The sequence below is a fragment of the Mytilus californianus genome, unplaced genomic scaffold, assembly GCF_021869535.1.
Source record: "Mytilus californianus isolate M0D057914Y unplaced genomic scaffold, xbMytCali1.0.p SCAF_1, whole genome shotgun sequence".
Lineage (NCBI taxonomy): Eukaryota > Metazoa > Mollusca > Bivalvia > Mytilida > Mytilidae > Mytilus > Mytilus californianus.
In genome coordinates, this window is record NW_026262581.1 from 135,447,365 (window position 1) to 135,519,453 (window position 72,089).

The 72,089-nt window shown below is 34.2% G+C and overlaps 1 protein-coding gene and 3 long non-coding RNA genes across 12 annotated transcripts; 1 reads left to right on the forward strand and 3 right to left on the reverse strand.

Moving 5' to 3' along the window:
• Positions 1-659: 659 nt before the first annotated feature.
• On the reverse strand, positions 660-16,669 carry LOC127735661 (protein draper-like). Its single transcript, XM_052245907.1, has 7 exons — positions 16,539-16,669; positions 16,095-16,156; positions 15,612-15,720; positions 8,888-8,946; positions 4,685-4,720; positions 4,290-4,343; positions 660-3,331 (listed from the first exon to the last, which is right to left on the reverse strand). The coding sequence occupies exons 1-7, from the start codon at positions 16,631-16,633 to the stop codon at positions 2,805-2,807; spliced, it is 942 nt and encodes a 313-aa protein (XP_052101867.1). The 5' UTR covers positions 16,634-16,669; the 3' UTR covers positions 660-2,804.
• A 7,671-nt stretch (positions 16,670-24,340) lies between these two features.
• LOC127735671 (uncharacterized) lies at positions 24,341-52,859 on the reverse strand. 8 transcript variants are annotated; one of them, XR_007998555.1, is made up of 5 exons: positions 49,699-50,024; positions 45,319-47,676; positions 32,796-35,368; positions 30,553-30,822; positions 28,369-28,448 (listed from the first exon to the last, which is right to left on the reverse strand). It is a non-coding gene; the product is annotated as an uncharacterized LOC127735671 (long non-coding RNA). The 8 variants fall into 8 exon arrangements; XR_007998556.1 differs by lacking the exons at positions 28,369-28,448; positions 30,553-30,822 and adding an exon at positions 24,341-24,486; XR_007998552.1 differs by lacking the exons at positions 28,369-28,448; positions 30,553-30,822 and adding an exon at positions 25,321-27,030 and having other exon boundaries at positions 33,101-35,368.
• On the forward strand, positions 24,481-51,405 carry LOC127735688 (uncharacterized). Of its 2 annotated transcripts, none has more exons than XR_007998560.1 (3): positions 24,481-25,198; positions 37,759-38,486; positions 50,553-51,405. It is a non-coding gene; the product is annotated as an uncharacterized LOC127735688 (long non-coding RNA). The 2 variants fall into 2 exon arrangements; XR_007998561.1 differs by lacking the exon at positions 50,553-51,405 and adding an exon at positions 48,531-48,915.
• On the reverse strand, positions 37,175-41,585 carry LOC127735697 (uncharacterized). Its single transcript, XR_007998567.1, has 2 exons — positions 41,332-41,585; positions 37,175-37,351 (listed from the first exon to the last, which is right to left on the reverse strand). It is a non-coding gene; the product is annotated as an uncharacterized LOC127735697 (long non-coding RNA).
• Positions 52,860-72,089: the final 19,230 nt, after the last annotated feature.

Here is a 72,089-nt window from a genome sequence, read left to right on the forward strand (position 1 = left end):
CAGCTGTAATAAGTTGTAGAAAATGTTTCTTATAGCCCTCACATGCTTAATGAACTGCTGTTTTTGTTAAGCTTATATTTCAGAGTTGTGTGTTTTTCTTAGCTTAAAGCTTAAATTGTAGATGGCAAAAACATTTAATCAGCTATTTTTATTCTTCATTATATATATAAAGCATTGTGCTCATGATGTAAATTTTATGAAATATGAATTGATTGCTTTGGAAAATTTCTATAATTTAGCCAATTATTTCGGAGATAGGTATTATAAACTGTAAACATTAAAAATGATTATCAATACAAGATCTACAAAAATGACACTAAAAGATTTACAAATTTGCAAACATATCAACTGATTGCTATAAAAGTTAAATAGATAACAAAATGGCATATTTTACCAGGTGAGCAATTCAGGGTCTTTGGAGCCTCCTATTAAAGATCTAGATGTAACAAACCGATACGTGTACTTTTTACCAATAGTTATCAAAGGTACTAGGCTTATAATTTGATACGCCAGACGCGCGTTTCGTCTACATAAGACTCATCATTGACGCTCAGATAAAAAAAAACTATGGAAGATATTGAGCACCTAGTTTGGATATGCAATAACATATCAGATTTCTGAATAAAATTCAGTGATTTGATTTATAACCAAACACAAAGTTTTTAAACATGAACGTCATTTTATTTGGAAATTAAGGAAAAACAGGAAACAATAAGTGAAAAACCCCAATAATAATACTATTAACAAAATTCCTATCGCAAAGTACAAAACTTCCAGTAAATTTCTAATACTAGAAAGGAACATATTTTTTTTCAGTAATCCTCATGACGTGGCCAATATCTGTTAGGACCCATGTCTTACAATACTTAAATAATATTTATTATAAAAACCAGGAATTACATAATTGAGTCTCAATTTACATAGCTAACAATTATCTACACCAAGATATATGTTATATATATAATATTGTTATATGTGTTTCGTTTCTTGTTCAATTTGTAATTGTAGCTACCTTTGTGTTTTCATAATAATGTGGGCTCGTACAAATATAACAAAAGCAAACCAATTCTTGTTACCTGTCGTGAATGCTGTAATCAAGACATATTTTTGCGGAGAACATTTAAACTGTTGCTAAAAATCCGAATTTAAATCTGTTATTTTTATCCTTTTATAATTTCTTCTTCGTCATTCTCAAAAGTATAGGTCATTCTTTATTGAAAGATACTATGGAAGCTATACATATATTATAGTTTAAAATATATATTTCAGAATTAAGATGTTTTACAAAATTAATTTTTTCGATTTGGGTTTGCTATAATATTCATTCTATGCATATCATAATTCAAGAATGAAGCATGATATATGGACTAAATAAAGGCAACAGTAGTATACCGGTGTTCAAAAATCATAAATCGATTGAGAGAAAACAAATCCATGTTACAAACTAAAACCGAGGGAAACACATCAACTATAAGATGAAAACAAATGAACAACAGGATTAGTGAAGTGCAACAAAATCAAACGCCAACATACATAGAAACGATCTATTTGATAACAACTGCCATATTCCTGACTTGGTAGAGGACATTTAAAAAAAAATGGTGGGTTGAACCTGGTTTAATGGCTAGCCAAACCTCCCGCTTTATGACAATGTTACAAAATATCGCTAAAATGACAATACTACGTGACAGAAATACACGTAAGAACATTCATCACAGTGAAACGCACAAACAAATATATAATAGTCGACACAACATGCAAACCGTAGAACAACAACGAACATATTCCATCAACGACAGAAACCACAGAATATCAAAAACAGTGACGCGCTTACGTAACTAACATGCAATCTCGAACTTTATACAATTATACTAAGTTCGTATTATATTGATATGAAAATCAAAATATGTGGTATAATTGCTAATTATCCACCAGGGATTAAATGACGTGTATATTAACAACTTACGTTCACTGTAAGGCGTTGGACGACATTTCATTTGCTTTAACCACTTGCAAAATGAGGTGGCAGGAGATATATATTTTCAGTTTTCTTTTAAATATTGAAATATATTCATCATTAGGAATGGAGAGGTTCAATTTATTTTATTATCTGATTGAAGAAGGAATTTTGGAAATTTGGCTTAATAATAGCCTACAAAATAGAACAATTATATCATCCTCATTTCTAAGACATAATAAGTAGTGCATTAAATAATCGCGGAAATAGATATGATCAATAAGTCGGAGGTGGGTTATGACTAATGTTTTAAAACAATTGAAATTTTTTCTGTTACTTCTTTTCTGCAGCGTCTTTCGTCCAATTTCATTGTATATATTTTCTCTTGGATGCCAAGTGGTCTAAGAAGTCCAACAACTATATCACTAGCCTGTCAACACTGAGGTTGTGAGTTTGAACACCGCACGTAGCAGGTGCGCTCGACTCCAATCTTCAGTCACTAGGATTGTTAGTTTTCCTGCCGAAGGTCGGTGGTTCTCTCCGGGCACTCCGACTTCCTCTACCAATTAAAAACTGACCGCTGCTTAAAGATCAATAGCGTTGAAGTGGCATTAAAAAAACAACTTATCAATCGATTAAAATCTTTTGGTACAAACTGCAAATCATTTGACAATTGTTGCAGCTTAGAACTGTATCTTTTCAAGTTTCCTAATATTAACTTTCCCGCAATTATCCCAAACCTAACATGCATAGTCCAAAAGTGCAGTAAGTTGTATAGTATATGCATTCAGTATGAATTAAAAACATTCTACATCAATATATTAAATTATTTGACCGAATTTTTCGCTTAGTTTCTTTCATAATCATGCACGTCTGTCTGCTCTGTGAGTGATTGATACGAAGCTAAATGTTCCACAGTCTTACTTGAAGAAGACGTCATATCATCCTCGTCAACTTCTTCATCATCGCTGCTAATTACACTGTTAATATTGTTAGTAAAATCTGTATCAGTAATTTTTTGGTTCACGCTGCATTTAATATGGAATTGTGGAGATCCTGAATGAAAAGGAATTAAATAATCATCACCAGCATTGGCCAATTCTATGGAACTTTTAACAGATGAATTGTCATTCACGCTGATATATGAATTCCTATCAATAAAACTCAGAGTTTCATCAATTTCATTATAGAAATTCTGATCATTTTCCGAATGGTCCCTCTGATTTCTCTGTATGTCATCACAATTGATCTGAACAGTTTGATTTCTTTCATTTTTATTTTTATTTCTGTACTTCAAAAGTAGTAGAAAGATGATGCAAAATAGAAGCAATATAACTACGCCACATATTGCTACCAAATAAAAAAGAATTTTCCCTGAAATAAAAAATTAATACTCGTCCCTTCACACAAAGCACATTTATGAAACACATGCCTTCTTAATGTCTTAGTTTATAAGACATTGTTTTGTTTCGTTTCACAAAGGTAACCTTTCGACTTGTTAATATTCATATAATACGACATGTAACAATTTTCTTATAACTTTCTATAATGATATACATTATTACAATATATTATTTGTCTTTGTAAATTATTTACTTTACTGTTTAGTACATTTTTGGTAATATCCTCTTGGGTTGACTCAGTACTTATACATCCCGCCTTTGTGTTATTGTGCTATCGTCATTTTTTTGTATTCTTGTCTTTCATTTTTGCTTATGTGCTTTGCCTATATGCCATTTTGTTTTTCTTTGTTGACATATTTGTTTGTTTTATGTGATTAAGATTATAACACAATGTTGACTGCTGTACCCCTATTTTTGACATTTTTACCTACTATGTCTGTTTGTGTTATTCACACTTTGTTGTCAATATAATGGAAATTTATGCGACTGTCATACAAGTGAGAGGTTTAACTAGCTATAAAACCACCATTTCAAACATAAGGAAATGCCTGTACCAAGTCAGGAATATGACAGTTGTTTTCCATTCGTTTGATGTGTTTGAGCTTTTAATTTTGCCATTTGATAAGGGACTTTCCGTTTAGAATTTTCCTTGGAATTTGGTATTTTTGTTATTTTACTTTATACATGCAATCAAACTGTTTGTAGATATCAACGTCAAGCATGTGTGGTTTTTTTTTCTCAGATCTTTAAAAGATTCATAAGTGAATTCTTGTATCTGAAATTTTGACCTAGTGCCTAGTTGAGATTGCAGCAGTGTTTAGTTTGTATTCAACCGTTTAAAGTGTATTACTGTTATGGAATTGACCTGGTTCATGTTTCAACTGTGAGATTTATTATACTGTTCAATTGATTTCAGTTAATTAACATACCAGTAAATAAGTGAGTTGGTAAAGTTTGATATTCTGACTCAGTAGTGTTCTCACCTGTGTTGAGTAAATAAAACAATACTTATTTAAATCAAAAGAAATAACAAATAGAACATAAATATGATCATGACATATCGAAACATAACGAGACAAAAGCTTTTAGAGTATATCTAAATTAAAAAATCATGATTTTTTTCAGTTGAATATATGCAACTGAATCAAATAGACGAGATTTGATTATTAAATGTAAATTCTTTCTTATTTTAACTAAACACAACATTTGCTTTTGTTTCAAATGATGAGGTGGATCAATATTAACTATATAAGAGTTGCATATTAGCATGACAAAAAGTGCTCTACTGATTATAATTATCAGTTCGTTCAAGTGTCTATTTTACCTGAGAACACATCGTTATTTTCTCTTGTTACCGCACCTGAAAATAGAGCAAATATATTTATTATACAACACGTTAAAATGCCAGATTTTGATTGGCTAATACGAGGGAGATAATTTACTCTATCCCATGGCTCCGTGGGAGACAATTTGGTGAATGTCACCCTCTCGTGCAGGCCAATCAAAAATTGATAATTTAAAGGACAATGAATTAAATTTACATCAATAATTTTAAAGACAATGCTCAAATTTTGGCTTCAGAACTTTTTCATAGATCGTCAAAATAAAAAAAATATATTGCTTCACTTTTGTTGTTTTTCTAATAACTTTAACGTTGTTTAGTACATGGCGTCATAGTAACGTATTTTCAATTTAAAATTCAAAAGACAATAATGACAGAACATTCAGTATAATAAATCAAATGACATATAGCTGAGAGGGTGATAGAGCAGATTGTTATTCCTTGAAGATACATTAGCTTCGCCTCGGTTGACAAAGTTTTTTCGGGGTTACAATCTGCTCTATCACCCTCTCATCTATGTGTTATTTATATACTATATTGTTGTAACAAAAGTTGAATAGAAATGAGTTTTGATAAATTGAATTGGAATGTGTCTTACTTGTCTTAATGTCCACAACTATTTTATTTCATTTATCTTTATAGCAAAACCAATTTTCAATAATAATGTATCTTTTTTTAATTGATCTTCAAAAATGCAGAAAAATTCTCTAAAAGGAAATTAAATAAGAAACTTAAAAGTAAGGTTATCTATAACAATTTCATAATATTAAGGACATGTACACATGTGCAATAAAACTTTTTGTACACAGCCTAGTTATAATACATTTGAATATTTGTTAAAGAATATGGTGATTGTTTTATTTGATAAATGGGTTATTATAGTACTACAGTTAACATTTCCAAATACCCAATAGACTCAAGAGGCCCAGAAGTGTTTTCTTCTATCGTAATTGTAACGCAAAAATATGCAGTTTAACGGAAATGGGATGAGAGAAGCACTTGTTTTTTCCTCACGTTTTGTAGATGAAAATCATTGCGGGTTGAAAAAATATCAGTAAAAGGGATTGAAATTCTACTAAACACAAACTTTTGCAGCTAAGTCAGACATTTCCATACTTTTCATCTTGAAAATGTATTGCAAAATAACACAGTGATGCGTTGGTTTTACATTATTATCCACTAGAAACCAAATCGGCTGAATAATTTTATTTTATCCATATATTCACGTGTTTAGCTTAATTTTTTAGAAAGTCAGCAAAATCGTTTGGTTATTGTAACTTATACGGTCAATTTTAATTGTATTTCATATGCATTACTACAAAAACATTTAGTAACTAACCTCTAAACAAAAAAGGTTTCGCCCTCATATAACTTGACATCGATTGCAGAAAGTGACGTGAAGAAGGACTTCCAAAACGGCCCATCTCTAAATCAATTTCCGTTTATAGACACGTGTGCGAAGTACTGTCTAAGTAAAGAGTCATTTGTATGATGGTCAAATCGAGTCACTATGCGAATTTGTTCATGTTCGCTAGAGAAACGCGTTGTAGTTCGTTCGCGTATCCTAGAGCAACGCGTTACTGTTGGTTCAAGTTCCCTAGAGCAACGCGTAACAGTAAGTTTGCGTACGCTAGAGCAATGCGTGACAGTTAGTTCGCGTAACTTAGAGTAACGTGTTACACATTTTTCGCGTACGCTAGAGCAACGAGTGGGTGCTTAACTGAGAATGTGGTTCGCGTGCCTATGGGTAACGTGTTTCATATAAAAACCTGCCACCCCTATAACGAACTAATAAAGTCATCTGCATCAGCAACTGATAATTGGATGCATAATTGGCTAATCAAATTCAGATTATAATTCCGTCAGAATGGCGTCAGGGGACAAACCAGCAGAAGACTTCTAAAATACTAATGTCTATATGCAATACTTCTCTGACACAGGCAATAAATTTTCGTTTGACATCATTCAGAAATTGCCTCGTATTTGTATCCTTTATTTGAAATTTTGAAGTAAGGGCAAATTTTACTGGTAAGAACATATTTCTGAATTCCTGAACAGACGAGTTCATTACAACCGTACAATAGTTGTAACACGTTTCTCCAAGTAATGCAAATGAACTGTAGTAACGCGTTGCATGAACTAACTGGTATGCATCGCTCTATGGTACGCGAAACAACAGTAACGCGTTGCTCTAGGGTACACAGGCAAATTTTACGCACGTCAAATTCACCTCAAACGATCGTGTTCGCGGAAATCATGTGATAATGTTCACATAAATTTCACGTGAATTGAGATTCACATGAATCTCACGTGAACTTTTTCACATGAATTTCACGTGAGATTTACTACACAAAAAATGTATCTATAAAGTATTTTACATGATTTTAATTAAATTTGAAAAGTTAGTTATTTGAAAAAACTTTATTTTAAAACATATCCAACTAAGTAAGACATCACATGACTTTGGTGACGTAGCGAGCCGCCATTTTGTGTCATTTTGTCCCATATTAAAGGCATTGGTGCTTCATTAAAATTCAATTTTCTCATTATTCTGACTCGTTTCCTAACTTTTGCTGCTATATCCCTGGTATTCGAGCATAATTTTACCTAAACATGTTTGTCCTGACAGTTTAATTTTTGATTGAATTACGTCCCTGTAGATTCGTGAAAATTGTACTTTTTCTCGTAATTTCCCCGTTGATTCGATGATAAATCTAGCGATTCCATGTTCAATTGTACATCAAATTCACAAATTCCGTAGATAAAAGTAATACTTTGCAATTGTATTGAAAATATCAACACATATGTCTAACAAAACAGGTTACTTTTAACAGTTTAATTCGAGGGGAAATTACGTCCCAGATCGATTTAATAAAGTGAATTTTTCGGGATTTTTCAAAATGGCGAATGTGTTTGGAAGTGTCGCATGTATTTCTATACATCTTGTATTTTTCATGGAGAATTTGTGCTGTTTCTGTTATTTTCCTCGGTTATATTCTGATATGTTTGATTTCTTAATTTGTTGATAAAAAATAAATCATTTCAAGTGTGAAGTGAAAAAAAAATAGTTACTACTGAAATTTATAAGAAAAATATTTTTCATTTTTTTTTTATAGATTTTTTCCCTTTTTCCCACTTTTTTTTTTGTATAATTTATCTTCATATCAAAGAATAATATATTCTTTTTAGAAAAAAAATATTTTCGTCTCGAGAGAAAAAAAAACATGCACAACAATAGATAAATGATATGTACCTAAAGTTAATGTCCCTTTAAAGTTTCTATGGCCAATATGACCAATATAAGACATGCATCAAACATTGCATACATTTCAACATTGTATACCCGCCAATATTTATCAACAGAGTTATCGGTCATGAATAGGACTGATATGGTTGGGTATGATTACTTTAATTTCACCTGAAAAAAATTCAGTTTCACATGAAATTCCATTTTCTACATAAGGAAATGCCTGTACCAAGTCAGGAATATGACAGTTGTTTTCCATTCTTTTGATGTGTTTGAGCTTTTGAATTTGCCATTTGATAAGGGACTTTCCCTTATGAATTTTCCTTGGAGTTCGGTATTTTTGTTATTTTACGTTTCACGTATAAGCTCGTTTGAGGTCAAATTCACGTGAATTTCATATGAGATTCAAGTAAAATTCACGTGAGTGAAATTTCCCTGTGTACACGAACCAACTGAAACACGTTGCTCTAGGGTACGCGAACAAACTGTAACACGTTTCTCTAGCAAACGTGTCAACAATTGTATTGTGACCCGAATGACCCTTCATACATTTGAGAAGAAGTCGCGCATGTGCCTGCTTGTAACGGTCATATGCTTTAAAACGATATGATAATTATCCCTTTTCGTAATGAGGAGTATGACAGACAGCATTATGATATAAATTACAACGGTAATCTGATAACTGAGTACAAAGTGATAACATATGATATAATATTACATATCGTCACATCTTTTTTTCATAAGAATATAATGGATACAAAATTAATCACTGTTTCCTTATGCATCAAGTATTTGGAGCACTTGGCTTATCATTTCAAAGTAAAGATATTTGTTTAATAATTTGGGTTAGATAGAATGATGGACGGACAACCAAATCGCGACTGAATGTTCTCCAAATAAGGGGAAGCATATAGATTGTTTAGAGTATAACACTGTACCTTTAGAAATATTACTTGACTCTGTTCTATGAGGCACACATCCAATAGCCGAATCACACCTGTAGTATATAACAGTAAACCAGATATATGTATTGTATCTCTTCACAACTTTTTTTTATATAATTAGTTTTGTTTCATAACACTGAATAATAGGAAGAGGACTGAAAAATCTATCCAAATCAATCAAAAGGGCATAAACTACGAAGTTGACAAGGTATCAAAATATGATTTTTTTTTGTTTCAAATATTTATAAAAGCGGAATTCTGAAATAATACTTCTCTATAAGCAGTCAGTTTTGTTTCAATTTTGTAAATTGATTATGTATTGTTGGCTTGCAAGACAAAATTCAACTCATTCTAATTCGTATTCATGATTCATTAGAACAAGAAAAATTGTCAATTTGGAAAAGTGAAACGAGGCAGCCAACGAGGAGGTCACTATCGTTGACTGATTCTATCCACATAAAAATCATTCAAATACAGTTAAAACGACGATATACATATTTTTATAATCTATGACATGAAATCAACCTAGAAAAATCGTTATAATAAGATTGCACGTGCTTGCCAGTGTATTTATATTTATGTTTACTTCAGGTCATATGACCTACGGAATTCTTCGGAGGTCATCTCGATGGTTAATTAGATGGCGTCTATTCTAAAATACACAAATATAACGAGTCCATGAATTGTAAATTGTTTCTTTAGGACTGTTACGTTTTAGTATGTTATAAATAGATTAAGAGATTTTTAGTCGAATTGGTGAACATGAATTTGACAGCTAATGCTCTTTTAAAATCTTCAAAGTATCAACAAGTCTTCTTATTAAGTCTTCAACAATCCAGATTATCACACATTATTTCCATTGTTTTAGTAAGATATGATCTTTTACGATATCACATAAAAAGTTGAAGAGCAAAATGCAGAAAGTACATGGACAAATGTTTCACATATCTAACGTTTTTTTATAATCCAGGAGTCGGTTTCACAAAAAACTTACGACTAAGATTGATTGTAAGTATACTGAATTGTTCATGACTTACGACCAATCTTAGTCGTAAGATTTTTGTAAAACCGAATTCAGATCTGATTGATTTTGTACGTTACGTCCAGTAGCATATATAACGTGTACATGTAATAATTAGCAAAGTAGCTAAGTTTTGAAAAGTTGGTCGTGATAAAGGACTGAAAATTAAGACTGTCCCTGGAAAGTGGGGAATATTGGACAGACAGCTATTTTGTATCAAAACATGTCATCTACGGACCACTGAAAGAACTCTCTAATGTGCAAGAGAACAAAAGCTAATATTTCTGTGCTTGAGGCATAGGATTGGACTATCTCATTATGAAATTGATTGAGTATGTATACATCCAACCAACCAAACGAACGCATCTTCTACCGGATTAGGGAAGTCTTGGTGATCAATTGCTATATCCCAGTAAAACTTTGTGTCCAGCTCTCATTCACTATTGGAGAACAGCGTAAAAGAACATACAACAGATCAACCAACATTATCCTTGTTTTAAGGAGACCTGTTATGATTCGATATCATATATAGATATAAGAAGTTGTGGTATGAATGCCAATGAGACAACTCTCCGTCCAAGTCAAAATTTATAAAAGTAAATCATTATAGGTCAAAGTACGGTCTTCAACACGGAGCCTTGGCTCACACCGAACAGCAAGCTATAAAGGGCCCCAAAAAATTACTAGTGTAAAACCATTGAAACGGAAATACCAACGGTCTAATCTATATAAAAAACGAGAAACGAGAAACACTTATGAACCACATCAACAAATGACAACTACTGAACATCAGATTCCTGACTTAGGACAGATGCAAACAATTGCAGCGGGTTTAAACGTTTTAATGGTACCTAACCTTCACCCTTATCTGAAACAATAGTGTAACATCACAACATAGATAGACATACTATAAAATATCTTGCAAACTTCAGTCAAAGCAGTTATTTTGCCTAGAATCTGGGTCTGTTCGCCCATAAACACGTTTGCGCCCATTCCCATTCGCCCCCTTTCACTTTCGCACCCTACACGTTCGCACCCACTCGTTTTTTTTTTGTGTTGAATAAATCTTAATCACGTTTTGGTTAGTGTATTGCTATAATTTATTATGTTTCATTGTTTCAAAATAAAGTAAGCTCAAAGGGAACAAACTGTTAAAAACAATTATCTTTCGTGTTTTTCATTTAAAATCTTAAATGTTTTACTCATACCAAGCTAAATACATGCAATATTTACTTCAAAGCATTTTAAAACAACAATCATGATTTTCTAACAAACAATAATAATACCAAATTTAGCTGTGTATAAATACTAATTAGCAGTAATCAAACAAAATTAACATTTAATAATTAATCATCAAATTAAAAAAAAAAAATTGATAAAAAAATATTTCATATAATAATTCCGCAATTTTTATTCAGGAAAATATTTTTTTTTTTTTGGTAAATACAAATAAAAAATTATCTAATAATTCGACTGGAATTTGGATAGAAATTGGATGCGAACGTGTAGGGTGCGAATGGACCTAGGTGCGAACGTGTGAGGTGCGAACGTGTATTGGCGCGAACAGACCTGATACCTTTTGCCTACATGCTCATTCCTACACAGCTATTTTACCTAGGGTCAGTTGCCCGCTTGAAGTACTGTATGGGGTTATTTTTACGACGTTGATATTTCCTATTGGCTAACTATTCTGCCTACGTGCAGTTACCTCCGGGAAAAGGGTGTTATTTTTTATGGTGATTACTATAGTAAAGTATTAATTTTGACTGATGTTTTAAGTTTTTACCTGATTAACATCTAATTACAATGGTGCTAAGTCAGTAAGTATCTTCAACAACGGAGAATATATTTTCCCGCCAAACTTAATAACAACCTGGAGTCCGTCCGAACGGTTAATTAGATTGTACTTTGTTAGGAAGATTTTGATTGGTAGACATAAGTGGAAAACTTACGGTATGGAACGAAAAACTTACGGTATGGAATTGAAAACCAACGCGTTGGTTTTTCATACCGTATGAATTACGAATCAACGCGTTGAAAGTGAAGACCAACGCGTTGAAAGTGAAGACCAACGCGTTGAAATTGAAAACCAACGCGTTGAAATTAAAGCCAACGCGTTGAAAGAAGAAACCAACGCGTTGATAATAAAAACCAACGCGTTGAAAGTAAAAACCAACGCGTTGAAAATTTCATACGGTATTTTCATACCGCCAATGACACGAACGGCCACTCATACATGTGTAAATGTAGGTAGATAGATAATATAAAATGCCTGACTGAATGCCCAAGCATAGAAATAATCAATTTCCTATTGATCAAGTGAAAACTGAACTAGAATCCCAAGTGAGAATATCATTCTCGTAGCATACAACTATGCGATGCTTACAATTAACAACTAGTTGGAGTAAAATTGATTTCAAAAACATATGTTCAAGTCCGGTAAGTACGTTCATTTCGTTTATCAAATTAAAACTTAAACATACGACAAAAGAGACGATTTCGCTTATGTCCATAACTAATTTTTTCAATTAAAGATATAACGTCTGTTAATTTTCTATTTAAAATTTATAGCTTTTATTGAATTGTAGTAAATAGACAAAAAAAAATGCAAATTTCTTACATATTTCAAAAGCAAAGGGCTACAGGGGTGACATACCAACTACTAATAATTCAGTTGAGGTAGTTCTTAAACAAAACTGCATTGTAAATACAGACGTTCTTTTTTCTAGTGTTTAACCATTATTCTTTTTTATTATTATTATCAGGAATGTTATGACTTTCGGCCTCAATTAATTTTATTTTGTACAAAAATTAGGCCGTAAGTCTTCTCGTTTGAATTGTTTTACACTTGTCATTTCGGGGCCTTTTATTGCTGACTATGCGGCATGGGCTTTGCTCATTGTTGAAAGCTGTACGGTGATCTATAGTTGTTAATTTTTGTGTCATGCTGTCTCTTTCGGAGAGTTGTCTCATTCACAATCATAAGCCACATCTTCTTATTTTATATAGACAAAAAAAACCAAAAAACAGTCGTTCATACAATCGTTCACAAATTGACGCTACATACAAGCTATTTTTCTTTTAAAGCAGTAATAATTGCAATGACTGACAAAAAAATAAAATGTGGTAGTTTATTGAAATTCAAATACTTCTTGGTTAGTCAGAACATGGAAGTATTATATTGTCAATATAATACTTCCATGGTCAAAACGAAACAAAATAAGCGCAAAATGTAAACGGCTGCTGTGAATAAGAACAAGAAACATGATAGATCACCGATATTTTTTACTGCAACTGGTGAAAATATTGAATGTTTGGTATTCATTGACTAACTTATATAAAACTCAAGCTCTTATGATAATTTGACATCTGTATATTTTAAAATAGCCTTCACGCGTCTTATAGACCATCGCATATCAGCGAAAGGGCCATCGCACTTCGGCGCAGACCATCGCACTTCAGCGTGATCATCGCACATCAACGTCCCAATCGCACCTCCAAGTCTTACATATATATATAAACTTTTCATTTATGTCATAGATCTTCCGTAAAATATTATATTTGAAGTCATAAATAAAGGTATCCGATGGATCCAAGATGAAGTGTGTACTATCCAGTCGAATATCAGCTGTGTTCTTGTTAAATGCATTGAACATGTCCTGTGGATAAGGGTTGGGTTTGTAAAGAGTTTAAAAACTTAACTTTTTTCTTCAGTTGATAATTTTGAAGAATCTTCATTATTGAGATCTTTGTGGGCCACGGAAAGTGCTCGTAATGGATAACGCAGTGCATCTTCCTCAAGTTCATATTGCAATTGGCATGCAGAGGAACGAACCATTAAATCTAATTTTGAGATGGCTCAACAAGATAACAATGTTGCTCAACGAGATGGCTCTATTATTGTCAATTTGTTCTCGTGCTGATTGTACATGGCATATTTGATATTGGACGTTCTTTAGCTAGTCTTTATCCTAGCTCGGTCTTTGTTGATCAGCTCTAGCGAACTAAATAGACAGTTCTTTTTTATTTTTCTATTCCTAAATACACCTAGCTTCGTCCAACATTATCATTAATGGGGGAATGAAGCACGTTTTTGTAAGTGGCAACTGACTATAGCATGTTTTTCTTGCTGTTTTCCGTGCCCGGATACTGTTTACTCTCACTGAAGAATTTTCTGTAATAATATAGATTATCGGCAATTTGTACATTTTCCCTTTGATCTTACTGCTTTATATTTTTCTATCATGAACAGAACCTGATACTCAAAAATATCAGGCAATGACTTCACGTAACATTGCAGTAACGTCACGCGTTCATGTCCATCCGCGTCATCAGATCGATTTTGTAGTGCTAATTTAAGACTCTGTTCGTTTGCATCCGGTTCACAGTTTCGGGACTAGGGTTTCATCTTTTGTCTTAAAATGGAAGCGATTCGGCAGAAACGATATTATCACAATATTATCACATTTAACATGAAATAAAGATTAGTAATAAGACTTTAGAAGTACAAAACTGATTTACACAAGAACGAAGTTGCTTCATTCAGCGATTCGGTCCTGAAATTATTTATAACATATCTTTTTCAAAATGCTCTGTTGATGAATTTAAACATTATTATGAAATTAAGATTCGAGCTTACGCAGGTCAAGCTGTCTTTAGATGGATTTGGGTATTCTATTGTTGAATTATTTTAGTCATAAAATTATTTACGTGTTTAGGTACATTTGTACTTATAAACCTATGTGGCTTTTAAGGTTTGAATTGATCGTTTCTGTATGACGCTTCGGACGCACACAATTAATCAAGTGTTATTTTCATTTCCTAGTACTGGGTCGATACCACTCATTGGTGACTGCGAGTCCACGAGGGTATCATCAGCTCAGTAGTTAGTGTTTTGATAAAGACATGATTAATAACATACTTCTCTAAAATTCTTCGTTGATAAATAAAGAAATTATTAAGAAACTGCGGTTTTAACTCCCTAATGCGAAGTTGTCCTTGGATAATGATGTTTTTTTTATTCCTTTTGGTCATATCATTTGTACGTTTCTATAATTTTTGTGCTATTTTCACATTTCTTGACCGGTGTGAGAAAAATATTTCTCCTCACTAGTGAAAAATTTGTTCTTGGCAAATGATTGGTCGAAATTTAATTATGACGTCAAATTTTCTTGGTTTCTTCTGAATTTTCCTATTGTGACGTCATGAAAAAAGGCGACAATGCCTGATGACGTCACATATAAAGAACACAACTTTCTGCAAATCTTTAAAAAGGAAGGATAAGAATCATTAGAGAAACAGATTCCACCACTATAACTCGTGTATTACGATATTTCTCCACTCTCAACAGTTAAATTTAAAGTATTTAAAAAGCTTGGCAAGCCTCGCGCTTTAAATATTAAAATTTAACTGTCTCGAGTGGAGAAATATCGTAACACACTTGTTGCAGTGGTGAAATCTGTATATCCCTACCTCCCTGGTTTCAAATGTTAATGTTTAAGCTTTTCTGGGGCAGGTAAATCTAGACAAGCGCTTCAAACACACGAAATTTACGAAGCGGTATTTTCACGTAAGAAGAATTACACAAATAAACTTTAGATTTACCATTAACGACTTACAACATATTTCAATGTAGCGTAATGTTTGAATAATATAGGAATATATCTGATTAAAACATTAATATTTTTTTATGTTCACCTTTCAGAAGCGTTACAATAACAGGTATCGACGCATTGCCTTCCATATGTATTCAAAGGACAAAGTTCACAAGTCATTCCATTATCAGAAAAGGTTCCATATGGACATTCTAAAATATAGATCAATATTCATTTTGATTATTGAGATAGCATTTTAAATTCTATACCTCAACACATTATTCTTTAGAATATTTTTAAAGATTGGTATATATTAAGAAGTCTTGAATTTATTTTGTTTTTGAATGATTTTTTTATTAAAAAGTAAAATTAGATGGCAAATTTATCAAGCTTCTTAAATGACATTACGAAAAAACGTCGTTAACAAAAGGTGCGCGGAAAACATATAGTGATTAACAGGTGTTAGATGCACTTCGAAAGTAATGGGGCTGATGATATTGTATGAAACAATCAGTATGAAATAAAGAAATTAACAAGATTACGTGTATTTTTAAAATTTTGAGTGAAGCTTGAAGCAATTAATTACCTTTGCAAATGCTACCGATCTCAACATAATTATAGCAGCAGTATAACTCGCCATCCTGTCGGCTACAAGCAAAAGTTGGGATGAAAGTAATATGATTAATATATTCAATACGTGATTAAGCATGGGACACATGGTTGAATAATACGTTAATAATTTTTTTTGCCTTTTATACTCTGTGTATAATTCCTTTTGTTAGAAAACAAATGTAACACACCTTGTAAATCCAGATAAAATGGACTTAAAAGATTTCACATCCTTTCAAACTTAAACCGCTGATCAAAATCGTTTGTTCAATAAATGACAACAAATGTAGAAAGATAAACCAAATTTGACATTGAAAATATTGAACGTTATTTTCGAATAGTTTCCTTATATCTTTTGCACTTTTGGAAAAATGTCAATGAGGTTCAATAATATGTATTGTTTTAAATCTCAGTACACTACCTGCAAACATGTTCTCCATTAGAAAGGAGTGCTGTCAATATTCTTCCAAAATATATCACAATACAAAAGCATATGAAGTGATCGATATTCTGCATATTCAGGCATCAACAGTACTGATTAATTTGCTAAATATTTGAGTTTAGAATAAATTTTCCTGCAGGAAATGAAACAATATAGCCAAAACGAACGGAAACAATTAGTTATTTTAACATAAACAATAGTCAATGCAATTCAAAAAGCGATAATTTCTACTTATATCAGGAACTGATTGTCTATATTTTTAACAGGCAAATGAAAAAAAAAATGTGTTTTACTTACATATATTGACCGAATTCAAATCAATTTCTTCCACATTAAAAACAAATAACCAAATGTTGTGGTGGGTTCAATTCAATTAAAAATGAATATACCAAAAAACACTGTGTAATATCAAAATTCATATGCATGAGAGCATAAAATATGAAAACCAGCGAAAACAAACATATATTGTCTCATTGGCACTCATACACATTTTCTTATTTATATATATATTTCCAGAAGACAAAACAGACATTTCAACTATAACACACACGGGAATAGAAAAGTAAAAAAACAGAAAAACAAAAAAGTAAATCAGGGCAGTTGTTACACCAACTTTTAATAAGTTCTTTCAACGTTTCTGTGGAAAGACCTTTTGATTTTGTTCTGACCATTTTGTTCCGCCATTTTTGTTTCTGAAATGTCGCTTTTGTTTCACAACATGTCGATAAGATATTATGTTTGTGATATCGAGCCTTATGTGCCATCCAAACTCACCCGTTTCAACCTAACATTTTTCTTATATGGGAATTATCTCCCCGTATACTTATTTTGAAAACTATAATAGATATAGAGAAACTTTAATTCTGAAAAATAATCAGTAAGACAAGATTTACAAATAAGTCAACATGCCCGAAATCGTCAGACCACTCATTGGAGTTATTGTCCTTTAATGACGAATTTTACCAATTTTTTGCGTTTTTGCCTTATATCCTAAAAATTGTAATAGATAGATAGAAACTTAAATAAACAAAAATGATCAGCAAGACATGATCTACATTTAAGACAATATGGAGTAAATTTTCCGACGACTCCTTATTGGAGTTATTGCCCTTTAATGACGATTTTTACCAATAATTTTGCGTTTTGTCTTATATGAGAATAGATAGATAGAAACTTTAAATAAAAGAAAAAAAAAATGATCAGCAAGGCAAGATCCACAAACAAGTCAAATTTTGCCGATATAGTTAGTAGACTGTCACTCTTCATATGAGTGATTGCCCTTAAATGAGTATTTTTTTCACCCTTTTGTGTGTTTTGAGCAAAAAATAAAGAAGATAGAGAGAAACTAAATAGACAAAATGATCAGTAATATAAGATACATGGTAAAATTATTGGTAAAATTGTACTTAAAATAAATGTTGCCACGATGTGTCAGATGCAGGGGTTCGAATCCCGCTGAGGGAAGAACAAAAATCGGCTCACGAAAATTTGCAGATCTAACATTGTTGGGCTAAATTAGAGAAGAAATATAAAAATTTTGGTATTGGCCCTGTATTACCACAAGTTATCCGATGGAGAACGGTTGTCATATATTTATACGTATACGTTAAAATTAAAATTTGATATGACGTCATGGTGAGAAAAAATAAATATCATCCTTTATGACAGACAAAAAAAAAAGCTAATCTGCAATGTCTTCCATCTACTTGCCAATATTCATCATGTTCCGTGTTACAACCCTATATATATTGCAGACGAGGAAAGGAATTACTCGACTTACGAAAGCTATATTTTATATAGCCTAGTTGGTCAACTGGTTTAGGGCACTGGACACAGTGCAGGCGGTGTTGCCACGATGTCTCAGATGCTGGGGTTCGAATCCCGCTGAGGGAAGAACATAAATCTGCTACCGCAAATTTGCAGACATAGCATTGATGGGCAAAATTTGAGACGAAGTATATAAACATTATGGTGTTAGCCCTGTATAACCACAGGTTTTCCGAGGGCTGTCGTAAAGTTGTCACATATTCAGACGTAGGAGTGTACAATAATGTGAACATCTTATTTTTATGACTCAAAATTAACTCTTAATCATATGCTGAATAAGATTTATTTCCAAATTCATTTCATGATTATACTCTCTTAATTATGTTATGCTGAGAAAAATCAAGAGTAGTGCTTGAAATTCTAGGGTGGAGGAGCACCATCCTTGAATACCATGTGGTGATCCCTTAATCCCTTGAACATATTTCAAAACAGTCCAACAGAGACAATTGCCTGTTGACTGAAAACAAGTTCACTTAAAAGGAGTATAGCACTTTCTAAAAACTCATTTCAAATATTGAAATATCAAAAACAAAAAACAAAAAACGAAAGTGTTTTCATTTTTCGTTTTTGATTTCTTAAAAACCAAAATGAAAAACAAAAGTGTTTTCGTTTTTCATTTTTGATTTCTCGAAAACCAAAACGGAAAACGGAAGTCTTTTCATTTTTCGTTTTTGATTTTTCAAAAACCAAAATGAATATCATAAGTGTTTTTGTTTTTCGTTTTTGATTTCTCTAAACAAGAAAAGAATCAACATTTGCATTAGATTTCTGCATTTTGCTCTATTTAATTATCGTTTTACGTTATACAATGTTTTCCTTTCCTTTTTGATAGCCATTGATACCCCGGTGTATTTACTACTTAATGTAGACAGAATAGACCGCCTGACTTATGATTTGAAAGGTGATTAATGAATCAAAGACTTTCAAATTTCCTTGTTTTTATCTATAAAAAAATATAAAATTATTATATTTAAATATAAAATAAATCACAAATTTGAATAATACAATGAAATATTATATAGATGGTGAAAATTAAACGATTAATTACAACATCATATTAACAAGGAAGGTTACTACTTATCTAATAGGAAAACTAGCCCTGTCATTAAAGTATGCACAGCGGTTATCCAGATCAATAGTATTTTTTGATTCGGAGATAATGTCGACGAATGGAAAAGATATTATCAATCTGAACAATAAGGATGCATGATCTTTACTTTTAAGTTTGAAAGGTTGGTTATGTAAGATTATTAGAACTGCATGATGACTGAGGCTAATCAGCCAATATTAGACATATAACACGAACATTCAAGACGGTAATATGTATACGTTATTTAGATTATTTAAAAAAAAATGTCCCACTCCAAGTCGTCGTTTAGTAGGCCATCTTATGAGTCACTAGGAAGCAGTCCAAAAGAAGATGTCTATCACGACAATAAATAGCTTTACTTCTATCACAATTTTTGTTTTGGTTAATGATGACCTTCTTATTCGTTTTAGGAATAAATACTAAAAAGCAAAAATTTGCTTTAGGCGTTTATAAGTTGGTGGTACGTTTAAAATTTAGCGATCATAATAATAATATAATTATTGTAAAACCCTAAGTAAACTTTAAGATTGAAAGACTTTTTGTAAATGGCCCTGGTTTGAAATAAATCAAGGGGTAATCGGCTCTACCCTTTTTAAAAGTTTTTGACTATTACATCGGCAGGCGACGCTTACCAAAATGAAATAATTTGTATCCGAAAGACAATACATCTAATAGCTTCACTATGTTTATATCTATTTTATAGAGTTGTTGTTTGGTTAAATATTTTATTTTTGTTTATTCGATACATACTTAAACGTTGCCAAAATCTTTCCAAAATTTTCCGGTTTGGGCTATCTGCAGACTCTTTAGGCGTTTATAGTTTTGTAATCTGTTTAAGTATTACCCATTAAACTGTTAGAACCTTAGAGAACATACATTGGGTTGCGATACGTGTACTTAGAATTTAGTTAAAGATTGGTATACTTTTAAATAGAGGCTCTAAAGAGTCGGTGTCGCTCACCATGGTCTATGTGCATATTCAACAAAGGACATACATAGAAGACGAGAATAGAATGCATGACAAACATCTTTGTTTTGTTGATCTTGTATTGTTGATCATTTGTTCTGCATAGTTTCTATCTATCTTCTCTAGTTTTTGCTCAAAACACAAAAGAGGGTATGCAAGTGACTTGTTAGTAGATCTTGCCTTATCGGTCATTTTTGTGATTTAAAGTTTCTATTTATCTATTTAAATTTTTATCATGTAAAGCAAAACATGATAAAAATCGTCATTAAAGGGCAATAATTCCAAGGAGACGTCGGACGATTTCCTCAATATTGTGTTAATTGTAGATCTTGTGTTGCTGATCATTTTTGCTTACTAAAGTTTCTATCTTTCTATTATAATTTTTAAGATATACATTTGTAAGGCAAATACGCAAGTAAATGATGGGAAAAATATTTAAAAAAATACCATCCGGAAAATATTGAAAGAGACGTGTATAAAAATTTGGATCAACTGACCAAGAATTCAGAAGGGAAGCTCCGCACTTATGTAAAATTTAAGAATAATTATGGTTTCGAAAAGTATCTAAATATCATGAACAATTTTGAGCTTAGGAGGTCATTAACAAAATTTAGGGTGTCATCTCATCATTTGCAGATTGAAATAGGACGATACCAGGGTACTCCCGGCCTCCACACCTAAGACTATGTCATCAGTGTAACTCTGGTAATATTGAAGATGAAGTTCATTTTCTCTTTTATTGCACAAAATATAGCGAAGACAGACACCATTTATATCACATTATTTCGGAATCATGTCCCAATTTCATTAACTTAAATTCCCAAGAGAAATTGCTATGGCTGCTGTCTTGTGAGAACTCGCCTGTATTAAAAGAGTTGTGTATATTCCTGGTGAAACACAGCAAATAGCAGATTTATATGACATGTTTCGCATAATTAGCAATAATTTTTGTTGTTATTTAAAAAATTATTTGTTAATTGACTGGATTCATTTTCTCTATTTATTTTGTTCATCTGCTTCTGACACGGGGAGGATTGCTGTTATTGCCTATCGCAATCAACAGTATATCCTAGAGCACCGTCCCTTGGTGTCTCCTGCAGATTAACAAATTTTTCCATCTTTAAAGATAATAACTTAAGTATGTTCAAACTTTATTATTATTTTTTTTCTTTAATTTTTAATTTTAATTTTATTTATATACTGTACAATGTCTCATGTTTGTTGATTATATTATCATATTGTTAATTGTAAATGTCCCCTGTTGGACCCTGATTGGAATAATAAAAATATTTGATTTGATTTGATATAATTGCCAATGAGACAACTTTCCACCAAGGTTCAAATAAAGTTGATGTAAGCAATTAAAGGTACTAACCATAAGGCCTTCAACAGTAAGTAAAACCGATGTATACCATATAGTAGGCTATAAAAAGCACCAACATGAAAAATATGAAACAATTCGGTTGAGAAAACTAACGGCCTAATTTTTAACAAAACAATTAAAGAAAAACAAACATGACAGACAAGAACCAACGACAACCACTGTACTACAGGCTCCTGACTTGAGACAGGCACATACAGAATGTGGTCCAATATCCAAAATCTAAATACATTTGTACAAGATTAGATTCAGTACCAAGAATTTAATCTACTAGTATTTATCAATGGACAATAACAGGTAAGTTTGTCAAGGGGTTAGCTTTATAAAAATATTATATATATATAGATTATAACATGGCATTTTTCATATCAAACCCCTTATCAGCCTTAGGTCATGATATCAGCCCAAGAGCCGACAGGCTCGAGGGATGATTTTGACCATATAATTTACCTCAATTTATGATAGACTCTTGAATTTTAAAGAGTCGAAATAGGATGAACGGATCATATAAACCCGAAGGCAAATATAATACAAGCCCAAACGAAAAAATATAAACAAGTCTAAATTGTAACTTGGATGGAGAGTTGTCTCATTGGCACTCATACCACATCTTCCTTTATCTAAATTGAAAACAACGTTCAAACCTATGATTGATATATATATATAGCATTCTGAAAATCAGTTTATATGGAATAAAAACAAACCTACCACCAAGTTCTCAAAAATATTTACGGAGGAAATGAAAAAAAAGACAATTCACAAAATATCATTCATCATTAATACAATATCTTTTTAAAAAAATCCATAAAACTTAGTACCTTTAATTATTTTTTAAAAAGATCTAATATTGAATAGAAAATATCAAACTATACTTATACATAATTTCTTATATAAAATTAAAATTTATATGCAGAAGTGTTATGATGATCTAAATGAAACCGCAGAGTGTGATGTACGGTTGTTTTGGAAACAAATAAAACGTTTATAAGGTTGCTCTTCCAAAATATATCCCGATATTGTGTAAGAAAATAAAGTGTACAGTTCTCCGGAGTCTGTAGCAAACTGTTTCGCTGAGTATTTTCAGGAGCTGTACCAACCAAAAGACAATGATAATTTTGAAAATGAATTTAAATGTTCTATTGAGAGCGTATACAAAGATATTATTAAAACCTGTGGTGTTGAAGCTAGACTCAAGCTAGCAGCCACTCCGCTAGCAGCCAGTTTTCAGATATGTCTATAAACCCAAAAGTTGCATAAGACTCAAATGTTTTTTTTATACTATATATAACGTTTTTTAATTTAACAATCGAAGACACTATGTATGAGTTTAAGGGGTGGATCCAGGATTTTTGAAGGGGAAAGGGGGGGGGGGGGGGGCTAATTGCCAAAAACATATACGTATACCGCTGATAGGAGGATTGCAAAAAAATGTTGAACGATTTTATATGCCGGAAAAAAGAAGATATTTTTCCGTTTAAAGGGGAGGGTGTCGTACACCTACCACGCTTTATCTGAATCCTCCACTGAATTTTACATTTTCATTTTTTGTTCAAGAATTAAAAGACATTTGTATATTTTATTAGCACACCGCGCTGCACGTTGAAAAGGGTGAGAAATAATTTAAAAAAAATATAGAACACTACAAGAGTGGAGAAATAAGGAATTTCTTTGTTAAAACACAATGTGAAGCAGCGTTTTTCTTTAACAATTTAACCCTAAAAAGCACGGAAATGTGGAATAAAGTTTTTGTTATAAATCTTTAAAAAATATGATTTACCTCCCTTTAAAAATTATTACTTTAGAATAATTGAAATATTAAGTCTTCTTTGATGCGTAAAACAACAAATACTTGTATCATAAGGTGTCAAGCATTTATCTATTTACAATTAATGATCATGTAACAAACAATTGCAGAAATTATATATAATTAAGCTATTTTCAGTTTTATTTTATGCCCATTTCATAAGATTCATTATGAATATTCATGAACTTCGAACAACAATGGTTTGGACAGGGGAGGGGGTATAGCCAGTATAGCCAGTGAAGGATGATATGGGCAATGTTGCGGAATATTGATCAACGGTAAGAAATTTTTACGAAGATAAAGATTAAAATAGAATAAGAGTAAAATAAAAGCTGAGATATTGAACACTAATCTTACAGAAAACAATATAAATATATCCCATTAAGCTTTAACATTCACAAACACGATAAAAAAAAAAGGAAGGGACTACTATACTAGTCAACAAAAGAAACGATACAAGGCAATGTATTTTCCATATATCATGAAATTGGATACACTGTACCGAGGTAAATAACTGCCCTATTGGTCTATATTTAAGGTCTTTCCACTCCGTTAGGAAAGACCTTATTGTTTTTCTAATGTTTTTTTTTTTTTTTTTTCTTTTTTTTTTTTTTTTTCTTTTTCTTTTTTTTTTTTTTTTTTTTTTTTCTTTTTTTTCTTCCAACATTTTTTTGGGAATGCCCTCCCCCCGTTTCTGTTCAAGTTATCAAGACCAAATATGGACCATCGATAGACATCATCATGAAGTATTACCACATGACCCTGTTAAGGATTTCATCATCCCCTGTAGAAGTTATCCCCCTTTTATTGGATTTTTTCAACATGGCCCCCCTTCGTTGTTTTTGAAGATATCATGACCTTATTTTGACAATAGGTTGATCTCATCATGATGTACTACCATATGTGACTGCATAGGATTTCATCATCCCCTATGTGAGTTATATCCCCTTGAAGCGATTTCTTTCCTTTGCATTTTTCTCAAAAAGTATTAGAGATAGAATCGATTTGAAAACGGCAACATATACAGGAACTGATGGCAATGTTAATGAACATATAAAATAATTTTGTTATTGACCCTTATAAGGAGTTATTTCTCTTAAAAAAATATACACAATTTTTGAAAAATTGTATTTCGAGAACCCTAAGTCGTAGAGACTTGGGACCTACACCAATAATCTTAAGTTCATGTGACCTTCAATTTGCACCCAAGGTCAAAGGTCACAGAGTGCAAAAAAACTTTACGCTGCAATTTCAAGCTTGCATATTAAGAAAACCATAAGAGTTTGCTGCATACATACTGTGTATAAAATGTTCCTCTCGACGAGCTCTACATTTTATACATTAAGCTCAAAAATGTCCGACTGTCTGTTCAAAAGTTACATTAACATAATTCTTAAAACTATAGTAACATATGTATATCTTTTAAAAGGTAACAGATATCAACCTACTATAAACTGCAAAGATGATCAGTAATTCAAGGCCTTCAATTTGAGGTCAATGTCAGGTCATGATGAAATTTAACCTTGACCTTCAGAGTGTACTATGACCTTGACCTTGTGACATTTGAAAGGTCAAGTGGTCTTGAGTTGAATGGTGGTAGTCCCATGTCTCTACGACTTACGGTTCTCAAGTTTGATATTGCATCATATATTTGATAATTCATTGTGACCTTGATGAACTTTGGAAATGTCCAATTTTTTTTCTAAAATATTGTCCTTTTACTGTAGATCATTTTTCTTTTAACAAATTTGAGATACCTGTTGTCGTTTTAGAGATAATGCACTTTGAAATTTTGCGAGCGGAGGCATGTATTTCTGAATCAACAACAGGTAACCACCTGAAATTATAAGAAATTGAAGAGTTTAACATGGTTATATGTTTGACCAAATACCAAAAACATTCAATGAAAAAAAAAACCAAAAAATCAATTTGAAATTTTCATGTTTTGCATTGACTTTGTAAGTTTCATAAGTTCTATTTATATAATTGATATTGCATCATTTATGGCACTTTGCCAAATGGGGTCATTTGATATATCAAATTGAAGGTCTTAACGAGCTCTACTCAAAAATGAAAATGTAAAACCCCCTTTTCATCCCAGGGGGAAGGGTGGGGTCATTTAGTGCAAAAAATTAAAACTTCTCAGATGGTTAGGTTGTCGCATATCAAATGAAAGTCCATAAAGCGTACATTTCAAATATCAAATTGACGTCCCCAAAAAATGGGTTGGTTGGGGTCATTGAGTGCAAAAAAAATAAATTTTCTTTTAAGATAAGGTTGTTGTATATCAAATGAAAGGTCTTACCGTGTACATTTCAAATATCAGATTCCCGTCCTCAAAACATTAGTTGGATGGGGTTATTAAGTGCAAAAATCAAACTTTCTAGAACATGGCGTTGTCGCATATCAAATGAAAAATAATCAAGTCTAGATTACATATATCATACTTCCGATATCAAAAATGTAGGCGGATGGGGTCATTAAGTGTAAAAAGTGAAAATTTTCAGAAAGTATGCTTGTCGTATATCAAATGAAAGCTCTTAAAGAGTACATTACAAAAACATCACTTTTGCAGGAAAGACCTTTCAATTGTTTTACAAACAATTGAGATACTAGTTTTTTCTTTTTAAGGTCTTTCCACTCCGTTAGGAAAGACCTTATTGTTTTTCTAATGTTTTTTTTTTTTCTTTTTTTTTTTTTTTTCTTTTTCTTTTTTTTTTTTTTTTTTTTAAGGTCTTTCCACTCCGTTAGGAAAGACCTTATTGTTTTTCTAATGTTTTTAAGGTCTTTCCACTCCGTTAGGAAAGACCTTATTGTTTTTCTAATGTTTTTTTTTTTTCTTTTTTTTTTTTTTTTTCTTTTTCTTTTTTTTTTTTTTTTTTTTTTTCTTTTTTTTCTTCCAACATTTTTTTGGGAATGCCCTCCCCCCGTTTCTGTTAAAGTTATCAAGACCAAATATGGACCATCGATAGACATCATCATGAAGTATTACCACATGACCCTGTTAAGGATTTCATCATCCCCTGTAGAAGTTATCCCCCTTTTATTGGATTTTTTCAACATGGCCCCCCTTCGTTGTTTTTAAAGATATCATGACCTTATTTTGACAATAGGTTGATCTCATCATGATGTACTACCATATGAGGCTGCATAGGATTTCATCATCCCCTATGCGAGTTATATCCCCTTGAAGCGATTTCTTTCCTTTGCATTTTTCTCAAAAAGTATTAGAGATAGAATCGATTTGAAAACCGCAACATATACAGGAACTGATGGCAATGTTAATGAACATATAAAATAATTTTGTTATTGACCCTTATAAGGAGTTATTTCTCTTAAAAAAATATACACAATTTTTGAAAAATTGTATTTCGAGAACCGTAAGTCGTAGAGACTTGGGACCTACACCAATAATCTTAAGTTTATGTGACCTTCAATTTGCACCCAAGGTCAAAGGTCACAGAGTGCAAAAAAAATTTACGCTGCAATTTCAAGCTTGCATATTAAGAAAACCATAAGAGTTTGCTGCATACATACTGTGCATAAAATGTTCCTCTCGACGAGCTCTACATTTTATACATTAAGCTCAAGAATGTCCGACTGTCTGTTTAAAAGTTACATTAACATAATCTTAAAACTATAGTAACATATGTATATCTTTTAAAAGGTAACAGATATCAACCTACTATAAACTGCAAAGATGATCAGTAATTCAAGGCCTTCAATTTGAGGTCAATGTCAGGTCATGATGAAATTTAACCTTGACCTTCAGAGTGTACTATGACCTTGACCTTGTGACATTTGAAAGGTCAAGTGGTCTTGAGTTGAATGGTGGTAGTCCCATGTCTCTACGACTTACGGTTCTCAAGTTTGATATTGCATCATATATTTGATAATTCATTGTGACCTTGATGAACTTTGGAATTGTCCAATTTTTTTTCTAAAATGTTGTCCTTTTACTGTAGATCATTTTTCTTTTAACAAATTTGAGATACCTGTTGTCGTTTAAGAGATAATGCACTTTGAAATTTTGCGAGCGGAGGCATGTATTTCTGAATCAACAACAGGTAACCACCTGAAATTATAAGAAATTGAAGAGTTTAACATGGTTATATGTTTGACCAAATACCAAAAACATTCAATGAAAAAAAAAAACCAAAAAATTAATTTGAAATTTTCATGTTTTGCATTGACTTTGTAAGTTTCATAAGTTCTATTTATATAATTGATATTGCATCATTTATGGCACTTTGCCAAATGGGGTCATTTGATATATCAAATTGAAGGTCTTAACGAGCTCTACTCAAAAATGAAAATGTAAAACCCCCTTTTTATCCCAGGGGGAAGGGTGGGGTCATTTAGTGCAAAAAATTCAAACTTCTCAGATGGTTAGGTTGTCGCATATCAAATGAAAGTCCATAAAGCGTACATTTCAAATATGAAATTGACGTCCCCAAAAAATGGGTTGGTTGGGGTCATTGAGTGCAAAAAATATAATTTTCTTTTAAGGTAAGGTTGTTGTATTTCAAATGAAAGGTCGTAACGTGTACATTTCAAATATCAGATTCCTGTCCTCAAAAAATAAGTTGGATGGGGTTATTAAGTGCAGAAATCAAACTTTCTAGAACATGGCGTTGTTGCATATCAAATGAAAGATAATCAAGTCTAGATTACATATATCATACTTCCGATATCAAAAATGTAGGCGGATGGGGTCATTAAGTGTAAAAAGTGAAAAATTTTAGAAGGTATGCTTGTCGTATATCAAATGAAAGGTCTTAAAGAGTACATTACAAAAACATCACTTTTGCAGGAAAGACCTTTCAATTGTTTTTCAAACAATTGAGATACTAGTTTTTTTTTCTTTTTTTTTTTTTTTTTCTTTTTAAGGTCTTTCCACTCCGTTAGGAAAGACCTTATTGTTTTTCTAATGTTTTTTTTTTCTCTTTTTTTTTTTTTTTTTCTTTTTCTTTTTTTTTTTTTTTTTTTTTTTCTTTTTTTTCTTCCAACATTTTTTTGGGAATGCCCTCCCCCCGTTTCTGTTGAAGTTATCAAGACCAAATATGGACCATCGATAGACCTCATCTTGAAGTATTACCACATGACCCTGTTAAGGATTTCATCATCCCCTGTAGAAGTAATCTCCCTTTTATTGGATTTTTTCGACATGGCCCCCTCTCGTTGTTTTTAAAGATATCATGACCTTATTTGGACAATAGGTAGATCTCATCATGATGTACTACCATATGAGGCTGCATAGGATTTCATTATCCCCTATGCGAGTTATATCCCCTTGAAGCAATTTCTTTCCTTTGCATTTTTCTCAAAAAGTATTAGGGATAGAATCGATTTGAAAACAGCAACATGTACACGAACAGATGGCAATGTTAATGAACATATAAAATAATTTTGTTATTGACCCTTATAAGGAGTTATTTCTCTTGAAAAAATATACACAATTTTTGAAAAATTGTATTTCGAGAACCGGAAGTCGTAGAGACTTGGGACCTACACCAATAATCTTAAGTTCATGTGACCTTCAATTTGCATCCAAGGTCAAAGGTCACCGAGTGCAAAAAAAAATTACGCTGCAATTTCAAGCTTGCATATTAAGAAAACGATAAGAGTTTGCTGCATACATACTGTGTATAAACTGTTCCTCTCGACGAGCTCTACATTTTATACATTAAGCTCAAAAATGTCCGACCGTCTGTTCAAAAGTTACATTAACATAATTCTTAAAACTATAGTAACATATGTATATCTTTTTAAAGGTAACAGATATCAACCTTCTATAAACTGGAAAGATGATCAGTAATTCAAGACCTTCAATTTGAGGTCAATTTCAGGTCATGATGAAATTTAATCTTGACCTTCAGAGTGTACCATGACCTTGACCTTGTGACATTTGAAAGGTCAAGTGGTCCTGAGTTGAATGGTGGTAATCCCATGTCTCTACGACTTCCGGTTCTCAAGTTTGATATTGCATCATATATTTGATAATTCATTGTGACCTTGATGAACTTTGGAATTGTCCAGATTTTTTTTTAAAATGTTGTCCTTTTACTGCAGAGCATTTTTCTTTTAACAGATTTGAGATATCTGTTGTCATTTAAGAGATAATGCAGTTTGAAATTTTGCGAGGGGAGGCATGTATTTCTGATTTAACAACAGTTTACCACCTGAAATTTTCAGAAATTAAAGAGTTCATCATGGTTATATGTTTGATTAAATACCAAAAACATTCAATGAAAAAAAAACCCATAAAATCAATTTGAAATTTTATGTTTTGCATTTACTTTGTAAGTTTCATAATTTCTATTTATACAATTGATATTGCATCATTTTTGGCACTTTGCCAAATGGGGTCATTTGATATATCAAATTGAAGGTCTTAACGAGCTCTACTCAAAAATGAAAATGTTAAACCCCTTTTTATCCCAGGGGGAAGGGTGGGGTCATTTAGTGCAAAAAATTCAAACTTCTCAGATGGTCAGGTTGTCGCATATCAAATGAAAGTCCATAAAGCGTACATTTCAAATATCAAATTGACGTCCCCAAAAAATGGGTTGGGTGGGGTCATTGAGTGCAAAAAATAAAATTTTCTTTTAAGGTAAGGTTGTTGTATTTCAAATGAAAGGTCGTAACGTGTACATTTCAAATATCAGATTCCTGTCCTCAAAAAATGAGTTTGATGGGGTTATTAAGTGCAAAAATCAAACTTTCTAGAACATGGCGTTGTCGCATATCAAATGAAAGATCATCAAGTCTACATTACATATATCATACTTCCGATCTCGAAAATTAAGGCGGATGGGGTCATTTAGTGTAAAAAGCGAAAAGTTTCAGAAGGTATGCTTGTCGTATATCAAATGAAAGGTCGTACAAAATACATTACGAAAACATCACTTTAACAGGAAAGACCTTTCAATTGTTTTACAAACAATTGAGATACTAGTTCTTTTTTTTTTTTTTTTTTTTTTTCTTTTTTTTCTTCCAACATTTTTTTGGGAATGCCCTCCCCCAGTTTCTGTTAAAGTTATCAAGACCAAATATGGACCATCGATAGACATCATCATGAAGTATTACCACATGACCCTGTTAAGGATTTCATCATCCCCTGTAGAAGTTATCCCCCTTTTATTGGATTTTTTCAACATGGCCCCCCTTCGTTGTTTTTAAAGATATCATGACCTTATTTTTACAATAGGTTGATCTCATCATAATGTACTACCATATGAGGCTGCATAGGATTTCATCATCCCCTATGCGAGTTATATCCCCTTAAAGCGATTTCTTTCCTTTGCATTTTTCTCAAAAAGTATTAGGGATAGAATCGATTTGAAAACGGCAACATATACAGGAACAGATGGCAATGTTAATGAACATATAAAATAATTTTGTTATTGACCCTTATAAGGAGTTAATTCTCTTAAAAAAATATACACAATTTTTGAAAAATTGTATTTCGAGAACCGTAAGTCGTAGAGACTTGGGACCTACACCAATAATCTTAAGTTCATGTGACCTTCAATTTGCACCCAAGGTCAAAGGTCACAGAGTGCAAAAAAAATTTACGCTGCAATTTCAAGCTTGCATATTAACAAAACGATAAGAGTTTGCTGTATACACACTGTGCATAAAATGTTTCTCTCGACGAGCTCTACATTTTATACATTAAGCTCAAAAATGTCCGACCGTCTGTTCAAAAGTTACATTAACATAATTCTTAAAACTATAGTAACATATGTATATCTTTTGAAAGGTAACAGATATCAACCTACTATATACTGCAAAGATGATCAGTAATTCAAGGCCTTCAATTTGAGGTCAATGTCCGGTCATGATGAAATTTAACCTTGACCTTCAGAGTGTACTATGACCTTGACCTTGTGACATTTGAAAGGTCAAGTGGTCTTGAGTTGAATGGTGGTAGTCTTATGTCTCTACGACTTCCGGTTCTCAAGTTTGATATTGCATCATATATTTGATAATTCATTGTGACCTTGATGAACTTTGGAATTGTCCAATTTTTTTTCTAAAATGTTGTCCTTTTACTGTAGATCATTTTTCTTTTAACAAATTTGAGATACCTGTTGTCGTTTAAGAGATAATGCACTTTGAAATTTTGCGAGCGGAGGCATGTATTTCTGAATCAACAACAGGTAACCACCTGAAATTATAAGAAATTGAAGAGTTTAACATGGTTATGTGTTTGACATAATACCAAAAACATTCAATGAAAAAAAAAACCAAAAAATCAATTTGAAATTTTCATGTTTTGCATTGACTTTGTAAGTTTCATAGGTTCTATTTATATAATTGATATTGCATCATTTTTGGCACTTTGCCAAATGGGGTCATTTGATATATCAAATTGACGGTCTTAACGAGCTCTACTCAAAAATGAAAATGTAAAACCCCCTTTTCATCCCAGGGGGAAGGGTGGGGTCATTTAGTGCAAAAAATTAAAACTTCTCAGATGGTTAGGTTGTCGCATATCAAATGAAAGTCCATAAAGCGTACATTTCAAATATCAAATTGACGTCCCCAAAAAATTGGTTGGGTGGGGTCATTGAGTGCAAAAAATATAATTTTCTTTGAAGGTAAGGTTGTTGTATTTCAAATGAAAGCTCGTAACGTGTACATTTCAAATATCAGATTCCTGTCCTCAAAAAATAAGTTGGATGGGGTTATTAAGTGCAGAAATCAAACTTTCTAGAACATGGCGTTGTTGCATATCAAATGAAAGATAATCAAGTCTAGATTACATATATCATACTTCCGATATCAAAAATGTAGGCGGATGGGGTCATTAAGTGTAAAAAGTGAAAATTTTTAGAAGGTATGCTTGTCGTATATCAAATGAAAGGTCTTAAAGAGTACATTACAAAAACATCACTTTTGCAGGAAAGACCTTTCAATTGTTTTACAAACAATTGAGATACTAGTTTTTTCTTTTTTTTCTTCCAACATTTTTTTGGGAATGCCCTCCCCCCGTTTCTGTTCAAGTTATCAAGACCAAATATGGACCATCGATAGACATCATCATGAAGTATTACCACATGACCCTGTTAAGGATTTCATCATCCCCTGTAGAAGTTATCCCCCTTTTATTGGATTTTTTCAACATGGCCCCCCTTCGTTGTTTTTAAAGATATCATAACCTTATTTTGACAATAGGTTGATCTCATCATGATGTACTACCATATGTGACTGCATAGGATTTCATCATCCCCTATGCGAGTTATATCCCCTTGAAGCGATTTCTTTCCTTTGCATTTTTCTCAAAAAGTATTAGAGATAGAATCGATTTGAAAACGGCAACATATACAGGAACTGATGGCAATGTTAATGAACATATAAAATAATTTTGTTATTGACCCTTATAAGGAGTTATTTCTCTTAAAAAAATATACACAATTTTTGAAAAATTGTATTTCGAGAACCCTAAGTCGTAGAGACTTGGGACCTACACCAATAATCTTAAGTTCATGTGACCTTCAATTTGCACCCAAGGTCAAAGGTCACAGAGTGCAAAAAAACTTTACGCTGCAATTTCAAGCTTGCATATTAAGAAAACCATAAGAGTTTGCTGCATACATACTGTGTATAAAATGTTCCTCTCGACGAGCTCTACATTTTATACATTAAGGTCAAAAATGTCCGACTGTCTGTTCAAAAGTTACATTAACATAATTCTTAAAACTATAGTAACATATGTATATCTTTTAAAAGGTAACAGATATCAACCTACTATAAACTGCAAAGATGATCAGTAATTCAAGGCCTTCAATTTGAGGTCAATGTCAGGTCATGATGAAATTTAACCTTGACCTTCAGAGTGTACTATGACCTTGACCTTGTGACATTTGAAAGGTCAAGTGGTCTTGAGTTGAATGGTGGTAGTCCCATGTCTCTACGACTTACGGTTCTCAAGTTTGATATTGCATCATATATTTGATAATTCATTGTGACCTTGATGAACTTTGGAAATGTCCAATTTTTTTTCTAAAATATTGTCCTTTTACTGTAGATCATTTTTCTTTTAACAAATTTGAGATACCTGTTGTCGTTTTAGAGATAATGCACTTTGAAATTTTGCGAGCGGAGGCATGTATTTCTGAATCAACAACAGGTAACCACCTGAAATTATAAGAAATTGAAGAGTTTAACATGGTTATATGTTTGACCAAATACCAAAAACATTCAATGAAAAAAAAAACCAAAAAATCAATTTGAAATTTTCATGTTTTGCATTGACTTTGTAAGTTTCATAAGTTCTATTTATATAATTGATATTGCATCATTTATGGCACTTTGCCAAATGGGGTCATTTGATATATCAAATTGAAGGTCTTAACGAGCTCTACTCAAAAATGAAAATGTAAAACCCCCTTTTCATCCCAGGGGGAAGGGTGGGGTCATTTAGTGCAAAAAATTAAAACTTCTCAGATGGTTAGGTTGTCGCATATCAAATGAAAGTCCATAAAGCGTACATTTCAAATATCAAATTGACGTCCCCAAAAAATGGGTTGGTTGGGGTCATTGAGTGCAAAAAAAATAAATTTTCTTTTAAGATAAGGTTGTTGTATATCAAATGAAAGGTCTTACCGTGTACATTTCAAATATCAGATTCCCGTCCTCAAAACATTAGTTGGATGGGGTTATTAAGTGCAAAAATCAAACTTTCTAGAACATGGCGTTGTCGCATATCAAATGAAAAATAATCAAGTCTAGATTACATATATCATACTTCCGATATCAAAAATGTAGGCGGATGGGGTCATTAAGTGTAAAAAGTGAAAATTTTCAGAAAGTATGCTTGTCGTATATCAAATGAAAGCTCTTAAAGAGTACATTACAAAAACATCACTTTTGCAGGAAAGACCTTTCAATTGTTTTACAAACAATTGAGATACTAGTTTTTTCTTTTTAAGGTCTTTCCACTCCGTTAGGAAAGACCTTATTGTTTTTCTAATGTTTTTTTTTTTTCTTTTTTTTTTTTTTTTCTTTTTCTTTTTTTAAGGTCTTTCCACTCCGTTAGGAAAGACCTTATTGTTTTTCTAATGTTTTTTTTTTTTCTTTTTTTTTTTTTTTTTCTTTTTCTTTTTTTTTTAAGGTCTTTCCACTCCGTTAGGAAAGACCTTATTGTTTTTCTAATGTTTTTTTTTTTTCTTTTTTTTTTTTTTTTTCTTTTTCTTTTTTTTTTTTTTTTTTTTTTTCTTTTTTTTCTTCCAACATTTTTTTGGGAATGCCCTCCCCCCGTTTCTGTTAAAGTTATCAAGACCAAATATGGACCATCGATAGACATCATCATGAAGTATTACCACATGACCCTGTTAAGGATTTCATCATCCCCTGTAGAAGTTATCCCCCTTTTATTGGATTTTTTCAACATGGCCCCCCTTCGTTGTTTTTAAAGATATCATGACCTTATTTTGACAATAGGTTGATCTCATCATGATGTACTACCATATGAGGCTGCATAGGATTTCATCATCCCCTATGCGAGTTATATCCCCTTGAAGCGATTTCTTTCCTTTGCATTTTTCTCAAAAAGTATTAGAGATAGAATCGATTTGAAAACCGCAACATATACAGGAACTGATGGCAATGTTAATGAACATATAAAATAATTTTGTTATTGACCCTTATAAGGAGTTATTTCTCTTAAAAAAATATACACAATTTTTGAAAAATTGTATTTCGAGAACCGTAAGTCGTAGAGACTTGGGACCTACACCAATAATCTTAAGTTTATGTGACCTTCAATTTGCACCCAAGGTCAAAGGTCACAGAGTGCAAAAAAAATTTACGCTGCAATTTCAAGCTTGCATATTAAGAAAACCATAAGAGTTTGCTGCATACATACTGTGCATAAAATGTTCCTCTCGACGAGCTCTACATTTTATACATTAAGCTCAAGAATGTCCGACTGTCTGTTTAAAAGTTACATTAACATAATCTTAAAACTATAGTAACATATGTATATCTTTTAAAAGGTAACAGATATCAACCTACTATAAACTGCAAAGATGATCAGTAATTCAAGGCCTTCAATTTGAGGTCAATGTCAGGTCATGATGAAATTTAACCTTGACCTTCAGAGTGTACTATGACCTTGACCTTGTGACATTTGAAAGGTCAAGTGGTCTTGAGTTGAATGGTGGTAGTCCCATGTCTCTACGACTTACGGTTCTCAAGTTTGATATTGCATCATATATTTGATAATTCATTGTGACCTTGATGAACTTTGGAATTGTCCAATTTTTTTTCTAAAATGTTGTCCTTTTACTGTAGATCATTTTTCTTTTAACAAATTTGAGATACCTGTTGTCGTTTAAGAGATAATGCACTTTGAAATTTTGCGAGCGGAGGCATGTATTTCTGAATCAACAACAGGTAACCACCTGAAATTATAAGAAATTGAAGAGTTTAACATGGTTATATGTTTGACCAAATACCAAAAACATTCAATGAAAAAAAAAAACCAAAAAATTAATTTGAAATTTTCATGTTTTGCATTGACTTTGTAAGTTTCATAAGTTCTATTTATATAATTGATATTGCATCATTTATGGCACTTTGCCAAATGGGGTCATTTGATATATCAAATTGAAGGTCTTAACGAGCTCTACTCAAAAATGAAAATGTAAAACCCCCTTTTTATCCCAGGGGGAAGGGTGGGGTCATTTAGTGCAAAAAATTCAAACTTCTCAGATGGTTAGGTTGTCGCATATCAAATGAAAGTCCATAAAGCGTACATTTCAAATATGAAATTGACGTCCCCAAAAAATGGGTTGGTTGGGGTCATTGAGTGCAAAAAATATAATTTTCTTTTAAGGTAAGGTTGTTGTATTTCAAATGAAAGGTCGTAACGTGTACATTTCAAATATCAGATTCCTGTCCTCAAAAAATAAGTTGGATGGGGTTATTAAGTGCAGAAATCAAACTTTCTAGAACATGGCGTTGTTGCATATCAAATGAAAGATAATCAAGTCTAGATTACATATATCATACTTCCGATATCAAAAATGTAGGCGGATGGGGTCATTAAGTGTAAAAAGTGAAAATTTTTAGAAGGTATGCTTGTCGTATATCAAATGAAAGGTCTTAAAGAGTACATTACAAAAACATCACTTTTGCAGGAAAGACCTTTCAATTGTTTTTCAAACAATTGAGATACTAGTTTTTTTTTTTTTTTCTTTTTTTTCTTCCAACATTTTTTTGACATGCCCTCCCCTTGTTTCTATTGGAGTTATCAAGACCAAATATGGACCATCGGTAGACCTCATCATGAAGTTTTACCAGATGACCCTGTTAAGGATTTCATCATCCTCTTTAGAAGTTATCCCCCTTTTATTGGTTTTTTTCAACATGGCCCCCCCCCTCGTTGTTTTTAAAGATATCATGTCCTTATTTGTACAATAGGTAGATCTCATCATGATATATTACCATATGAGGCGGCGAAATATTTCATCATCCCCTTTGAGAGTTATATCCCCTTGAAGCAATTTCTTTTATTTGCATTTTTCTTAAAAAGTATTAGACATAGAATCAAATTGAAAGTGGCAGCATCAACAAGAACAAATGGCAATGTTAATAAACATGAACAATTAGTTTGTTATTAACCCTTATAAGGAGTTATTTCCCTTTCAAAATTATACACAATTTTTGAAAAATTCTATTTCGAGAACCGGAAGTCGTAGAGACTTGGGACCTTCACCAATAATCTTTAATTTGTGTGACCTTTAATTTGCACCCAAGGTCAAAGGTCACTGAGTGCAAAAAAAATTTACGCTGCAATTTCAAGCTTACATATTAAGAAAACGATAAGAGTTTGCTGCATATATACTGCGTATAAAATGTTCCTCTCGACGAGCTCTACATTTTATACATTAAGCTCAAAACTGTCCGACCGTCTGTTCAAAAGTTGCAACGAGATAATTCTTAAAAGTATAATATTGTGTTTATATCTTTTTAAAGGTAACAGATATCTACCTACTATAAATTAGAAAAATGATCAGTATTTTCAGACCTTCAATTTGAGGTCAATGTCAGGTCATGATGAAATTTTACCTTGACCTTCAAAGTGTAATATGACCTTGATCTTGTGATATTTGAAAGGTCAAGTGGTCCTGAGTTGAATAGTGGTAGTCCCATGTCTCTACGACTTCCGATTCTCAAGTTTGGTATTGCATTATATATTTGATGATTCATTATGACCTTGATGAACTTCGGAATTGTCCCAAATTTTTTTCTGTAATGTTGTCCTTTTACTGTAGATCATTTTACTTTTATCATATTTGAGATAACTGTTGTCGTTTTAGAGATAATGCACTTTGAAATTTTGCGAGCGGCGGCATGTATTTCTGAATCAACAACAGGTAACCACCTGATATTTTCAGAAAATGAAGAGTTTAACATGGTTATATGTTTGACAAAATACCAAAATCTTTCAATGAAAAAAAACCCCAAAAAATCAATTTGAAGTTTTCATGTTTTGCATTTACTTTGTAAGTTTCATAAGTTCTATTTATATAATTGATATTGCATCATTTTTGGCACTTTGCCAAATGGGGTCATTTGATATATCAAATTGAAGGTCTTAACGAGCTCTACTCAAAAATGAAAATGTTAAACCCCTTTTTCATCCTAGGGGGAAGGGTGGGGTCATTTAGTGCAAAAAATTCAAACTTCTCAGATGGTTAGGTTGTCGCATATCAAATGAAAGTCCATAAAGCGTACATTTCAAATATCAAATTGACGTCCCCAAAAAATGGGTTGGGTGGGGTCATTGAGTGCAAAAAATAAAATTTTCTTTTAAGGCAAGTTTGTTGTATTTCAAATGAAAGGTCGTAACATATACATTTCAAATATCAGATTCCTGTCCTCAAAAAATGAGTTGGATGGGGTTATTTAGTGCAAAAATCAAACTTTCTAGAACATGGCGTTGTCGCATATCAAATGAAAGATCATAAAGTCTAGATTACATATATCATACTTCCGATCTCGAAAATTAAGGCAGATGGGGTCATTAAGTGTAAAAAGCGAAAAGTTTCAGAAGGTATGCTTGTCGTATATCAAATGAAAGGTCGTACAAAGTACATTACGAAAACATCACATTAACAGGAAAGACCTTTCAATTGTTTTACAAACAATTGAGATACTAGTTTTTTTTTTTTTTTCTTTTTTTTCTTCCAACATTTTTTTGGGAATGCCCTCCCCCCGTTTCTGTTAAAGTTATCAAGACCAAATATGGACCATCGATAGACATTATCATGAAGTAATACCACATGACCCTGTTAAGGATTTCATCATCCCCTGTAGAAGTTATCCCCCTTTTATTGGATTTTTTCAACATGGCCCCCCTTCGTTGTTTTTAAAGATATCATGACCTTATTTTGACAATAGGTTGATCTCATCATGATGTACTACCATATGAGGCTGCATAGGATTTCATCATCCCCTATGCGAGTTATATCCCCTTGAAGCAATTTCTGTCCTTTGCATTTTTTTCAAAAAGTATTAGGGATAGAATCAATTTGAAAACCGCAACATATACAGAAACAGATGGCAATGTTAATGAACATATAAAATAATTTTGTTATTGACCCTTATAAGGAGTTATTTCTCTTAAAAAAATATACACTATTTTTGAAAAATTGTATTTCGAGAACCGTAAGTCGTAGAGACTTGGGACCTACACCAATAATCTTAAGTTCATGTGACCTTCAATTTGCACCCAAGGTCAAAGGTCACAGAGTGCAAAAAAAATGTACGCTGCAATTTCAAGCTTGCATATTAAGAAAACGATAAGAGTTTGCTGCATACATACTGTGTATAAAATGTTCCTCTCGACGAGCTCTACATTTTATACATTAAGCTCAAAAATGTCCGACCGTCTGTTCAAAAGTTACATTAACATAATTCTGAAAACTAAAGTAACATATGTATATCTTTTAAAAGGTAACAGATATCAACCTACTACAAACTGCAAAGATGATCAGTAATTCAAGGCCTTCAATTTGAGGTCAATGTCAGGTCATGATGAAATTTAACCTTGACCTTCAGAGTGTACTATGACCTTGGCCTTGTGACATTTGAAAGGTCAAGTGGTCCTGAGTTGAATGGTGGTAGTCCCATGTCTCTACGACTTCCGGTTCTCAAGTTTGATATTGCATCATATATTTGATAATTCATTGTGACCTTGATGAACTTTGGAATTGTCCATTTTTTTTTTAAAATGTTGTCCTTTTACTGTAGATCATTTTTCACTTAACAAATTTGAGATACCTGTTGTCGTTTAAGAGATAATGCAGTTTAAAATTTTTCGAGCGGAGGCATGTATTTCTGAATCAACAACAGTTTACCACCTGATATTTTCAGAAATGAAAGAATTCAACATGGTTATATGTTTGACTAAATACCAAAAACATTCAATGAAAAAAAAACCCAAAAAATCAATTTGAAATTTTCATGTTTTGCATTTACTTTGTAAGTTTCATAAGTTCTATTTATATAATTGATATTGCATCATTTTTAGCACTTTGCCAAATGGGGTCATTTGATATATCAAATTGAAGGTCTTAACGAGCTCTACTCAAAAATGAAAATGTTAAACCCCCTTTTCATCCTAGGGGGAAGGGTGGGGTCATTTAGTGCAAAAAATTCAAACTTCTCAGATGGTTAGGTTGTCGCATATCAAATGAAAGTCCATAAAGCGTACATTTCAAATATCAAATTGACGTCCCCAAAAATGGGTTGGGTGGGGTCATTGAGTGCAAAAAATTAAATTTTCATTTAAGGTAGGGTTGTTGTATTTCAAATGAAAGGTCGTAACGTGTACATTTCAAATATCAGATTCTTGTCCTCAAAAAATTAGTTGGATGGGGTTATTAAGTGCAAAAATAAAACTTTCTAGAACATGACGTTGTCGCATATCAAATGAAAGATAATCAAGTCTAGATTACATATATCATACTTCCGATATCAAAAATGTAGGCGGATGGGGTCATTAAGTGTAAAAAGTGAAAATTTTCAGAAGGTATGCTTATCGTATATCAAATGAAAGTTCTTAAAGAGTACATTACAAAAACATCACTTTTGCAGGAAAGACCTTTCAATTGTTTTACAAACAATTGAGATACTAGTGTTTTTTTTTCTTTTTCTTTTTCTTTTTTTTTTTTTTTTCTTTTTTTTCTTCCAACATTTTTTTAACATGCCCTACCCCCGTTTCTGTTAAAGTTATCAAGACCAAATATGGACCATCGATAGACATTATCATGAAGTAATACCACATGACCCTGTTAAGGATTTCATCATCCCCTGTAGAAGTTATCCCCCTTTTATTGGATTTTTTCAACATGGCCCCCCTTCGTTGTTTTTAAAGATATCATGACCTTATTTTGACAATAGGTTGATCTCATCATGATGTACTACCATATGAGGCTGCATAGGATTTCATCATCCCCTATGCGAGTTATATCCCCTTGAAGCAATTTCTGTCCTTTGCATTTTTTTCAAAAAGTATTAGGGATAGAATCAATTTGAAAACCGCAACATATACAGAAACAGATGGCAATGTTAATGAACATATAAAATAATTTTGTTATTGACCCTTATAAGGAGTTATTTCTCTTAAAAAAATATACACTATTTTTGAAAAATTGTATTTCGAGAACCGTAAGTCGTTGGGACCTACACCAATAATCTTAAGTTCATGTGACCTTCAATTTGCACCCAAGGTCAAAGGTCACAGAGTGCAAAAAAAATGTACGCTGCAATTTCAAGCTTGCATATTAAGAAAACGATAAGAGTTTGCTGCATACATACTGTGTATAAAATGTTCCTCTCGACGAGCTCTACATTTTATACATTAAGCTCAAAAATGTCCGACCGTCTGTTCAAAAGTTACATTAACATAATTCTGAAAACTAAAGTAACATATGTATATCTTTTAAAAGGTAACAGATATCAACCTACTACAAACTGCAAAGATGATCAGTAATTCAAGGCCTTCAATTTGAGGTCAATGTCAGGTCATGATGAAATTTAACCTTGACCTTCAGAGTGTACTATGACCTTGGCCTTGTGACATTTGAAAGGTCAAGTGGTCCTGAGTTGAATGGTGGTAGTCCCATGTCTCTACGACTTCCGGTTCTCAAGTTTGATATTGCATCATATATTTGATAATTCATTGTGACCTTGATGAACTTTGGAATTGTCCATTTTTTTTTTAAAATGTTGTCCTTTTACTGTAGATCATTTTTCACTTAACAAATTTGAGATACCTGTTGTCGTTTAAGAGATAATGCAGTTTAAAATTTTTCGAGCGGAGGCATGTATTTCTGAATCAACAACAGTTTACCACCTGATATTTTCAGAAATGAAAGAATTCAACATGGTTATATGTTTGACTAAATACCAAAAACATTCAATGAAAAAAAACCCCAAAAAATCAATTTGAAATTTTCATGTTTTGCATTTACTTTGTAAGTTTCATAAGTTCTATTTATATAATTGATATTGCATCATTTTTAGCACTTTGCCAAATGGGGTCATTTGATATATCAAATTGAAGGTCTTAACGAGCTCTACTCAAAAATGAAAATGTTAAACCCCCTTTTCATCCTAGGGGGAAGGGTGGGGTCATTTAGTGCAAAAAATTCAAACTTCTCAGATGGTTAGGTTGTCGCATATCAAATGAAAGTCCATAAAGCGTACATTTCAAATATCAAATTGACGTCCCCAAAAATGGGTTGGGTGGGGTCATTGAGTGCAAAAAATTAAATTTTCATTTAAGGTAGGGTTGTTGTATTTCAAATGAAAGGTCGTAACGTGTACATTTCAAATATCAGATTCTTGTCCTCAAAAAATTAGTTGGATGGGGTTATTAAGTGCAAAAATAAAACTTTCTAGAACATGACGTTGTCGCATATCAAATGAAAGATAATCAAGTCTAGATTACATATATCATACTTCCGATATCAAAAATGTAGGCGGATGGGGTCATTAAGTGTAAAAAGTGAAAATTTTCAGAAGGTATGCTTATCGTATATCAAATGAAAGTTCTTAAAGAGTACATTACAAAAACATCACTTTTGCAGGAAAGACCTTTCAATTGTTTTACAAACAATTGAGATACTAGTGTTTTTTTTTCTTTTTCTTTTTCTTTTTTTTTTTTTTTTCTTTTTTTTCTTCCAACATTTTTTTAACATGCCCTACCCCCATTTCTGTTGAAGTTATCAAGACCAAATATGGACCATCGGTAGACCTCATCATGAAGTATTATCACATGACCCTGTTAAGGATTTCATCATCCCCTTTAGAAGTTATCTCCCTTTTACTAGGTTTTTTCAACATGGCCCCCCGTCGTTGCTTTTAAAGATATCATGACTTTATGTGGACAATAGGTAGATCTTATTATGATGTATTACTCTATGAGGCTGCGTAGGATTTCATCATCCCCTTTGAGAGTTATATCCCCTTGAAGCAATTTCTTTTATTTGAATTTTTCTTAAAAAGTATAAGAGATAGAATCGAATTGAAAATTGCAGCATCTACAAGAACAAATGGCAATGTTAATAAACATAAACAATTAGTATGTTATTAATTCTTATACGGAGTTATTTCCCTTGAAAAATTTTACTCAATTTTAAAAAAAATTGTATTTCGAGAACCGGAAGTCGTAGAGACTTGGGACCTTCACCAATAATCTTTATTTCATGTGACCTTTAACTTCCACCCAAGGTCAAAGGTCACTGAGTGCAAACAAAATTTATGCTGCAATTTCAAGCTTACATATTAAGAAAACGATAAGAGTCTGCTGCACACAAACTGTGTATAAAATGTTCCTCTCGACGAGCTCTATATTTTATTCTTTAAGCTCAAAACTGTCCGACCGTCTGTTCACAAGGTACGATGAGATAATTCTAAAAAGTGTAGTATTGTGTGTATATCTTTTTAAAGGTAACAGATATCAACCTACTATAAATTGCAAAAATGATCAGTATTTTAAAACCTTCAATTTGAGGTCAATGTCAGGTCATGATGAAATTTAACCTTGACCTTCAGAGTGTGCTATGACCTTGACATTGTGACATTTGAAAGGTCAAGTGGTTCTGAGTTGAATAGTGGTAGTCTTATATCTCTACGACTTCCGGTTCTGAAGTTTCATATTGCATCATATATTTGATAATTCATTGTGACCTTGATGAACTATGGAATTGTCCCAATTTCTTTTATACAATGTTGCCCTTTACGTGCAGATCATTTATCATTTAACAGATTTGAGATATCTGTTGTCGTTTAAGAAATAATGCAGTTTAAAATTTTTCGAGCGGAGGCATGTATTTCTGAATCAACAACAGTTTACCACCTGAAATTTTTAGAAATTAAAGAATTCACTATTGTTGTATGTTTGAATAAATACCAAAAACATTCAATGAAAAAAACCCCCAAAAAATCAATTTGAAATTTTCATGTTTTGCATTTACTTTGTAAGTTTCATAAGTTCTATTTATATAATTGATATTGCATCATTTTTGGTACTTTGCCAAATGGGGTCATTTGATATACCAAATTGAAGGTCTTTACGAGCTCTACTCAAAAATGAAAATGTTAAACCCCCTTTTCGTCCCAGGGGGAAGGGTGGGGTCATTTAGTGCAAAAAATTAAAACTTCTCAGATGGTTAGGTTGTCGCATATCAAATAAAAGTCCATAAAGCGTACATTTCAAATATCAAATTTCCTAAAAAAATGGGTTGGGTGGGGTCATTGAGTGCAAAAAATATAATTTTCTTTTAAGGTAAGGTTGTTGTATTTCAAATGAAAGGTCGTAACGTGTACATTTCAAATATCAGATTCCTGTCCTCAAAAAATTAGTTGGATGGGGTTATCAAGTGCAAAAATAAAACTTTCTAGAACATGGCGTTGTCGCATATCAAATGAAAGATAATCAAGCCTAGATTACATATATCATACTTTCGATATCAAAAATGTAGGCGGATGGGGTCATTAAGTGTAAAAAGTGAAAATTTTCAGAAGGTATGCTTGTCGTATATCAAATGAAGGGTCTTAAAGAGTAGATTACAAAAACATCACTTTTGCAGGAAAGACCTTTCAATTGTTTTACAAACAATTGAGATACTAGTTTTTTTTTTTTTTTTTTCTTTTTTTTCTTCCAACATTTTTTTGGGAATGCCCTCCCCCCGTTTCTGTTCAAGTTATCAAGACCAAATATGGACCATCGATAGACATCATCATGAAGTATTACCACATGACCCTGTTAAGGATTTCATCATCCCCTGTAGAAGTTATCCCCCTTTTATTGGATTTTTTCAACATGGCCCCCCTTCGTTGTTTTTAAAGATATCATAACCTTATTTTGACAATAGGTTGATCTCATCATGATGTACTACCATATGTGACTGCATAGGATTTCATCATCCCCTATGCGAGTTATATCCCCTTGAAGCGATTTCTTTCCTTTGCATTTTTCTCAAAAAGTATTAGAGATAGAATCGATTTGAAAACGGCAACATATACAGGAACTGATGGCAATGTTAATGAACATATAAAATAATTTTGTTATTGACCCTTATAAGGAGTTATTTCTCTTAAAAAAATATACACAATTTTTGAAAAATTGTATTTCGAGAACCCTAAGTCGTAGAGACTTGGGACCTACACCAATAATCTTAAGTTCATGTGACCTTCAATTTGCACCCAAGGTCAAAGGTCACAGAGTGCAAAAAAACTTTACGCTGCAATTTCAAGCTTGCATATTAAGAAAACCATAAGAGTTTGCTGCATACATACTGTGTATAAAATGTTCCTCTCGACGAGCTCTACATTTTATACATTAAGGTCAAAAATGTCCGACTGTCTGTTCAAAAGTTACATTAACATAATTCTTAAAACTATAGTAACATATGTATATCTTTTAAAAGGTAACAGATATCAACCTACTATAAACTGCAAAGATGATCAGTAATTCAAGGCCTTCAATTTGAGGTCAATGTCAGGTCATGATGAAATTTAACCTTGACCTTCAGAGTGTACTATGACCTTGACCTTGTGACATTTGAAAGGTCAAGTGGTCTTGAGTTGAATGGTGGTAGTCCCATGTCTCTACGACTTACGGTTCTCAAGTTTGATATTGCATCATATATTTGATAATTCATTGTGACCTTGATGAACTTTGGAAATGTCCAATTTTTTTTCTAAAATGTTGTCCTTTTACTGTAGATCATTTTTCTTTTAACAAATTTGAGATACCTGTTGTCGTTTAAGAGATAATGCACTTTAAAATTTTGCGAGCGGAGGCATGTATTTCTGAATCAACAACAGGTAACCACCTGAAATTATAAGAAATTGAAGAGTTTAACATGGTTATATGTTTGACCAAATACCAAAAACATTCAATGAAAAAAAAAACCAAAAAATCAATTTGAAATTTTCATGTTTTGCATTGACTTTGTAAGTTTCATAAGTTCTATTTATATAATTGATATTGCATCATTTATGGCACTTTGCCAAATGGGGTCATTTGATATATCAAATTGAAGGTCTTAACGAGCTCTACTCAAAAATGAAAATGTAAAACCCCCTTTTCATCCCAGGGGGAAGGGTGGGGTCATTTAGTGCAAAAAATTAAAACTTCTCAGATGGTTAGGTTGTCGCATATCAAATGAAAGTCCATAAAGCGTACATTTCAAATATCAAATTGACGTCCCCAAAAAATGGGTTGGTTGGGGTCATTGAGTGCAAAAAAAATAAATTTTCTTTTAAGATAAGGTTGTTGTATATCAAATGAAAGGTCTTACCGTGTACATTTCAAATATCAGATTCCCGTCCTCAAAACATTAGTTGGATGGGGTTATTAAGTGCAAAAATCAAACTTTCTAGAACATGGCGTTGTCGCATATCAAATGAAAGATAATCAAGTCTAGATTACATATATCATACTTCCGATATCAAAAATGTAGGCGGATGGGGTCATTAAGTGTAAAAAGTGAAAATTTTCAGAAAGTATGCTTGTCGTATATCAAATGAAAGCTCTTAAAGAGTACATTACAAAAACATCACTTTTGCAGGAAAGACCTTTCAATTGTTTTACAAACAATTGAGATACTAGTTAAGGTCTTTCCACTCCGTTAGGAAAGACCTTATTGTTTTTCTAATGTTTTTTTTTTTTCTTTTTTTTTTTTTTTTTCTTTTTCTTTTTTTTTTTTTTTTTTTTTTTTCTTTTTTTTCTTCCAACATTTTTTTGGGAATGCCCTCCCCCTGTTTCTGTTGAAGTTATCAAGACCAAATATTGACCATCGATAGACCTCATCTTGAAGTATGACCACATGACCCTGTTAAGGATTTCATCATCCCCTGTAGAAGTTATCTCCCTTTGATTGGATTTTTTCGACATGGCCCCCCCTCGTTGTTTTTAAAGATATCATGACCTTATTTAGACAATAGGTAGATGTCATCATGATGTACTACCATATGAGGCTGCATAGGATTTCATTATCCCCTATGCGAGTTATATCCCCTTGAAGCAATTTCTTTCCCTTGCATTTTTCTCAAAAAGTATTAGGGATAGAATCGATTTGAAAACAGCAACATGTACAGGAACAGATGGCAATATAAATGAACATATAAAATAATTTTGTTATTGACCCTTATAAGGAGTTATTTCTCTTGAAAAAATATACACAATTTTTTAAAAATTGTATTTCGAGAACCGGAAGTCGTAGAGACTTGGGACCTACACCAATAATCTTAAGTTCATGTGACCTTCAATTTGCATCCAAGGTCAAAGGTCACCGAGTGCAAAAAAAAATTACGCTGCAAATTCAAGCTTGCATATTAAGAAAACGATAAGAGTTTGCTGCATACATACTGTGTATAAAATGTTCCTCTCGACGAGCTCTACATTTTATACATTAAGCTCAAAAATGTCCGACCGTCTGTTCAAAAGTTACATTAACATAATTCTAAAAACTATAGTAACATATGTATATCTTTTTAAAGGTAACAGATATCAACCTTCTATAAACTGCAAAGATGATCAGTAGTTCAAGACCTTCAATTTGAGGTCAATTTCAGGTCATGATGAAATTTAATCTTGACCTTCAGAGTGTACCATGACCTTGACATTGTGACATTTGAAAGGTCAAGTGGTCCTGAGTTGAATGGTGGTAGTTCCATGTCTCTACGACTTCCGGTTCTCAAGTTTGATATTGCATCATATATTTGATAATTCATTGTGACCTTGATGAACTTTGGAATTGTCCAAATTTTTTTTTAAAATGTTGTCCTTTTACTGCAGAGCATTTTTCTTTTAACAGATTTGAGATATCTGTTGTCATTTAAGAGATAATGCAGTTTGAAATTTTGCGAGCGGAGGCATGTATTTCTGATTTAACAACAGTTTACCACCTGAAATTTTCAGAAATTAAAGAGTTCATCATGGTTATATGTTTGATTAAATACCAAAAACATTCAATGAAAAAAAACCCCATAAAATTAAATTTATATTTTTTATGTTTTGCATTTACTTTGTAAGTTTCATAATTTCTATTTATACAATTGATATTGCATCATTTTTGGCACTTTGCCAAATGAGGTCATTTGATATATCAAATTGAAGGTCTTAACGAGCTCTACTCAAAAATGAAAATGTTAAACCCCTTTTTTATCCGAGGGGGAAGGGTGGGGTCATTTAGTGCAAAAAATTCAAACTTCTCAGATGGTTAGGTTGTCGCATATAAAATGAAAGTCCATGAAGCGTACATTTCAAATATCAAATTGACGTCCCCTAAAAATGAGTTGGGTGGGGTCATTGAGTGCAAAAAATAAAATTTTCTTTTAAGGTAAGGTTGTTGTATATCAAATGAAAGGTCGTAACGTGTACATTTCAAATATCAGATTCCTGTCCTCAAAAAATGAGTTGGATGGGGTTATTAAGAGCTAAAATCAAACTTTCTAGAACATGGCGTTGTCGCATATCAAATGAAAGATCATCAAGTCTACATTACATATATCATACTTCCGATCTCGAAAATTAAGGCGGATGGGGTCATTAAGTGTAAAATGCGAAAAGTTTCAGAAGGTATGCTTGTCGTATATCAAATGAAAGGTCGTACAAAGTACATTACGAAAACATCACTTTAACAGGAAAGACCTTTCAATTGTTTTACAAACAATTGAGATACTAGTTTTTCTAATGTTTGTTTTTTTTTTTTCTTTTTTTTTTTTTTTTTTTTTTTTTTTCTTTTTTTTCTTCCAACATTTTTTTGACATGCCCTCCCCTTGTTTCTATTGGAGTTATCAAGACCAAATATGGACCATCGGTAGACCTCATCATGAAGTTTTACCAGATGACCCTGTTAAGGATTTCATCATCCCCTTTAGAAGTTATCTCCCTTTTATTGGTTTTTTTCAACATGGCCCCCCCTCGTTGTTTTTAAAGATATCATGTCCTTATTTGTACAATAGGTAGATCTCATCATGATATATTACCATATGAGGCGGCGAAATATTTCATCATCCCCTTTGAGAGTTATATTCCCTTGAAGCAATTTCTTTTATTTGCATTTTTCTTAAAAAGTATTAGACATAGAATCAAATTGAAAGTGGCAGCATCAACAAGAACAAATGGCAATGTTAATAAACATGAACAATTAGTTTGTTATCAACCCTTATAAGGAGTTATTTCCCTTTCAAAATTATACACAATTTTTGAAAAATTCTATTTCGAGAACCGGAAGTCGTAGAGACTTGGGACCTTCACCAATAATCTTTAATTTGTGTGACCTTTAATTTGCACCCAAGGTCAAAGGTCACTGAATGCAAAAAAAATTTACGCTGCAATTTCAAGCTTACATATTAAGAAAACGATAAGAGTTTGCTGCATACATACTGCGTATAAAATGTTCCTCTCGACGAGCTCTACATTTTATACATTAAGCTCAAAACTGTCCGACCGTCTGTTCAAAAGTTGCAACGAGATAATTCTTAAAAGTATAATATTGTGTTTATATCTCTTTAAAGGTAACAGATATCTACCTACTATAAATTGGAAAAATGATCAGTATTTTCAGACCTTCAATTTGAGGTCAATGTCAGGTCATGATGAAATTTTACCTTGACCTTCAAAGTGTAATATGACCTTGATCTTGTGATATTTGAAAGGTCAAGTGGTCCTGAGTTGAATGGTGGTAGTCCCATGTCTCTACATCTTCCGGTTCTCAAGTTTGGTATTGCATCATATATTTGATGATTCATTATGACCTTGATGAACTTCGGAATTGTCCCAAATTTTTTTCTGTAATGTTGTCCTTTTACTGTAGATCATTTTACTTTTAACATATTTGAGATAACTGTTGTCGTTTTAGAGAATATGCACTTCGAAATTTTGCGAGCGGCGGCATGTATTTCTGAATCAACAACAGGTAACCACCTGATATTTTCAGAAATTGAAGAGTTTAACATGGTTATATGTTTGACAAAATACCAAAAACATTCAATGAAAAAAAACCCCAAAAAATCAATTTGAAGTTTTCATGTTTTGCATTTACTTTGTAAGTTTCATAAGTTCTATTTATATAATTGATATTGCATCATTTTTGGCACTTTGCCAAATGGGGTCATTTGATATATCAAATTGAAGGTCTTAACGAGCTCTACTCAAAAATGAAAATGTTAAACCCCTTTTTCATCCTAGGGGGAAGGGTGGGGTCATTTAGTGCAAAAAATTCAAACTTCTCAGATGGTTAGGTTGTCGCATATCAAATGAAAGTCCATAAAGCGTACATTTCAAATATCAAATTGACGTCCCCAAAAAATGGGTTGGGTGGGGTCATTGAGTGCAAAAAATAAAATTTTCTTTTAAGGCAAGTTTGTTGTATATCAAATGAAAGGTCGTAACATGTACATTTCAAATATCAGATTCCTGTCCTCAAAAAATGAGTTGGATGGGGTTATTTAGTGCAAAAATCAAACTTTCTAGAACATGGCGTTGTCGCATATCAAATGAAAGATCATAAAGTCTAGATTACATATATCATACTTCCGATCTCGAAAATTAAGGCGGATGGGGTCATTAAGTGTAAAAAGCAAAAAGTTTCAGAAGGTATGCTTGTCGTATATCAAATGAAAGGTCGTACAAAGTACATTACGAAAACATCACTTTAACAGGAAAGACCTTTCAATTGTTTTACAAACAATTGAGATACTAGTTCTTTTTCTTTTTCTTTTTTTTTTTTCTTTTTTTTCTTCCAACATTTTTTTAACATGCCCTACCCCCGTTTCTGTTGAAGTTATCAAGACCAAATATGGACCATCGATAGACCTCATCATGAAGTATAACCAGATGACCCTGTTAAGGATTTCATCAACCCCTTTAGAAGTTATCTCCCTTTTATTGGTTTTTTTCGACATGGCCCCCCCTCGTTGTTTTTTAAGATAACATGTCTTTTTGTGGGCAATAGGTAGATCTCATTTTGGTGTATTACCATATGAGGCTGCGTAGAATTTCATTATCCCTTTTGAGAGTTATATCCCTTTGAAGCAATTTCTTTTATTTGCTTTTTTTTTCAAAAGTGTTAGAGATAGAATCGATTTGAAAATGGCAGCATGTACAAGAACACATGACAATGTTAATAAACATAAACAATTATTTTGATATTAACCTTTATAAGGAGTGATTCCCCTTTAAAAATTATACACAATTTAAAAAAAATTCTATTTCGAGAACTGGAAGTCGTAGAAACTTCGGACCTTCACCAATAATCTTTAATTCATGTGACCTTTAATTTGCACCCAAGGTCAAAGGTCACCGAGTGCGAAAAAAAATTACGCTGCAATTTCAAGCTTGCATATTATGAAAACGATAGGAGTTTGCTGCATACATACTGTGTATAAAATGTTCCTCTCGACAAGCTCTACATTTTATACATTAAGCTCAAACATGTCCGACCGTCTGTTCAAAAGTTACATCAAGATAATTCTTAAAAGTATAGTATTGTGTGAATATATTTTAAATGGTAACATATAACAACCTACTATAAACTGCAAATATGATCAGTAATTCAAGACCTTCAATTTGAGGTCAATGCCAGGTCATGATGAAATTTAACCTTGACCTTCAATGTGTACTATGACCTTGACCTTGTGACATTTGAAAGGTCAAGTGGTCCTGAGTTGAATGGTGGTAGTCCCATGTCTCTACGACTTCTGGTTCTCAAGTTTGGTATTGCATCATATATTTGATGATTCATTGTGACCTTGATGAACATTGGAATTGTCCCAAATTTTTTTCTACAATGTTGTACTTCAACTGCATATCATTTATCATTTAACAGATTTGAGATATCTGTTGTCGTTTAAGAGATAATGCAGTTTAAAATTTTGCGAGCGGAGGCATGTATTTCTGAATCAACAACAGCTTTGCGCCTGAAATTTTCAGAAATTGAAGAGTGTAAGATGGGAATATGTTTGACTAATTACCAAAAACTTTCAATGAAAAACTAAAGAAAAAAATCAATTTGAAATTTTCATCTTTTACATTGACTTTGTAAGTTTCATAAGTTTTATTTATATAATTGATATTGCATCATTTTTGGCTCTTTGCCAAATGCGGTCATTATGTATATCAAATTGAACGTCTAAATGAGCTCAACTCAAAAATGAAAATTTCAAACTCCTTTTTCATCCCAGTGGGAAGGGTTGGGTCATTAAGTGCAAAAATTTCAAACTTCTCAGATGGTTAGGTTGTCGCATATCAAATGAAAGTCCATAAAGCGTACATCTCAAATATCAAACTGACGTCCCCAAAAAATGGGTTGGGTGGGGTCATTGAGTGCAAAACATAAATTTTCTTTTAAGATAAGGTTGTTGTATATCAAATGAAAGGTCATAACGTGTACATTTCAAATATCAAACTCCTGTTCTCCAAAAACTAGTTGGATGGGGTTATTAAGTGCAAAAATCAAACTTTCTAGAAGATGGTGTTGTTGCATATCAAATGAAAGATCATCAAGTCTACATTACATATATCATACTTCCGATCTCGAAAATTAGGTGGATGGGGTCATTAAGTGTAAAAAGCGAAAAGTTTCAGAAGGTATGCTTGTCGTATATCAAATGAAAGGTCTTAAAGAGTACATTACAAAAACATCACTTTTGCAGGAAAGACCTTTCAATTGTTTTACAAACAATTGAGATACTAGTTACATAGTGTTATTTTTCTCATCAAAACCAAGGCAAAAATCGTATTTTAACCCAAAAATTAAAAAAAATCAGTGTTAGAACTTTAAACTTTTAAACATAAACATGGTCTGTTTAAAATTTTGAATGCCTTTGCAGATATTTGAATACTTAATTATCATCTTCGAAATTAAGTGCCGACTTTTCTGCAAAATAAATTTGACCCCTGTGTTCAATAACTCGGTATTTTGTAACTTACTAATTTGGTCATATTCTTTTAATCATATGCATTTGCTTTGTACATGAATGTTTTTCATAGGATAATTTAAAAGATTTTCCTATTTATTATATTTTATGATAAATTATAGTTCAAACTTGTGTATCGTTTCTTTTGTTGACTAGTATATTTATTTTTATTTCGGTTGGGGAATTTTAACTAGTTAGAACTGATAATAAGTAATGGAATGAATAAGCTGACCAAGAGGAAGTGGTAACTGAACATAACCTATCATGTCGAAAACAGGATGAAATGAATATCCTACTCAAAATTAAGAATTGTTATGAACGAAATCGAAAGTAAATTTTCGACGGCTTTGCCGGCCCCCAAAAATGAGCCTGCATAGAAACCGGTAAACATGAATGACTATTGTGAAGCTAACCGGCGATAACAGTCGGCCGCTTACTATTCACTAGGGCAACCTGCAATAATATACATGAGATGACCTGGGTTCGATGAAGTGTTGTAAGAAAATATCAATTATAAGGATAAAATAATGTTTGCTGATTATATTTGATATTTCTACAAATAACAATAAATTCTTAACTCAACGGGTGTCTTCTTCGAGGTCTGCGTTTACTTAATCAATTATAAAAAGGGAACGCTTACGTAAACCGATAGTTTACAAATATTTTTCGGTAAATTATAAAAAATGCCAATTGAAACATCAATGAAAAGCCTTTTATATTTAAACATTAAGCTGAACCAAAAATACAATCTACAGATGCTTCTTAGTAAAGACACATTCCATATAAGATTACAAAATGGTTCTTATTAAATTCTCTTACATGCCGACGTGATTTTTTACTGGTTTTAAATCACTTTCAGAGTTATACAGTTCTCATATTACATACAATTGTTTTCAACGATATTTAACAGTTCAGACTAAAGATAAAACCAATTACCCCCACCCTATGCTGACAAAGTCGTACGGGTTTAGGGCATATGTACCATGAGACAGTTAGCAGTAACATCTGGTACCATGACCAACGTGAATAATCTATAGGTTTGTACAGCCGGCAATAGTTCAGTTGGACAATGTGCATCAGAATATCAGGACTCCCCCCCCCCCCCCTCCTCAAAAAAACAAAACAAAACAAACCTGTTGACAAACGGGTCTCGGCATAAATGATAATGGCCATTTTAGAGGCAATGTCGTCTTCTTCTACCTCTTGTATCATGGCCAACGTGACGACTCTCTTAGTTTGGCCAAACGGCATTAGTTAAGTCGGACTATGTGACATACAAGGATACCAGGACCCACACAAGCTGAAAATCTTGTACGGGTCTAGCCATAAACACTATGGGCCATTTTAGAGGCAATGTCTTCTCCTACCTCTTGTATTATGGCCAACGTGACGTATCTCTTAGTTTGGCCAGCCGGCAATACTTAAGTCGGACTACGTGACATACTAGGATACAAGGACCCTGACAAGCTGAAAATCTCGTACGGGTCTAGACATAAACGCTATGAGCCAACTTAGAGGCAATGTCTTCTTCTACCTCTTGTATTTTGGCCAACGTGACGTATCTCTTAGTTTGGCCAGCCGGCAATACTTAAGTCGAACTACGTGACATACTAGGATACCAGGACCCCGACAAGTGAAAATCTCGTACGGGTCTAGGCATAAGTCCTATGGGTCATTTAAGAGGCATTTGTTTCTTTTACCGCTGGAATCATTGCCAACGTGATACATCTCTTAGTTTGATCAGCGGCAATAGTCGGACTATGTGACAAACCAAGTACCCCAACCCTATGCTTTAAACTCGTACGGGTCTTGAGCAGCAGTGCTGTGAGCCATTATAGAGGCAATATATACTTTTACTCCTGGTATCATGGTTAACGTTAATAATCTCTTAGTTTGGCCAGCTGGCAATAGTTAGGTCGGACAATGTGACATCCACCCCCTCCCCCCCAAAAAAAACCCCTGCTGACAAACTCGTACGGGTCTAGGCATAAATGCTTATGGCCATTTTAGATGCAATGTCGTCATCGTCTACCTCTTGTATTATGGCCAACGTGACGACTCTCTTAGTTTGGCTAGCCGGCATAAGTACTAAGTCGGATTATATTTGTTGCATAGTGTGCTAGTGACCTAATATGATATATATGGGGTCAGTGAATCCCCATATTGAATTTACTGACCCCATATATGTCAAAGTGATCAAGTCTTCAATACCGTTAGTATTAATATAAGAACCTTCTTCCATTGGTCTATACAAAAGCAAATGCCAAAAATAACAACTTGTCAGCTTTAAATGTGTTTTATGAATTGATTTCAATCGTTCACCGTCAATTTCTTCGTCTGTTGAAACCTTTTAGATTTTCCCTCAACACCGTGTTGTTTTTATAAAGGGACGTAACACCACTACTAGTCGTGTATTGAAATAAGCTCCGCCTACTAACCCAATATGGAATATACATGGTCTCCACGCGGTTGCTTTTAACCAATCATATTCCTAGAAATATATAGGAGGTAAGATAATGTGAGGATACAAGGATACCAGGACCCCCCCCCTTTTCACAAGCTGAAAATCTCGTACGGGTCTAGCCATAAACACTCCTGGCCATTTTAGACCCAATGTCTTCTGCCTTTTTTTATTATGGCCAACGTGACATATCTCTTAGTTTGGCCAGCCGGCAATACTTAAGTCGAACTAAGTGACATGCTGGGATACCAGGACCCTTACAAGTTAAAAAATTCGTCCGGGTCTAGGTATTAGTCATATGGGTCATTTTAGAGGCATTGTCTTCTTCTACCGCTGGTATCATTGCCAACGTGATGAATCTCTTAGTTTGGCTAGCAGGCAATAGCCGGACTATGTGACAAACCAGGTACCCCCGACCCTATGCTTAAAGCTCGTACGGGTCTAGAGCATCAGTGCTGTGAGCTATTTTAGAGGCAATGTATACTTTTATCCCTGGTATCATGGTTAACGTTAATAATCTCTTAGTTTGGCTAGCTGGTAATAGTTATGTCGGAAAATGTGACATCAGAACATCAGGACACCCACCCCCTCCCGCTAAAAAAAAAAAACCTGCTGACAAACTCGTACGGGTCTAGGCATAAATGCTTATGGCCATTTTAGATGCTATGTCGTCATCTTCTACCTCTTGTATCATGGCCAACGTGACGACTCTTAGTTTGGCCAGCCGGCATTAGTACTAAGTCGGAATATATTTGTTGCATAGTGTGCTAGTGACCTTATATGATATATATGGGATCAGTAAATTCCATATATTGAATTTACTGACCCCATATATCAAAGTGATCAAGTCTTCAATACTGTTAGTATCAAGAACCTTCTTCCATTGGTCTATTCAAAAGCAAATGCTAAAAATAATAACTTGTTAGCATTAAATGTGTTTTATGAATTTATTTCAATCGTTCATCGTCAATTTCTTCGTCTGTGGAAACCTTTTAGATTTGTTCTCAACACCATGTTGTTTTTATAAAGGGACGTAACACTACTACTAATCGTGTATTGAAATAAGCTCCGCCTACTAACCCAATATGGAATATACACGGTCTCCACGCGGTTGCTATTAACTTTAACCAATCATATTCCTAGAAATGTACAGGAGGTAAGATAATGTGAGGATACAAGGATACCAGGACCCCCCCCCCCCCCCATCCCCCCCCATACAAGCTGAAAATCTCGTATGGGTCTAGCCATAAACACTATGGGCCATTTTAAACGCAATGTCTTCTTCTGCCTCTTGTATCATAGCCAACGTGACGTATCTCTTAGTTTGGCCAGCCGGCAATACTTAAGTCGAACTATGTGACATACTGGGATACCAGGATCCCTACAAGCTAAAAAAAACTTCGTACGGGTCTAGGCATAAGTCATATGGGTCATTTTAGAGACATTGGCTTCTTCTACCGCTGGTATCATTTCCAACGTGATGAATCTCTTAGTTTGGCTAGCAGGCAATAAACGGACTATGTGACAAACCAGGTACCCCCGACCCTATGCTTAAAGCTCGTACGGGTCTAGAGCATCAGTGCTGTGAGCTATTTTAGAGGCAATGTATACTTTTATCCCTGGTATCATGGTTAACGTGAATAATCTCTTAGTTTGGTTAGCTGGTAATAGTGAAGTCGGACAATGTGACATCAGAACATCAGGACACCCACCCCCTCCCGCTAAAAAAAAAAAAAACCTGCTGACAAACTCGTACGGGTCTAGGCATAAATGCTTATGGCCATTTTAGATGCTATGTCGTCATCTTCTACCTCTTGTATCATGGCCAACGTGACGACTCTTAGTTTGGCCAGCCGGCATTAATACTAAGTCGGAATATATTTGTTGCATAGTGTGCTAGTGACCTTATATGATATATATGGGATCAGTAAATTCCATATATTGAATTTACTGACCCCATATATCAAAGTGATCAAGTCTTCAATACTGTTAGTATTAAGAAACTTCTTTCATTGGTCTATTCAAAAGCAAATGCTAAAAATAATAACTTGTTAGCTTTAAATGTGTTTTATGAATTTATATCAATCGTTCATCGTCAATTCCTTCGTCTGTGGAAACCTTTTAGATTTTTTCTCAACACCATGTTGTTTTTATAAAGGGACATAACACTACTACTAATCGTGTATTGAAATAAGCTTCGCCTACTAACCCAATATGGAATATACACGGTCTCCACGCGGTTGCTATTAACTTTAACCAATCATATTCCTAGAAATGTATAGGAGGTAAGATAATGTGAGGATACAAGGATACCAGGACCCCCCCCCCCCACAAGCTGAAAATCTCGTATGGGTCTAACCATAAACACTATGGGCCATTTTAAACGCAATGTCTTCTTCTGCCTCTTGTATCATAGCCAACGTGACGTATCTCTTAGTTTGGCCAGCCGGCAATACTTAAGTCGAACTATGTGACATACTGGGATACCAGGATCCCTACAAGCTAAAAAAAACTTCGTACGGGTCTAGGCATAAGTCATATGGGTCATTTTAGAGACATTGGCTTCTTCTACCGCTGGTATCATTTCCAACGTGATGAATCTCTTAGTTTGATCAGCCGGCAATAGCCGGACTATGTGACAAACCAGGTACCCCCAACTCTATGCTTAAAGCTCGTAATGGTCTAGAGCATCAGTGCTGTGAGCCATTTTAGAGGCAATGTATACTTTTACCCCTGGTATCATGGTTAACGTAAATAATCTCTTAGTTTGGCCAGCCGGTAATAAATAAATTGGACTATGTAATATATATAAGGTACCCCCTTTTGTTCACCGTATGCTTGCAAAGTGTACTGGTATAGAGCATCAGTAATAGTGGCAATTTTGAGGCAATCTCTACTTCTACCTCTGGTACCATGGTCAACGTGGAGAATCTCTTAGTTTGGCTAGGCGGCAAAAGTTAAGTCAAACTATGTGACAAACCAGGTACCCCACTCTTCACCCAATAGAAAAAGCTCGTATGATTCAAGGGCATAAATGCTAAGGGCCATTTTAGGGTCAATTTTTATTTTACCTCTTGTATTGTGGCCAACGTGGAGAATCTTTTAGTTTGGCCAGCCGGCAATACTTAATTCGGACTATATTACATACCCGGTACCCCGACTCTCTCGCCCTATTCTTACAAAATCGTACGGGTCTAGGGTATAAGTGCTATGAGGCCAACGTGGAGAATCTATTAGTTTGGCCAGCCGACAATAGTAAAGGTTAACAATGAGACAAACCAAGTACCCCAACCCTATACTAAAAATCTCGTGCGGGTCTAGGCATAGGTCATATTGGTCATTTTAGAGGCATTGGTTTCTTTTACCGCTGGAATCATTGCCAACGTGATAGATCTCTTAGTTTGATCAGCGGCAAAAGTCGGACTATGTGACAAACCAGGTACCCCAACCCTATGTTTAAAACTCGTACGGGTCCAGAGCAGCAGTGCTGTGAGCCATTTTAGAGGCAATGTAGTCTTTTAACTCCTGGTATCATGGTTAACGTTAATAATCTCTTAGTTTAAGCCAGCTGGCAATAGTTAAGTCGGACAATGTGACATCAGAAAATCAGGACACCTACCCCCCTCTCGCCAAAAAAAAAAAAAACCCAACCCTACTGAAAAACTCGTACGGGTCTAGGCATAAATGCTTATTACCATTTTAGATGCAATGTCGGCATCTTCTACCTCTTGTATCATGGCCAACGTGACGATCGCGACCTTCTTAGTTTGGCCAGCCGGCATTAGTACTAAGTCGGATTATATTTGTTGCATAGTGTGCTAGTGACCTAATATGATATATATGGGGTCAGTAAATTCCATGTGGGGTGAGAGCGAAGCTCGAATCCCCATATTGAATTTACTGACCCCATATATCTCAAAGTGATCACGCCTTCAATACCGTTAGTATTAGACCTTTTCAACAACTCTCGACACCGATTAATGACACCCACAGTTTACAGGTAAAATGAAGGGGTCGTCTCAAAATTTAAAATTATTCATGAATAGTAATACGTTTACACCTTCTATTTATCGATTTTACACTATTTTAACAAAAGAACATATTTCAAACAAATATGAATCATATATCTCTCTTTTGTATAAAATTCTAATTACATGTATTTATACGACATTTTACGTTGATTTTATTAAACCTCCAAGTAAATAATTACTGCAATCATTTCACATCGTAATCAGCCTTTTTTCCCCTAAATTTTATGATTATGTGAGTATTAAGAGAAGCGAGTTTGTCAATGCAGATTGCTCCACATGCCAGTAGCGATTAATTCGTTTTTGTAATGCTATTTCTTCAATTTGCGGAAGGAACATATTTTTAGTTGGTACTTATGGTGTGCTGTTACACCACTGTCCCAAGGTAGGGGAGGGTTGAGCGCTCACAAACATGTTTAACCCCGCAACATTCGTTATGTGCCTGTCCCAAGTCAGGAGCCTGTAATTCAGTGGTTGTCGTTGGTTCATGTCTGTCATATTTGTTTTTCGTAAATTGTTTTGTTATAAATTAGGCCGTTAGTTTCTCAATTGAATTGTTTCATATTTTTCATGTCGGGGCCTTTTATAGCCGACTAAACGGTATGGGTTTTTCTCATTGTTGGTGGCAGTACGGTTGCCTATAATTGTCTCATTGGCAATCATACCAGATCTCCTTATTTTTATATTGTAACAGGACTGTCCGTCCGCTAGAGTTTGTGTTTCTCAACCTATCTCCACGTCACTTTTTGTACATATTCAATTTTGGGAGGGTAAAAACCTTTTAGTTTAAAGGACAAAGGAACAGGCCACATCGATAACTAATTTACGAAGGACTTCTCCGCTTTAAGATAACATGTTACAGTTGAGGTGTTTCCTTAATGAACTGGAAACAATAACGGCATCATTTTTTTCTGCGCCACATGCTCATTTTGACAATTAATGTCTCTTCAGTGATGCGTATGGTTATTATATCTCAACAGAGCTTGTGGTCATTGGAGTGTCTTTTTGGACAGTGCCGAACTGATTGACTGTTATAGAGTTAAAGACAACATACCCTGTCCTTTTGTCGTAGATTCCTTTTCCTGTTCTCGAAAAATGACCTTCGTGTGTCTTGCAAGAAGCGAGAAATGCTTACCCTTGCCCTTTTCAGGACATAGCTTTGGTTTTGCACTCTTTTTTACTTCTATTTTTTTCATGCATGATGGTTTTTAAATTTCATCTCTAACCATACATAGGGGAGGGTTTAGATCCAATTATACTAGTAAAACCCCGCCGCATGTTTTATGCGCCTGAAACAATTCCTGAATAAGTTGGTCATTGCAATTGGTAAGTTTTTGTCACAATAGAATTTTTATTTTAAAATTTGATATTTTGACGTTATGCTTCACTCTCATATTTATTTCCTTTTCATTCGATCAAAGATGGTAACTTTGTTTCCTTTTCTTTTGATTTTTGGGGGTTGGGGAAATCAAAATGCAGACCATGCGGTAACTCAGAATGTCTGTATTATATGTTGCATATTGTGATTTTTTTCCTACTGCGGAAGTCATAAAAATAGAAGGACAACAAAAAAAAAAAGCTTACGATTTGAATCTGAATCTTAATCTTAATCAGAAGAGACACAAAGGGCCTTTAAAAATCTTGGTATCTATTTTGTTATGAATTTATTGTACTCCAGCTGATTCTTGCGAATGAGGTTCATTTTTGGGCGGTATTTTTCTTTAAGTTCGTTTTGGTCGTTCAACATTAGGACGAGGCAATTCATCAGCTAACTCCTCTCTCTTGTCAGCTACGGCATCTAGTTGCCGGGTAGCAAGCAGGTCCAGGGACGGCACAGTAAGCCGGGTGATTTAAAGAGAAAGAGTCGAAATTTAAATTGCATTGATGTTGAATATCGATTTCAAGTTAAACATCAAATTAGTGAATCAAAAAGAAATAAAGTACTAGTAATGAGTACATTGAGGTATCTGAAGACAAAATTAACAGACATTGTAGAAACATGTACCGACCTATTCAACAGATATAACACATTAATTAATTAAACATCTATATAGTAAAAAAATACAGGTTTATTTATTTAGTTATTATTTTCATTTTCCAACTCGACTTCTAAAAGAAGTGAAACCTTGAAGTCCTTCCTTTTCTTCATAGTCAATTCACAAATAACTTGAGTTTAATTTTGATAAGCAAATACTTAATAAACAAAATAAGATACATTACACAACAATTGCTTTTATACACGTCGTGTTGGGTAGTTGTTTCTTTGGCAATCAAAATAATCATATGCGATCAATAATATTTTTTCAATTTTATTTTTGAGACGACCCCTCATATCTCACCTGTCGTAGTCGTTCTCAACTGTAGATATAGACAATGGTTGAAAAGGTCTATTAGGAACCTTCTTCCATTGGTCTAAACAAAAGCAAATGCCAAAAATAACAACTTTTCAGCTTTAAATGTGTTTTATGAATTTATTTCAATCGTTCATCGTCAATTTCTTCGTCTGTTGAAACCTTTTAGATCTTCCCTCAACACCGTGTTGTTTTTATAAAGGGACGTAACACCACTACTAATCGTGTATTGAAATAAGCTCCGCCTACTAACCCAATATGGAATATACACGGTCTCCATGCGGTTGCTTTTAACCAATCATATTCCTAGAAATGTATAGGAGGTAAGATAATGTGAGCATACAAGGATAACAGGACCCCCCCTCCCCCACAAGCTGAAAATCTCGTACGAGCCATTAACACTAAGGGCCATTTTAAACACAATGTCTTCTTCTGCTTCTTGTATCATGGCCAACGTGACGTATCTCTTAGTTTGGCCAGCCGGCAATACTTAAGTCGAACTATGTGACATACTGGGATACCAGGATCCCTACAAGCTAAGAAACTCGTACGGGTCTAGGCATAAGTCATATGGGTCATTTTAGAGACATTGGCTTCTTCTACCGCTGGTATCATTTCCAACGTGATGAATCTCTTAGTTTGATCAGCCGGCAATAGCCGAACTATTTGACAAACCAGGTAACCCCAACCCTATGCTTAAAGCTCATACTGCTCTAGAGCATCAGTGCTGTGAGCCATTTTAGAGGCAATGTATACTTTTACCCCTGGTATCATGGTTAACGTTAATAATATCTTAGTATTGCCAGCTGGTAATAATTAAATTGGACTATGTAATATATATCAGGTACCCCCTTTTTTCATCGTATGCTTGCAAAGTGTACTGGTATAGAGCATCAGTGATATGAGCCATTTGAGAGGCAATTTCTACTTCTACCTCTGGTACCATGGTCAACGTGGAGAATCTCTTAGTTTGGCCAGGCGCAAAAGTTAAGTCAAACTATGTGACAAACCATGCAGGTACCCCACCCTTTACCCAATAGAAAAAGCTCGTATGATTCAAGGGCATAAATGCTAAGGGCCATTTTAGGGTCAATTTTTATTTTACATCTTGTATTGTGGCCAATGTGGAGAATCTCTTAGTTTGGCCAGCCGACAATAGTAAAGGTTAACAATGAGACAAACCAAGTACCCCAACCCTATACTTAAAACTCGTACTGGTCTAGAGCATCAGTGCTAATGGCCCTTTTTTGGGCAATATATCATTCTACTTCTTGTATCATGGTTAACGTGAACCATCTCTTAATTTGGCCAGCCGGTAATAGTTACATTGTACTCTGTGACATACCAGTGTCCCCCCTTTTCAACCTATGGTGATACATCGTATGGGTCTAGGGCATGAGTGAGCCATTTAAGAGGCAATATCTACCTTTACCTCTGGTATCATGGTCAACGTGGAGAATCTTAGCATGGCCAGGCGGCAATAGTAAAGTCAGACTATGTGACAAACCTGGTACTCCACCTTTCACCCAATAGTGACAAAAAGTAAAATAACAAAAATACCGAACTCCGAAGGAAATTCAAAACGGAAGGTCCTTTACAAAATGGCAAAATAAAAAGCTCAAAAACATCTAACGAACGGAAAACAACTGTCATATTCCTTACTTGGTACAAGCATTTCCTTATGTAGAAAATGGTGGATTAAACCTTGTTTTATAGCTAGCTTAACCTCTCAATTGTATGACAGTCGCATACAATTCCATTATATTGACAACAATGTGTGAGCAAAACAAACAGACATAATAGGTAAAAACGTCAAAAATCGGGATATAGCAGTCAACATTGTAATATAATCTTAATCACTATGAAAACAATTAACTGTTTCAAAAAAGAAACAGGAAATGGCATATAGACAAAATACATAAGCAAAAATGAAAGAAAAGAACTCAATATTGACCATAGCACAAATAACACAATGCGGGATGAATAAGTACAGATCCACGTCATAAGTATATAATCAAAAACAAGTTCGTATGGGTCAAGGGCAAAAGTGCTGAAGGCAATTTTAGAGGAAGTGTCTTCTACCTCTTGTATCATGGCCAAAGTAGAGAATCTCTTAGTTTGACAAGCCGGCAATAATTAAGTCGGACTATGTTACATACTTGGTACCCCGACTACATCGCCTTATGCTGAAAAAACGTACGGGTCTAGAGGCAATCTCTACCTCTGCCTCTGGAACAATGGTCAACGTGGAGAATCTCTTAGTTTGGCCAGGTGGCAATAGTTAAGACAGACTATATAACCAGGTACCCCTACCTTACACCCAATAGTGACAAACTCGTATGGGTCAAGGGCATAAGTGCTAAGGGCCATTTTAGAGGCAATATCTTCTTCTACCTCCTGCATCATGGCCAACGTGGGGAATCTTTAGGTATGGCCAGCCGGCAATAGTTAAGTCGGACTATGTGACATGCCAGGTTCCCAAACCCTATGCTGACAAACTCATACTGGTGTAGAACATAAGTGCTCTGTACCATCTGAGAGGCAATGTGTCCCTCTTCCTCTTGTAGTATTGGATTAAAGAGAATATAATACTGCTATTATATGGGACCATGACTAACGTGGAGAATCTTTCAATTTGGCCATCCGGCAATAGTTAAGTCGGACTATGTGACATACCAAGTTCCCACACACCTCCCAAACCTGGTACTGACAAGCTCGTAAAGGTCTAGGGCATAAGTGGCATGATCCATTTTAGAGGCAATATCTACTGGTACCATGGTCACCGTGGATAATCTCTTAGTTTGGGTAGCCGGCAATAGTTAAGTTGGACTTTATGACATACTAAGATAAAAAGTAATATAACAAAACTACCGAACTCTAAGGAAAATTCAAATCGGAAAGTCTCGTATCAAAAGGCAAAATCAAAAGCTCAAACACATCAAACGAATGGAAAACAATTGTCATATTCCTAACCAGGACCTCCCACATGCTGACAAACTCGCACGAGGCTAGGCATAAATCCTATGAACCATTTTAGAGGTACTCGTATTGTCTTCTTCTCTTAGTTTGATCAGCCGGCAATATTTAAGTTGGACAATGAGACATACCATGCCCCCTAACCCTATGTTAAAATTTATACGGGTTTAGGCCATTAGTGCTATAGGCCATTTTTAGAAGCAATGCAAACTCCTATCTCTCGTTTCATGGTCAACATGAACAATCTTTTAGTTTGGCTAGCCGGTAATAGTTAAATTGGACTATGTGACATACCAGGTGCCCCCTTTTATCCCTTACTGACGAAACGTACGAGTCTAACACATAAGTGAAATGATCCATTTTAGACGCAATATCTACCTCTACCTCTGGAACCAAGGTCAACGTGGAAAATGTCTTAGTTATGCTAGGCGGCAATAACTAAGTGAGACTATGCTACATACCAGTTACTCCCATATTTCACCCGATAGTGACACGCACGTTTGGGTCAATGGCATAAGTGCATAGAACCATTTTAGAAGCAATAGATTCTTCTACCTCTTGTATCATGGCCAAAGTGGAGAATCTCTTAGTTTGGCGAGCCGGCAATAGTTAAATCGGACTATGTTAAATACCTTGTACCCAAAACCCTTTGCTGACAAACTCATACGGGTGTAGGACATACGTGCTATAGACCATCTTAGAAGCAATGTCTCCGTCTTCCTCTGGTAGTATTGCATTAAAGAAAATAAAGCAGTGTATGGTACCATGGCTAATATCGAGAATCTTTTAGTTTGGCTATCCGACAATAGTTAAGTAGGACTATGTGACATACCGAGCCCCCCACCTTTTGATTCTAACAAACTCGTACGGTTCTAGGACATAAGTGGTATGAGCCATTTAAGAGGCAATGTTTACTTGATCTCTAATACCATGACCAACGTGGAGAATCTTTTAGTTTGGATACCCGGCAATAGTTTGGTCACACTATGTGATATACTAGGTACCCCTCATCCCCCTGTTTACCCAATGCTGGCAAACTCGTTTGGATAAAGGGCATAAATGCTTAGTACCATTTTATAGGGCAATGTCTTCCTCTACCTTTTGTATCATAGCCAAGATTGATAATCTTTTAATTTGGCCATCCAGCAAAAGTCGGACTACTTGACATACCAATTCCCCCCACCCGATGCTGACAAACTCGTACAGACTAAAAGCATAAGTGGTAAGGGTCATTTTAGAGGCAATATCTTCGTCTACCTCTTGTATCATGGCCAACATGGAGAATCTCTAATGTTGGCCAGCTGGCCAGAGTAATGTCGGACTATGTGACATACCAGTTACCCCAAACCCTATGCTGACAAACTTGTATAGGTCTAAGGCATAAGTGTTATAGATCATCTTAGAGGGAATGTCACCCTCTACCTCTGGTAGTATTGATTTTAGAGAATAAAATATTGTATGGTATCATGGCCAACATGAAGAATCTTTTAGTTTGGCCATCCGGCAATAGTTAAGTCGGACTATGTGACATACCCGGTACCCCAAACTCTATGCTGACAAACTCATACGGGTGGACAATCTCTTAGTTTGGCTAGCCGGCAATAGTTTGTGCCATACTGGGTATCCCTCCACTCCCTGCTTACTCAATACTGACAAGCTCGTTTGGGTCAAGGACATAAATGCTAATTGCCATTTGATAGGGCAATGTCTTCCTCTACCTTTTGTATCATAGCCAACGTGGTGAATCCTTTAGTTTGGTCATCCTGCAATACTTAAGTCGGTCTATGTGACATATCATGTTCCCCCACCCGATGCTGATTATGTGACATACCTTGTACCAAATACCCTATGCTGACAAACTTGTATAGGTCTAGGGAATAAATATTATAAACCATCTTAGAGGCAGAGGTAGAGGGTGACCTCTGGTAAAATTGAGAATAGAAATGGGGAATGTGTCAAAGAGACAACAACTCGACCAAAGAGCAAAATGCAGACTCAAGGCCATCACATGTCTTCAACACAGCGAGAAAATCCCGCACCCGGAGGCGGGCTTAAGCTGGCCCCTTAACAAAAATTTGTACTAGTTCAGTAAAAGTGAACGTCACCCTAAACTCCGAAACATATAAATGAACTAAAATTAAAAAAAAAAAATAAAAGACTAAACACGGCCAGAGGCTCCTGACGGTAGAGGTGCAAGAATGCGGCAGGGTTAAACATGTTTTGTGAGATCTCAACCCTCCCCTATACCTCTAGCCAATGTAGAATAAAGAAACGCACAGTAAAACTCAGTTTAAAATATGTCCCGAGTCCGATGTCAGAAAAGGTAACAGAAGAAACTAAGCAAAATGACAATGATACATAAATCAACAAAGTTCGTATGGGTCAAGGGCATAAGTGCTGAAAGCATTTTAGAGGAAATTTATACTTTATCTACGTTCGGTCCAAGGCCAACGTGGAGAATCTCGATCTCGTCTTGGACAACCCGCAGTAGTTTATAATTACTTAGACTACGTTACATACCAGATATCCCCTCTTAACCGTAGTGTGGAAAAAAGTATTAAAATTGATCCAAAGTTGGGGTCCGGAACCCTACCCTACCCTAACTTTCAAAGTTTATAAAAAAAATTCTGAGGCAATACTTTTTTCCACACTAGGTGCAAATGAAAGTTGGGACCCTTAGGCATGCTTGACTGAAAAATCCAGGTGGGGTATAGCACGGATTTTTTTTAAAATCGATCCAAAGTTGGGGTCCGGAACCCTACCCTACCCTAACTTTCAAAGTTTATAAAAAAAATTCTGAGGCAATACTTTTTTCCACACTAGGTGCAAATGAAAGTTGGGACCCTTAGGCATGCTTGACTGAAAAATCCAGGTGGGGTATAGCACGGATTTTTTTTAAAATCGATCCAAAGTTGGGGTCCGGAACCCTACCCTACCCTAACTTTCAAAGTTTATAAAAAAAATTCTGAGGCAATACTTTTTTCCACACTAGGTGCAAATGAAAGTTGGGACCCTTAGGCATGCTTGACTGAAAAATCCAGGTGGGGTATAGCACGGATTTTTTTTAAAATCGATCCAAAGTTGGGGTCCGGAACCCTACCCTACCCTAACTTTCAAAGTTTATAAAAAAAATTCTGAGGCAATACTTTTTTCCACACTAGGTGCAAATGAAAGTTGGGACCCTTAGGCATGCTTGACTGAAAAATCCAGGTGGGGTATAGCACGGATTTTTTTTAAAATCGATCCAAAGTTGGGGTCCGGAACCCTACCCTACCCTAACTTTCAAAGTTTATAAAAAAAATTCTGAGGCAATACTTTTTTCCACACTAGGTGCAAATGAAAGTTGGGACCCTTAGGCATGCTTGACTGAAAAATCCAGGTGGGGTATAGCACGGATTTTTTTTAAAATCGATCCAAAGTTGGGGTCCGGAACCCTACCCTACCCTAACTTTCAAAGTTTATAAAAAAAATTCTGAGGCAATACTTTTTTCCACACTAGGTGCAAATGAAAGTTGGGACCCTTAGGCATGCTTGACTGAAAAATCCAGGTGGGGTATAGCACGGATTTTTTTTAAAATCGATCCAAAGTTGGGGTCCGGAACCCTACCCTACCCTAACTTTCAAAGTTTATAAAAAAAATTCTGAGGCAATACTTTTTTCCACACTAGGTGCAAATGAAAGTTGGGACCCTTAGGCATGCTTGACTGAAAAATCCAGGTGGGGTATAGCACGGATTTTTTTTAAAATCGATCCAAAGTTGGGGTCCGGAACCCTACCCTACCCTAACTTTCAAAGTTTATAAAAAAAATTCTGAGGCAATACTTTTTTCCACACTAGGTGCAAATGAAAGTTGGGACCCTTAGGCATGCTTGACTGAAAAATCCAGGTGGGGTATAGCACGGATTTTTTTTAAAATCGATCCAAAGTTGGGGTCCGGAACCCTACCCTACCCTAACTTTCAAAGTTTATAAAAAAAATTCTGAGGCAATACTTTTTTCCACACTAGGTGCAAATGAAAGTTGGGACCCTTAGGCATGCTTGACTGAAAAATCCAGGTGGGGTATAGCACGGATTTTTTTTAAAATCGATCCAAAGTTGGGGTCCGGAACCCTACCCTACCCTAACTTTCAAAGTTTATAAAAAAATTCTGAGGCAATACTTTTTTCCACACTAGGTGCAAATGAAAGTTGGGACCCTTAGGCATGCTTGACTGAAAAATCCAGGTGGGGTATAGCACGGATTTTTTTTAAAATCGATCCAAAGTTGGGGTCCGGAACCCTACCCTACCCTAACTTTCAAAGTTTATAAAAAAAATTCTGAGGCAATACTTTTTTCCACACTAGGTGCAAATGAAAGTTGGGACCCTTAGGCATGCTTGACTGAAAAATCCAGGTGGGGTATAGCACGGATTTTTTTTAAAATCGATCCAAAGTTGGGGTCCGGAACCCTACCCTACCCTAACTTTCAAAGTTTATAAAAAAAATTCTGAGGCAATACTTTTTTCCACACTAGGTGCAAATGAAAGTTGGGACCCTTAGGCATGCTTGACTGAAAAATCCAGGTGGGGTATAGCACGGATTTTTTTTAAATCGATCCAAAGTTGGGGTCCGGAACCCTACCCTACCCTAACTTTCAAAGTTTATAAAAAAAATTCTGAGGCAATACTTTTTTCCACACTAGGTGCAAATGAAAGTTGGGACCCTTAGGCATGCTTGACTGAAAAATCCAGGTGGGGTATAGCACGGATTTTTTTTAAAATCGATCCAAAGTTGGGGTCCGGAACCCTACCCTACCCTAACTTTCAAAGTTTATAAAAAAAATTCTGAGGCAATACTTTTTTCCACACTAGGTGCAAATGAAAGTTGGGACCCTTAGGCATGCTTGACTGAAAAATCCAGGTGGGGTATAGCACGGATTTTTTTTAAAATCGATCCAAAGTTGGGGTCCGGAACCCTACCCTACCCTAACTTTCAAAGTTTATAAAAAAAATTCTGAGGCAATACTTTTTTCCACACTAGGTGCAAATGAAAGTTGGGACCCTTAGGCATGCTTGACTGAAAAATCCAGGTGGGGTATAGCACGGATTTTTTTTAAAATCGATCCAAAGTTGGGGTCCGGAACCCTACCCTACCCTAACTTTCAAAGTTTATAAAAAAAATTCTGAGGCAATACTTTTTTCCACACTAGGTGCAAATGAAAGTTGGGACCCTTAGGCATGCTTGACTGAAAAATCCAGGTGGGGTATAGCACGGATTTTTTTTAAAATCGATCCAAAGTTGGGGTCCGGAACCCTACCCTACCCTAACTTTCAAAGTTTATAAAAAAAATTCTGAGGCAATACTTTTTTCCACACTAGGTGCAAATGAAAGTTGGGACCCTTAGGCATGCTTGACTGAAAAATCCAGGTGGGGTATAGCACGGATTTTTTTTAAAATCGATCCAAAGTTGGGGTCCGGAACCCTACCCTACCCTAACTTTCAAAGTTTATAAAAAAAATTCTGAGGCAATACTTTTTTCCACACTAGGTGCAAATAAAAGTTGGGACCCTTAGGCATGCTTGACTGAAAAATCCAGGTGGGGTATAGCACGGATTTTTTTTAAAATCGATCCAAAGTTGGGGTCCGGAACCCTACCCTACCCTAACTTTCAAAGTTTATAAAAAAAATTCTGAGGCAATACTTTTTTCCACACTAGGTGCAAATGAAAGTTGGGACCCTTAGGCATGCTTGACTGAAAAATCCAGGTGGGGTATAGCACGGATTTTTTTTAAAATCGATCCAAAGTTGGGGTCCGGAACCCTACCCTACCCTAACTTTCAAAGTTTATAAAAAAAATTCTGAGGCAATACTTTTTTCCACACTAGGTGCAAATGAAAGTTGGGACCCTTAGGCATGCTTGACTGAAAAATCCAGGTGGGGTATAGCACGGATTTTTTTTAAAATCGATCCAAAGTTGGGGTCCGGAACCCTACCCTACCCTAACTTTCAAAGTTTATAAAAAAAATTCTGAGGCAATACTTTTTTCCACACTAGGTGCAAATGAAAGTTGGGACCCTTAGGCATGCTTGACTGAAAAATCCAGGTGGGGTATAGCACGGATTTTTTTTAAAATCGATCCAAAGTTGGGGTCCGGAACCCTACCCTACCCTAACTTTCAAAGTTTATAAAAAAAATTCTGAGGCAATACTTTTTTCCACACTAGGTGCAAATGAAAGTTGGGACCCTTAGGCATGCATGACTGAAAAATCCAGGTGGGGTATAGCACGGATTTTTTTTAAAATCGATCCAAAGTTGGGGTCCGGAACCCTACCCTACCCTAACTTTCAAAGTTTATAAAAAAAATTCTGAGGCAATACTTTTTTCCACACTAGGTGCAAATGAAAGTTGGGACCCTTAGGCATGCTTGACTGAAAAATCCAGGTGGGGTATAGCACGGATTTTTTTTAAAATCGATCCAAAGTTGGGGTCCGGAACCCTACCCTACCCTAACTTTCAAAGTTTATAAAAAAAATTCTGAGGCAATACTTTTTTCCACACTAGGTGCAAATGAAAGTTGGGACCCTTAGGCATGCTTGACTGAAAAATCCAGGTGGGGTATAGCACGGATTTTTTTTAAAATCGATCCAAAGTTGGGGTCCGGAACCCTACCCTACCCTAACTTTCAAAGTTTATAAAAAAAATTCTGAGGCAATACTTTTTTCCACACTAGGTGCAAATGAAAGTTGGGACCCTTAGGCATGCTTGACTGAAAAATCCAGGTGGGGTATAGCACGGATTTTTTTTAAAATCGATCCAAAGTTGGGGTCCGGAACCCTACCCTACCCTAACTTTCAAAGTTTATAAAAAAAATTCTGAGGCAATACTTTTTTCCACACTAGGTGCAAATGAAAGTTGGGACCCTTAGGCATGCTTGACTGAAAAATCCAGGTGGGGTATAGCACGGATTTTTTTTAAAATCGATCCAAAGTTGGGGTCCGGAACCCTACCCTACCCTAACTTTCAAAGTTTATAAAAAAAATTCTGAGGCAATACTTTTTTCCACACTAGGTGCAAATGAAAGTTGGGACCCTTAGGCATGCTTGACTGAAAAATCCAGGTGGGGTATAGCACGGATTTTTTTTAAAATCGATCCAAAGTTGGGGTCCGGAACCCTACCCTACCCTAACTTTCAAAGTTTATAAAAAAAATT

Excerpts from the sequence above, each read along its gene's own strand:
- LOC127735661 (XM_052245907.1), bottom strand. The coding sequence starts at position 16,633 with ATGCAGAATATCGATCACTTCATATGCTTTTGTATTGTGATATATTTT. Across the intron at positions 15,721-16,094 it reads GATCGGTAGCATTTGCAAAG|AATGTCCATATGGAACCTTT; the intron begins GTAATTAATTGC and ends TCTATATTTTAG. Across the intron at positions 3,332-4,289 it reads ACCAACTCACTTATTTACTG|GGAAAATTCTTTTTTATTTG; the intron begins GTATGTTAATTA and ends TTTTTATTTCAG.